This window comes from Gossypium raimondii, chromosome 7, assembly GCF_025698545.1.
Source record: "Gossypium raimondii isolate GPD5lz chromosome 7, ASM2569854v1, whole genome shotgun sequence".
NCBI classification, from domain to species: Eukaryota; Viridiplantae; Streptophyta; class Magnoliopsida; order Malvales; family Malvaceae; genus Gossypium; species Gossypium raimondii.
In genome coordinates, this window is record NC_068571.1 from 28812204 (window position 1) to 28884292 (window position 72089).

At 34.6% G+C, this 72089-nt stretch overlaps 2 protein-coding genes and 1 long non-coding RNA gene across 8 annotated transcripts; 1 reads left to right on the forward strand and 2 right to left on the reverse strand.

The window, feature by feature from the left end:
* Window positions 1-12901: 12901 nt before the first annotated feature.
* On the reverse strand, window positions 12902-13858 carry LOC105771092 (probable carboxylesterase 9). The gene has a single exon (XM_012592498.2). It carries the CDS (start codon window positions 13856-13858, stop codon window positions 12902-12904), a length of 957 nt encoding a protein of 318 aa, XP_012447952.1.
* A 14694-nt stretch (window positions 13859-28552) lies between these two features.
* On the forward strand, window positions 28553-36027 carry LOC105797500 (glyoxylate/hydroxypyruvate reductase HPR3). Of its 5 annotated transcripts, XM_012627466.2 has the most exons (5): window positions 28553-29143; window positions 29227-29767; window positions 35259-35355; window positions 35453-35593; window positions 35681-36027. In XM_012627466.2, exons 1-4 carry the CDS (start codon window positions 28664-28666, stop codon window positions 35460-35462), a joined length of 1128 nt encoding a protein of 375 aa, XP_012482920.1. In that variant the 5' UTR covers window positions 28553-28663; the 3' UTR covers window positions 35463-35593; window positions 35681-36027. The 5 variants fall into 5 exon arrangements, with proteins under 5 accessions (XP_012482920.1, XP_052489500.1, XP_012482923.1 ...); XM_052633540.1 differs by lacking the exons at window positions 35259-35355; window positions 35453-35593; window positions 35681-36027 and adding an exon at window positions 33528-33743; XM_012627469.2 differs by lacking the exons at window positions 35259-35355; window positions 35453-35593 and having other exon boundaries at window positions 28554-29143; window positions 35681-36018.
* Window positions 30444-32477, reverse strand: LOC105797516 (uncharacterized). 2 transcript variants are annotated; one of them, XR_008197860.1, is made up of 3 exons: window positions 32405-32477; window positions 31336-32249; window positions 30444-31243 (listed from the first exon to the last, which is right to left on the reverse strand). It is a non-coding gene; the product is annotated as an uncharacterized LOC105797516 (long non-coding RNA). The 2 variants fall into 2 exon arrangements; XR_008197859.1 differs by having other exon boundaries at window positions 30444-32249.
* Window positions 36028-72089: the final 36062 nt, after the last annotated feature.

A 72089-nucleotide genomic window follows, 5' to 3' on the forward strand; every position in this document is an offset into this window, starting at 1 on the left:
GAAGATCAAATGATGAAGCTGATGATGACTCCGATGAAGATGATGATCCCAATAAGGCAGACTTCTGGAAAAAGAGAAGTACTTTTTTTTAGTTGCCTTATTGGGAGCATCAGCTTCTACGACACAATCTTGATGTTATGCACATTGAGAAAAATGTCTGCGAGAACATTGTGGGTACAATTTTGAATGTAGATGGAAAATCAAAAGACAATCTTCAGAGTCGACTTGATTTAGTCCAAATGGGAATTCGACCTGATCTTCATCCGAATCCACTTCCTAATGGGAAATATCGGTTGCCGCCTTCAATTTTTTCGATGTCGAGGACAGAGAAAGAAGTGTTCTGTACGGTGTTGAAGGATATAAAGGTTCCAGATGCGTATGCATCAAATATATCTCGATGTGTTAGTGTTAAAGATCGAATACTGTATTCGCTAAAATCACATGACTATCACATCTTGATGCAAGATTTATTGCCAGTTGCTCTACGATGTTGAATGTCGAAGAAGGTGACGTCTTGTATAATTGAACTATCCAATATAATGAAAGCCATTTGTGGCAAAGTTTTGGATGTTCAAGAACTTTAGAAGGTACAGGATAGAGCCGCATTGACTTTATGCAACATGGAGAAAATCTTTCCACCTTCCTTCTTCACTATTATGGTTCACTTGATAATCTACCTCCCGGGAGAAGCAATTCTTGGCGGACCCGTTTTGTACCGATGGATGTATCCCATAGAAAGGTGTTAATTTATTTTAAAAACTTTCCTTCCGTAAACCCTATATGCCTTTAAGTACAACTTTTCATAACATTATTTCGTGTTTAGGTTCCTATCCAAATTAAAGTCTTACTGCCGTAACAAGCGTTATCCAGAAGGATCGATTGCTGAAGCCTACTTAGCAGAGGAATGTATGACCTTCTGTTCGCGATATTTGGATGATGTCGAAACAAGGTTGAGCAGACCAAATAGAAATGCTGGACTCACGGATCATAACTTGGCCGATACTTATTTGTTCCAAAGTTTTGGAGAAGCAATCGGCAAAGTGGAAATTGCAGAATTAGATGGTTTTTCGTGGGTACAAGCACATCGGTATGTTCTGTTTCACCACGAATCAATGGAACCTTTACGCAAGTAAGTTCTAGAAATTTGATAAATATTCATCAATTAAAAATTGTTTATCTTCTAACAAGCTGAACATATTTTTTACATAGTGAGTACAAACAAATCTCGAGATCTCGTTCGCTCTCCCAAGAACACAACTTCGAGACATCAATAAGTTGTTCACAGAATCTTTCCATGAATGGTTAACCGAAACGGTATGCAATTGTAGCTTTCATCGACATATAATTATAATCTTGTAAGATAACATTTTTAATTACTCAGTTGACTTTTCATACAATAGGTTTGGAGTGGGAAGAACGTGACCGACGAAGTTAAATGGCTTTCTCAAGGTCCAAATCGGGTGGTTAAAAGATATAGTGCGTTCCTCATAAACGGATTCAGATTTCATACAAAATATTCTGAGAGATTGAGGAGAACACAAAATTGTGGAATAGTTGTTAATTCCTCAATTACTAGTTATGCTAGTGCTAGGGACAACAATCCTGTCGAGGGAAATGTAGAATATTTCAGACTTCTTACTGATATAATTGAGTTGGATTACTACGGAAAATGGAAAGTTGTCTTATTTCGAGGTGATTGGGCCGATGTTAATACTGGTCGTGGAATTAAGCAAGATCAATTTGGTTTCACAATGGTGAACTTCAATCGATTGATTCATACAGGACAACAATTGATTGATGAGCCGTACGTATTTTCTTCTCAAGTCAAACAAGTATTTTACTCAAAAGATCCAATTGATGAGGGTTGGCACGTTGTACTCCGTAACATCCTTAGGGACTTGTTTGACATAGGCAGTGGAAGTAGAGATGGCATTGACGACAGAACACAAATTTTTCCATTTCCAGAACAAAACTTAAACGAAAACATCCCTAGTACTAGTACACATAGTCAATGGGTCCGCCAGGATACGGATGAAGATATTTATGGATTATAATATAGTAAGCTTTTACGATTATTTAATTATATGTAATATCATATCATAATATTGGTCTTATTATATATTTCAACTATTTTAAACATATTATTATTGTTGTAATTGTATATTAAGCTTTCAACTAATTTATTTGTATTGCAGATAAAATGCCTAGAAGACCCGTGCGAGCGCACCGCATTGTTCAAGGTACTCCAAACTCGACCGAAACAAACAGCACTGAACAACAAACTGCTATTGGATCTTCGAATGCACCGGTTACACTTGAGGAATCTATAGAAGCTCAAAGTAATTTAACATCTAACTTACATGTTTGTTGACTTATTATTTATTTTATTTTTTAAATTTCTTATATTACAATACTTTTATTTTCTAGCTGAAACTGCCGGGACGCGGAGAGTTCGCAGACTTACTCTACTGAGGGATTTATAAGATCTAGATCCAGTCGAGCGTGTCCAAGTATCCAGTAATAGCTTTGGTCAGCCTGTTGGATCAGAAGCTTGCCTTTTAGCAGGATACATGGGCATTCTAGCACGGAATCCAAATATATTGCCAATTAACTTCGAGTCATGGCATAAAGTGCCCGAGAGTAACAAGAATCAAGCTCTCGATAACATTAAGGTAACAAAACATGTATGTCATTTATAATACTTGGGTTTAAGTTTCGTTTACATTTACTTTCTTAAGTAAAAAACAAAACGTGTTTTTTGTAGGCGAGATTTGCTCTAGAGGTCTCCGATGCTTATGTAAAGAAGGCATTAGGAAAAAGGTGGAGAGGCCATAAGAGCACATTAAAGAAAGACTATTTTAAGACAAAAACAACACTCGACGAGAAATTAAAAAATGTCCCGTCGGGAATGCTAAGGTACCAGTGGGAAGAGGTTGTTAGATTTTGGACTTCGAATAAAGGGGAGGTATGTGTTACTACAAAAATCTTGTAATTATTTTGGTTTATAGTATTTAATAATTAACGTACTAATAATTTCATAACATAGGATCGTGAACGAGTTGGAACAAGTAGTAGGTAGAAACAAAAATTCACGCACACAGCTGGGTCGAGAAGTTTTGCGTGTGTAGCTCAGGCCGAGGTATTTTGGATTTTTTAATACTGGCAGATATTTATTACTTTATATCAAATAATATTTTTACTATTGTATTGTAGGAAGTGCTGTCGGGTCAAAAAGTTGGACGCCTTCAACTTTTTGACATTACACATAGGAAGAAAGATGGAAACCCTATGACTCTGAAGTCAGAGAAATTATGGTACGCTCGCTAATACAATTTGACTTGTTTTAATTATTTTCTTGTTCTAATGGTTTATTTCATTTCTTGTAATGAAAATATTGTTAAGTTATGTTGCATTTGTTTTTTTAATATATTGCGTTCTTAACTATGTGATTTATTTTTTAGGAAAAACTGAAGGACAAAAAGGCGGAGTACGAAGCGATTGCTTCCAGTGATAGTTCTGTTCATATTGACGACATTGATAACCAGATTATCACTGAAGTTTTGGGTCCTGAAAGGTATGGTCGGGTTCGATTTCAAGGATCTTTTGTTAACCCATCCCAATATTTTGGATCCAGCTCGTAACGATATATGCATTCGGGGAGTCAGGCTCAAGCTGAAGTTCAGAGGTTAAGAGACCAGATAGCTCAGATGCAAGCGACAACAAGTGAACAAATTACACAACTTAAAGTGGAGGCAACATCGAGAGAAGCTGAGGTTCAAAAAAGATATGAAGAACTCCAGCTACAACTTAAAGTAGATGCGGCAACGAGAGAAGCAGAGGCAGCAGCGAGAGAAGCTGAGGTTCAACGAAAGTATGAAGAACTCCAACAGCAGCTTAAAGCAGATGCAGCAGCGAGGGAATTAGAGGCTGCAACGAGGGAAGCAGAACAGCATAAAAAGTTTGATGAACTCCAGCAGCAGCTTCAGAATATGATGAAGATGTTTCAGCAGTCGCAACCACCGTCGTCTTAGACTATCGTGTAAATATACTTCAATTTTGACTTTGGTATTATCATTTTAACTTTTACAATTTTTGTAAGAATAATATAAATTTTATTTTATTTATTGACATTTATTTTAAATATTATATAGATGTATTACTTTTGGCTGGATTAGATTTGGTTTATTCTGATTTGTTTTTACAGGAGGGCTGAAAATATAAAAAAAAAACTTTTCAAATCTGCCAAAATTAGCGGCATTTTTTGGGTAAGCGCCACTAAAGAACACGGCCTATAGTGGCATTTTTCGTATAAGCGCCGCTAAAGACCATGGTCTAGAGTGGCGTTTTTTGGCTAAGTGCCGCTAAAGACCATGGTCTATAGTGGCATTTTTTGTCTAAGCGCCGCTAAAGACCATGGTCTATAGTGGCGTTTTTTGGCTAAGCGCCGCTAAATACCATGGCTTATAGTGGCGTTTTTTTGTCTAAACGCCGCTAAAGACAATGGCCTATAGTGGCGTTTTTTTGTCCAAGCGCCGCTAAAGACCATGGTCTATAGTGGCCTTTTTTGTCCAATCGCCGCTAAAGAACACGATCTATAGTGGCGTTTTTTGTCCAAGCACCGCTAAAGACCATGGTCTATAGTGGCGTTTTATGTACAAACACCGCTAAAAGACCATGATCTATAGTGGCGTTTTTTGTATAGCGCCGCGAAAGACTATGGTCTATAGCGGCATTTTTTGTGTTAGCGCCGCTAAAGACCATAGTCTATTGCGGCGCTTAAAGAGAAACGCCGCAAAAGGTGTTCATCTTTAGCGGCGTTTATTATAAAAAGTGCCGCTAAAGTTAGCGACGCAGTCAGTAGCGGCATTTTTTGCGGCGCTTCTCAAAGCGCCGCTAAAAGTATTTGCTGCGCTAAAAAACGCTGCTATAGCCCTAAAAAAGCGCCGCTAAAGGCCTGTTTTGGTGTAGTGAATGGGTCGCAGCTTGGATCAAGCAAAAAGGAGATAGAAGAGGCACCTCTTTAAAGAGTTCGCAAGATTCGATCTTAACATACGGATATGAAGAAGAGGATCAATGTCTTCACTTTGAGTATTAGTGCAGGCCGTATATGTAAATATCCGTTTTATGTAAATAGATTTATTTTCTAGTGAAGTTGTTTTAATAGAATTGAATCCGACTCGACGTCTCTTTTTGCATTCATTCCATTCATCTGCATTACATTTCATTGAATGCATTAAATTTTATAAAATGACCCTAATTAATCAAAATTGTTACATTTACCCTGGAAACTAACAAAAATCCACCAACTAAATATCACTACAGTACCTACCGCAAAGCCAAAGCAATGGATCAAAGATTGGAACGATTAGAACAAATACAAAGAGATATGCAGGCCCAGCTGCAAGAGCAATTAGCAAAAGTTCAACAACACATAAGGGATCAGATGCTAGAATCCCAAAGAAGTATGACGAGTCAATTAACACAGTTACTAGCCAGAGGTAATAAAAAAGGGAAAGGCCAAGTGGTTAACAATAGGGATGATAATGAAGACCCTGCCTATTCCCCAAGTTTTACCCCGATAAGTATCCAGGCCCAACCAGACGTGCATCCACAAGAGGCACCCATTATTATCAGACCCCAACAATATCAGACCGGTACCTCGGCACCAATGAATTGCCTGATAGGCTCAGGTTCCAATCCAGGGAACAATCTAACCAATTCTATAGTTCCTGATCTAGACGAAACGCCAGAAATAGAAAAAGCAAAGGTGGAACTGCCAAAACAACTCGAAGATCGATACAGGAGGTTGGAGGAAAAACTCAGAGCAATAGAAAACGCTGATTACCATAACGGGGTTAACGCCAAAGATCTGAGTTTGGTCTGATATCTAGTACTTTCCCCAAAATTCAAGACTCCAGAATTTGAAAAGTATAATGGGACTAGTTGTCCTGAAGCTCACATCACGATGTTCTGTCGAAGAATGACGGGATACATTAATAACGACCAACTGTTAATTCGTTACTTTCAAGATAGTCTAATTGGGTCGGCTGCCAAATGGTACAACCAACTAAGCTGTGCCAAAATTCACTCATGGAAGGACTTGGCACAGGCTTTCATGAAGTAATATGGCCATGTGACAGACATGACGCTCGACAGAATCACACTCCAGAGTATGGAAAAGAAGCAAAGTGAGAGCTTCAAGCAATATGCCCAAAGATGGTGAGAGGTAGCAACACAAGTCCAGCCACCTCTTTTGGAGAAAGAAACCACGATGCTTTTCATCAACACTCTAAAAGCCCCGTTCCTTAACCACATGTTGGGAAGCACTACCATGAGCTTCTCAAATATGGTAATGTCCGTCGAGATGATTGAAAAAGCGATAAGAAGTGGGAAGATAGATGCGGGAGAAAGCGTCAAAAGATCAACCCAAAAGAATAAGAAAAATGAAGTGAGCAACTTGAGCATGTATAATAAAGGGTATTCTAAATCGATTACTGTAGGCTAGCCGAGAGCCATAACCACTAGCTATGAAGACCCTTCAAGGCAAGAATCCAACTCAAAGACAAACACAGAACGACTCCAGTTCACACTCATCCCGATGACATATAGAGAGCAATATCAGAATCTATTTGATGCGCATGTAGTATCTCCATTCTACTCGGAACCCGTGTAACCTTCGTTCTCTAAATAGTATGATACGAACGCTCAATGTGAATACCTTGCGGGAGTAACAGGACACTCAATTAAAAACTGTATTACATTTAAAAAGTTAGTTGAAAGGTTCATCAAGATGGGCATCGTGAAGTTTGACGATCCATCAGGACCTAATGTGGCAGGAAATCTATTACCCAGCCATCCAGACCCAAGGATAAACGTGATAATTGAGAATGAAAGAAAGAGAACCAAAACCAATGTTGCAAAAGTAAAAACCCCACTGAAATGGGTTTTGAAACAAATGATAGACATGGGATTAATCATTCAGAATTCAGAGAAGAAACCAAAAGGGATAAGGAGCTACTGTGAGTTCCACGCTGAAGGTCATGAAATCCAAGAGTTTGCCGAATTCAAAGTTTTGGTGCAAAGTCTAATAGATAATAAAGAGTTGGAATTCTTTGATGAGGGTAAAAGCCCGGAAGGAATGTTGGGGAATCTGAACATTAATGTCATATTTGAAGAGGGAGTCGGGGAAGAGAATTTATCAGGCATTTACCTTTACACACCTATGAGTGTTTTGAACAATGGGACTGCGAAAGAGGTCCCTGTATTTTTTAGAGCTAATTTAGAGTAATGTTCAAAACACTCTTATTGCTCTAAGCCTATGAGTAGTAAGAATTCTTTTGTGAGACAGACTTATGTCCAACAACTTTATTTTAATAAAATGCATCTTTGTTTCTCACTTCGAGCAAATATTCTTTTATTGTTTCCATTTCATTCATAATCATATCATACAAATAAATATTCTTCGATTCTTTTATTCTTTGGATCTTCCTTCGTCCCTATAACAGGTCTCCAGATATCAATGATATGAGGACACTGCTATTGACTCAGAACCTCCTTTTGAGCAAGATAGGTGTCCAGAGGAACCTCAAGATTTTGAAGATGACCGAGACTAAAGCTTATCTCCTATTTTGTTAAGGATGATTGAACAAGATGAGAAACATATCCTACCTTACAAATAATCAATGGAATCCATGGCTCTTCTCTATGTGGGGCATGGATGTCATTAGGCCGATCTCACCAAAAGCTTCTGGCGGTCATTGATTTATCTTTGTGGCCATCGATTACTTCACTATGTGGGTGGAAGCTGCTTCATATGCCAATGTCACAAAGTCGATAGTTAGCGAATTCTTGAAAAAAAAAAAAGAAATCATATGTCAGTATGGAATACCAAAAAGGATCATATCTGAAATGCACTAAATTTGAACAACAGCACAATACCAGAAATTTGTAGTCTGTTCAAGATTAACACCATATCGCCCCAAAGTGAAAGATGCAATAGAGGAAAAAAAAGGACCTCTACCGGAGCAACACCTTTCTCTTTGGCTTATCGCGATTTTTCCCATTAAAGTCGAGATTCTTTCTCTCCGAGTTTTTTGGATCCAATCCTGGTTGAAGAGAAAGGTTTAAAGTTATCCGACATGGTCAAATGTACCAAAAACAAATGATACGAGCTCACCAAAAAAGGTTCGCCCCAGATAATTTCATTGGGGGGACCTGGTATCGAAGAAGATCCTTCCCATACAAAAGAACTTTAGAAGAAAGTGGATGCCAAACTGGGAAAGACCTTATGTGGAAGGCCTTATCTGGAAAAGCGTTGATATTGACCAAGATAGATGGCAAGAACCTGCCTAATCCTGTGAATTCTGATTCAAGCAAGAAATATTTTACTTTAAAAAAAAGAAAAAGGAAAAGAAAAATAAAAAAAAAAGAAAAAGAAAAAGAATGAGAGGCCAAGGTGAAAACCCACAAAGGGCACATTGAGACCAAAAGGGTTTTGAATTGAAAACCCAAGAAGGGGAAATACAAATTTTTGATCGAATGTGGGGCATGCGGTAGTCTTACTATGCCTGAATTAGCAAGAAAGAGGGATGCTACATCTTAGGGCATCAATAAAGTCTTCTGGGACTTCTAAACACGTATCAAGTTCAAAAGGTCCTCGAGAAGTTTTGTGTAGAGAACGTTCATGCTACAATATCTAGGGCACCTATTTTCATCTTATTCATTTCGTATCTTAGCAAAATTTGCTATCTTTATTAATTTATTCATTTTGAGATTTACTTTCAATAAAATTTCATCTTGTCCATTGTGATAATCTTTTTCGAGCATTTTTCATTGAAATAACGATTAATGGACTGATAATATTCAAGCAAAAGGAGTTCTGCATATTACTCTGAAAGCTTCTAATAGTACGAGGACCTGAAACAGGACTATTATTTAGAACTAACCAAACCTCAGGGTTGGAAACATTTGAGAAAGAATAGTCTAAATTATGGTTATTTTTTCGGGTTTTCTGTTAGAAATACCAGCTGAACAAGAAGGCAGGGTAATGCGTTAGTGATAGAACATTGATGAACAAAGAGCATTGAAAACCTAAGCATTAAAAAAGGATCATTCTTGAAAAATGACATTCTGTATTCATGCAAATATTATTCATACACATCTAGTTAGGAGCATTCGATTCATTCTGATCATGACATCCTAATTACTAGGCATAAATAGGTCCATAGAATGGATTCTACAGGTCATGTTCCCTAGAGAACAGGTCAATGAAGCCACTAATCCTATACCCTTGAAGTTGCATTAGGGTGGATTGAAGATCATATCAAACCTTATCTCCCTGAAGTTGCAGTGGAGCAGGTTGAAGTTACAAGTCTTATCTCCTTGAAGTTGCAGTGGAGCAGACTGAAGATAGCGAATCTTATTTCCCTGAAGTTGTAGTGGAACAGATTGAAACTATAAATTGCAGATATTATCTCTCTGAAGTTGCAGTAGAGCAGATCATATCAAACCTTATCTCCTTGAAGTTGCAGTGGAGCAGGTTGAAGATACCAATCTTATCTCCCTAAAATTGCAGTGGAGCAGATTGAAGCTACTAATCCTATCTCCCTGAAGTTGCAGTGGAGCAGATTAAAACAATGAATCTTATACCTCTGAGGTTGCAGTAAATTGGATTAAATCTACCATAGCAAGTCTTATCTCCCTGAAGTTGTAGTGAAGCAGACTAAAACATCAAGTCTCATCTCCTTGAAGTGGCAGTGGGTTAGAACAAGTCTACTAGAAGAAGATGAGCACCAAGAAGTCAAGATTCGGTAACACCAGACAAAATTAGTCCTTTTTAAAAGTCTTTGCTCCATTCTCGTTACATGGCAACGAGCAAAGAGGGGCAGCTGTAATGACCCAATTTCACCCAAGCCCAAGACCAAATAATAAATAAAACCAAAAAAATAAATAAACAAGTCCAAATATCAAAAGTCCATTTACAACAGTTACAAACCCAAATTACATTAAATCTAGCAGACCCAAATACAAGCCCAAATCAGAAAACCCTAAAGCCTAAATGACCCACAACCTAAACTCAGTTTCAATAAAAACTGACACCCTAATCTAACCCTAGCCGCATGCCACATTGGTGCCCCTCTTCGCACGCCTCTGCCACCATCACCGTTAGCCTCTGTCACCTACAAAGCAAGAAGAACATGTAAGCAAAAAGGGGACAACAAAGAAAAAATAAACATAAAACAAGAAGACAAAAACCGAATCTTGTAATTTGGCTATAAAAGCCATGGCAGTCAGTTTGTATTTCTTCTTCCTTTTCGAACACAAAAATATCAATAAAAAAATAGAATAAAATTTTTTAAAAAGGTGATTCCTCTGCTGTTTTTTATTTTTTTTTATTTTTCTCTTAAATCTCTTATATTTTAGATGCAAAAAAATAAAAAATAAAAAGAAAAGAAGGAAACTCACCTAAGTCGTTTCGCATATTCGTCGGAAACTTTCTCCGACGTCGAAATTGGCTAAAAGAGGGGTCAAAAGTTTCTATTTTTTTATTTTTTTTGGTATTTTAGCCTCAAATTTAGGTTCTATTCGAAAAAAAGAAAAAAAAGGGGCTTTTTAACTTTCAGCGTCACCGGTGATCGATGGCCGCCACGGTGGTCGACGGCCAGAGCCATGGATGGAGGGGAAGAGGGTGAGAGAGCAAAGAGAGAGCTCTCATTTTTTTTACGAAAGGTGCAGAATGATTTTTTTTTAAAAAAACTCAGCTTAAATAGGCCCTATAAAATGACGTCGTTTTAGGGCTGATTACAATATCCCCAAAATGGCGTCGTTTTGGCCTAACCCAATTTTTGACCCCCCTTTAAGAGGATCCGCACATTTTTACCAATGGGTTATTTTCACGGTTGATCCTTCTGCTTTTTCGCCCATTTTCAATTTAATCCTGCTTTCTTTTTTTCTCTGCAATTTTGCCTTCGTCTCATTTTGGTCCCCTATGAAACGGTGTACTTTGGGGACTGGGAATAATTTATTATTTAATCCCTCGTCCTTTTTGCGCATTTTGAATTAGTCCCTTTGTTTATCTTTTATCTTTATTTATCCCGTTAATTTTATTTGAGTGACAATTGGGTCCTTTACTCCTTTTAATTCCTTATGTATTTACTTGTTAGCCTATTATTTATTTATTTTATTATTATTATTTAAAACTGTTCTCTTATTTTTTTTACTAGGCATCTATTTGTTTATTTTGTTTGTCATCCATCATTATATATTTATGTAATTTACTACAAATGGCTCTCCAAATTTTATTTATATTTTAATTTGGTCCCTTATTTTCAAAATTTTCTTTTACAAACTATTTCCCTCAATATTCATTTATGTACTTACTCCAGTAGTATCTCCCATCTGTACCGGATGTTGGGACACATGATGGGTGTTACAACTTTAATATGTATACATCATGTTAATGTACATAACGGTTTTTTTTTTAATTTGTCAAAATAAATTGGACTTTTTAATTGGATTTATATATGGCATACTAGTCCCAACATGTGTCATTTGCTCAATCTAACCCTATAGACTATATACCATTTAGATTACCTACTCATATAAATTATATTTTTATATTACAATCCAACTATGTAATGTACATTAATATTAGTTAATGTTGAGGTAATTAGTGAACTAATATCTACTCACGCATTTTGCTTTATATGTAAAAAAAATTGAGGATATCATCTAAAGAATATTAAAAAACCATGAGGAAATATTCGGAAATTACAATTACGATGAAATCACTAAATTAATTAAGAGTAAAAATGTTGACACTTTCAATCGTTGAGGTGTGTCCATTTCAACCTTAATGAAGTGTGAAATATAAGAAGGTACGTCGATTTTCTATAGAGCTTCCTTGTATAAGGGTTTCATAGAAATGAATACAAGCTTAGGATTTTGGATTTCTTTTGGCATGCATCAATTAAAATAACAAAACCTTAAAGCTCACATAATAGGTGATCGAAAAATCCAAATGTTGCTTTAAAATACAAAAGTTTAAAATTTCTCTTTCCCTCCTCCTTTCTTTCTCTTCTTTTAATCTCTCTCTCTTTTTTTAATCTTTTTTTACTATGCTGAAATGTATGATATATTTTACATACCCTGTTCCTACGGTCAGAGGCAAATCAGGGGTTGGCAAGGCTCCGACCCTCCCTGAAATTGAAACTTGTCATTTAAACTTTTAAATTTTTTTTAAAATTTTAAATTAGTAGCAATAAAATTACACTTTAACCTCCCTAAAATTATAAAAACTCGATTTAATTCTTTAAAAATTATAAAGATATAGACTATAAAAAATTAAAATTTCATTCGTTCCTAAAAAATTGTTCTGGCTTCGCCCTTGCATACGATAATGTTTTCTCAAACACGAGGACCGTAACTAAATTCTGGGATCAACTTTTCAGCTCCATCTCTCCAGATTATATAGATCATGTCTGCTTGAATTCATTCAATCCCTGTTGTTGTATAGCGCTATGTGCAAACAGAAACAATGTAGCAATTCAAGTAAAATTTAAGAAAGCAAAAGGTATGAAATAAAAATAAGAATTGAAAGAAGAATGAACTGAAAACGATTCATTAATCATTGCAATAAACCCTAAAATTATATACATAAAACCATACAAAAGAAAAAAAAATATCACGCCAGTAACTTGCCCATGATCAACAAAAAGAGAACATGATTTAATTTCGTTTACTTCGCAATTATCAATAACATGAAACAATGACTTATCAAAAGTAACCCACTTCTAATGAAAAGACACTAACACCACTAACATATGTATATATAACAAACTAAATAGAAAAGTGGAATCCCTTGTGAAGAATGGATTTTAGATGATGAGTTCAGCTTGTAATTTCAAATGATAAATTCCTTAATAATATTCAAAATGGCCTGAGCTCTTTGTGTATCCACGATATCGATGTTATGGAAGCCGACAATATCGAAACGTGCATCAACTTGAACCTTTTCAGCCACCAACATTTGCACGAATGCTTGCACCCTATCAAACATTGGATCCATGTCGAATGAAATCACCAAACACCGCCCTAACGAACTGACCTTACTCTTGTACACTGCATCCTGCATTGGATTACAATATCGGTGGTCACGGTCTGTTGCCTTAGGCAATGCTAACTCCCACAAGAGATCAAGTACAGGCAATGGTATCAACTGATCCGTTGCATATTTCAACTCTGATGGCAGTCTTTCTTTCCCCCCAAACATTGGTTGGTTTAAAAATATACCATTAATATTTAAAGGCTTTATATCACGATCTGCAGCTTTTATAGCAGCATGAAACGCAATATTGCCACCGCTGCCACGCCCACCAAGGTAACATCTTGTGAAATCCCCGTAATCTCTTAGCCATCTTTCTCCTTGAGGGTCCAAAACCTGTTTCTTCACCCACAGGATCGTGTCAATGGCATCTTCATACTGCGTCGGGAGCCTGTGCTCGGGGGCAAGACGATGCTCCACTGCTACGACAATGGCGGGTGTTTCACTGGCAATGGTAGAGCAAGGTTGATGAGTTGTGATATTGGAAACGCTGAATAAAGTGAAGCCACCACCATGGAAGTAGAAAACGATGGGTAATCGTACAACAGTGTTGTCATTAGATGGCAATTTATTGGGGCGGAAAATGCGTGCCCAGACCTTTGTTTCTTCGTTGACGGTGACATCTTTAGAAACAGTGGGGATACCTGGAATTATGTCGGGGTTGGCTTCGGTGCTGGGGAAGTTGGTTAAGCGAGTGATGGTACCGTCTGGGTTGGGACGTATACTGAGGTGCTGGTATGGGTCGAATTTCGACATTGTTATGGTGAGATTTGTGGTGTAAATTCGAAGAAGATAGTTAAATTGCGATACTTGTTCGTGGCATATGACCCATTCAAAAGGCTGCCTTTGTCGCTGTTAGAAATTTGCGATAACAGAATTCCTTAAACACCCGGATTATTTGATGCTTGGAACTAATTTTTACTCTTAAGATTAGGATTCTTTGAGGCAAACTTAGAGTTGTTGACTTTTTTACGTTCGTTGCTTTATTTCAAGCTCTTATTTTGAATACTTCCATTTGTTCTTGTTGACGAAAAAGTTCACTTCATGGGTTTGCTTGAAAAGGTAATGCTTGAGCTCTATTGGGAGAATCAAGCAAGTCATCTAATCATGGCTATTGACACTATTTTTTGGATGAAAACGGAGTCGACTTGGGTTTTGAAAAATGAAAACGAAAATGGGAGTCGCCACCAATCCTTTTTGATAAGGTGTGATTGGGTCACTTTGAAAAGTGGTTATTTTTAATAAATAATTTGATTTTATTAAAACAACAAGTTTGGTCCACGCAATTCAGAAAACGGGTTCGGGAGTCGGTTACGCACGAGGAAGGATTAGCACCCTCGATACGCCCAAAATTAGTACCTAGTTGATTACTTAATGTCTTAGTGTCGAAAAACTGAAAACTTTAAAGAGATTTAAAATACGATCCTTAAAAAAAACACGAATGGCATGGATTAAAATTCAAGAGGATATTTGACAATTTGGTTAAACAAGAAATCGAAACCCAGCACCTTAGGGTACGTTCCTCGAATTTCCAAACGCAAAATATTACCTTATTTTGAAAATTTTTGAAAGGATATTTAACTATTTGGTTAAACGAGAAAAATCGACACCCAGCACCTTAGAGCATGTTTTCTCGAATTTCCAAACGCAAAACATTGCCTTATTTTAAGATTTTTAAAAAGGATATTAAGCCATTTGGTTGAACAAGAACAATCGACACCCAGCACCTTAGGGCATGTTTTCTCGAATTTTCAAACGCAAAACGTTGCCTTATTTTAAAATTTTTAAAAGGATATTAAGCCATTTGGTTAAACGAGAAAATCGACACCCAAAGACCTTAGGGCATATTTTCTCGAATTTCCAAACGCAAAACATTGCCTCAATTAGAAATATTTTCCTTTTTTGAAGTATGATATTTATATGCATGATGGAATAATAAACATGATTATGTAAATAAAAAATGAACAAAAAGCGAATAATAAATCAATCATACATATATCATAGCAAATAAATAAATAAACAAATTATAGCATAAAATAGACATATAAATAAATACATAAAAAATAAAGGAAGATATAAGAAAATTATAAAATATGAAAAATATGTATATGTATATGTATATTTTAAAGTCATTAAAATAAAATAAAAAATGAGCATGTATATATATTCGTGAAGAAAATGAGTACATAGATATATGTAAATAAATATATATAAAAGTAATATATATATTAAATAAATTATATGAAATATATATATATATATATAAGCACTTATATACATTTATTATAATATAATACGGCACATATATTTAAAATATAAGTAATTATTAATGGAAATATAATAATAATAATAATAATAATATTGATATTAATAATAATAATAATAAAGATGATAATAATAATAATAATAATAATAATAATAATAATAATAATAATAATAATAATAATGGTAACATTAAAATAATAAAGTTAACAAAAATTGACTAAATAATAAAAAATGCTAAAAAAGGGATTAAATCGAAATGAAATAAAACATATAGGGTCAATCCGAAATAAAGGAAAACGAAAAGGATCCAATTGCGGTGCGCATAAAAAGGGAAGGACCGAAACAGAAAATAAACCCAAAGTTCTAAAACGCAGCGCCTCAATGGGCTAAATTGAAACAAAAGTAAAATCTTAGGGCTAAATCAAAATAAAAGAAAATAACAAAATAGGACCAAATTGTAATGCTTTGAAAAACAGGAGGGACTGCGCGCGTAAATAAACCATTTTAAGAAAACACGCGGATCTTCCCCTCTGGGTCGGGTCACCGCGCGGGTTAGGGCCAGAACGGCGTCGTTTTGTTCAGGGTATTTAAACCCTATTTTTCTTCCAAAAAACCATTTCAACCACTATTTTCTCCAAAAAAACCAAAAAATCCCTTCCTTCCTTCTCTCCTACATCCGGCCTTTGGGGATCGTCGGCCCACCACATCACCATCAGCAGCAGCATCACGCCACCACTCAAAATGGTAAAATTTTATCTTTTTTATATTTTTCGCAAATATAAAGCGTATTTAGTATATATATGTATGTATATATGTATAAAAATAATATGAACGAGTATAAAGAAAAAATAGAGATGCGAAAAAAATGAAAGAAAAAAAACCACCTTTTGATTTTTTTTTGCTTTTATTTCCTTGAAAATGTTACAAGAAAGAAAAGAAAAAAAAACCCCCATCCCTAGATTACATATCTGTTTCGGCTTTTATAGCCTGTTTGTTTGCTGTTCTTTTCTTTGTTGTTTGCAGGTGCAAGTTGCGGTGATTGAAGCAGATGGCTGAGGTGACGTGCGACGCGGCGTCAGAACGGTGGCAGCGACAGAATGGTGGCGGCGCCGGGCTAGAAGACCCTAGGTGCGGCGCACCTAGGGTTTGAAATTGTTTTGTTTTTTCTGTTCTGGGTTTTGGGCTAGGGTTTGTTAGTTTGAGTTGGTTTTGGGTAATGGGCCTGGTTTGGGTTTGTTTGCTGGGTTAGTGTTTTTGGGTATTGGGTTATTTAATTTTGGTAATGGGCCCGGGCAAAAAATGGGCTTGTACAGCTGCCCCTCTTTGCTCGTTGTCGTGTAACGATAACAGAGCAAAGACTAAGAAAACCCAATTTTGCCCGGGCTCGTCGAGTCTCAACTTCTCTTGACGCTTCTCTTCTTCAGGTAGCCTTATTCCAGTCTACTGTGTTTTGACGCTTCAATCCACTCCACTGCACTTCAACAAGATTCGACTTGTAGTTTCAATCTTCTTTGCAGCAACTTTAGGGGGACGAGATTTGGTGGTTTTAGTCTGTCCTACTGCAACGTCAGGGAGATAAGACTTGTAACTTCAATCGCAACTTCGAGGTATAGGCATTGGCGCTTGACCCACTCATAGCGTCGGGAGATAGAATTATCGCTTCAATGTACTCCACTGTAACCACGAGAGGTAAAACCGATGCGATCTACTCTACTATAACCCGGAGAGATAAGATCCTTTGTTTTAATCCGCTCTCTGTAATCTCAAGGAGATAGGATTACTAGCTTCAATCTGCTCATTGTAATCTCGGGAGATAAGACGATCGATCTTCTCTCAGTAACCCGGAGAGATAAGATCCTTTATTTTAATCCGCTCCACTGTAATCTCGGGAGATAGGATTACTAGCTTCAATCTGCTCATTGTAATCTCGGGAGATAAGACGTCGATCGATCTTCTCTCTGTAACTTTAGAGATAAGATCCTTTATTTTAATCCACTCCACTTGTAATCTCGGGAGATAGGATTACTAACTTCAATCTGCTCATTGTAATATCGGGAGATAAGATCTGAAATTCTTGATGCATTCCTTTGTAATCTCGGGAAATAAGACACAGTGCGATCTACTCTCTGTAACCCGGAGAGATAAGATCATTGGTTTTAATCCGCTCCACTGTAATCTCAGGGAGATAGGATTACTATCTTCAATCTGCTCCGCTGTAATCTCAGGGAGATAAGATCTGAAATTCTTCGGTTTGTTCCACTGTAATCTCAGGGAAATAAGACCTAGTGCGATCTACTCTACTGTAACTTCAGAGAGATAAGATCCTTCATTTTAATCAGCTTCACTGCAACCGATGGAGGCAAGGCTTTATTTTCGATCTGCTCTGTTGTTAATGCAGGAAGGCAAGATCTGCTATCTTCAATCAGCTCCACTACAACCGATGGAGACAAGGTTTTGTTTTCAATCTGCTTCGTTGTTAACGCAGGAAGGCAAGATCTGCTATATTCAATCAGCTCCACCATAACCGAGAGAGGCAAGGTTTGTGTCTTTGACCTGCTTCGCTGTCAATGCAGGAAGGCAAGATCTGCTGTCTTCAACCAGCTCCATCACAACCGAGAGAGGCAAGGTTTATGTCTTCGACCTACTTCGCTGTCAATGCAGGAAGGCAAGATCTATTATCTTCAACCAGCTCCATCACAACCGAGAGAGGCAAGGTTTGTGTCTTCGACCTGCTTCACTGTCAATGCAGGAAGGCAAGATCTTTTGTCTTCAACCAGCTCCATCACAACCGAGAGAGGCAAGGTTTGTGTCTTCGACCTGCTTCGCTATCAATGCAGGAAGGCAAGATCTTTTGTCTTCAACCAGCTCCATCACAACGGAGAGAGGTGAGGTTTGTGTCTTCGACCTGCTTCGCTGTCAATGCAGGAAGGCAAGATCTTTTATCTTCAACCAGCTCCATCACAACCGAGAGAGGCAAGGTTTGTGTCTTCGACCTGCTTCGCTGTCAATACAGGAAGGCAAGATCTTTTATCTTCAACCAGCTCCATCACAACCGAGAGAGGCAAGATCTTTAACTTCGTTGATCTGTTCTCTGGGGAACATGACCTGTATGTTCTATTTTATTAACCTAATTGTGCCTAGTGATTAGGATGACATGATCATAACGAATCAAATGCTCCTAACTATATGTGTATGAATGACATTTGAATGAATGCAAAATGTCACGAAAATGATTCCTTAATGCTTAGGTTATCATCACGCAAAAGCTTATTAAGGCTTTATCACTGACGTGCTACAACGCATTTTTACTCGACTGGCATATCCAAAGAAACACTTAATCTGATTGCCCCCTACTGTGAACGTCAAAGTTTAATCAACTGGGACATAAAATTTGTACCATGAATCTCCCACTGTAACCCAAGGGTAGAAAGATATGGCTTTTCTCAATCTTTTCCTATCGCAATTTCAGGATACAGAATGTGAAGCTCTTTGGTCCTTTACCTCATTCCCAAGGTGTCATACCAAATGCTCATGCACAATTGCAAAATTTTATTCTCCAAGAAAACCTTTACTTATCACTCGGTGATCATTGCTTGTTTGTTCATTGAAGCTTTGTCACCAAGACGGCATCTTGTCATGTTGTTCAATCAATTTTTTGATGACAAAATCCAAAAGGATGGTCTTTATTTAGACTCTTCCTTCTTAGATATTTCAACCTTTAAACTTGGTGTGTTCTAAACAATAGTCCTGTTTCAGGTTCCTGTATTATTTAGAAACTTTTAGAGTAATATGCAAAACTTCCCTTGTGAAAGTTTTATTAGTCCATTAATCATTATTCCAATACAACATGCTTGCAAAAAGAACATAACGATGGATAAGATAGAATTGATTTGAGAGCATGGCCCAAAGTGGATAAATTATCAAGGATAAAAAGAGAATTAATTGGGAACATGTATCTTGAAAAAGAATGAAGTATTTCAAGAACAACAACAATAGTATAAAGACTAGGTGCCCTAGATATCGCAGCTTGAATTTTTCTGTACAAACTTTCTAAAGACCATGTGTTTAGGAGATCTACAGGACTCTGTCGGTGCCCCAAGATGTCGCCTTACCCTTTTAGGTATAGCAAGATCACCACATGCCCCAATCTAATCACTTCATGCCCCATTCTGATCAATATTTGAGCCGCCCTTCGGGTTTTCAACTCAAATCCCCTTTGGCCTAAGGTGCCCTTTGCGGGTTTTCCCCTTAGCCTCTCTATTTTTACTTTTTCATTCTTTCATTTTTCATCTTTTTTTACTCAAAGTGCCATTTGCAAGTTTTCACCTTGGTCCTTCCTTCTTCTTTAAATGAAGTGTTTCTTAACTGGATCCGAGTTTATAGGATTGGCAATCTCACTCAGGATCAGTACTCCTCTGAAAATGGTCTTCTTTACCACATAGGGACATTCCTGATTTGGCATTCATTTCCCTTTAGAATCCTTTTGTTAAGGAAGAATCTTTTTCAACATCCAGCCCTCTCGTGAAATTCTCTGAGACGAGCCTGTTTATTATGGGCTCATATTATTTATTTATGGTACATCCGACCCTGATGAATAGCTTTTAACCCTTTTGCTAGGGCCAACTGATCACATCGCGATTGGATCCTTCCAACAAGCAATGAGGGGATTTTAATAGGTAAAACTACCTCAATCCTGTAAACCAAAAAGAGAGGTGTTGCCCCAGTACAGATGTTCGACAAACAAAGAGGGCAAATGGTAATTTCTCATGTCAGTCCTTGTTCACCTCTAGGTAATTCGGTGACAAAACGTGGTGTCTACTTCTGAATTAATTTCAGACCTCAGTTACCGTGCTATCATTTAAGTTCAATGCATTTTCCAATACCATCCCTCTGAAATTCTGTATCGGTATAGGATGACATTGATCCATGAAGTAGCCTCTCAAAAAAAATGAAGTAATGCCCATTAGAAGTCTTCGATAATGGTGATGTCTATGCCCTATTTCGCTCAAAATTTGAGTCGCCCTTTTTCGGGTTTTTAACTCAGATCCACCTTTGGTCAAAGCGCCTTTTGCGAGTTTTCGCCTTAACCTCTCATTTTTCTCTTCTTTTTCTTCTTTTTTTCCCTATTTTGACTTTGATTTTTTTTTATTTTTTTTGATTTTTTTGATTTTTTTTTGAACTCATGAGATTATGCAAGTCCTGGTCATGCTTTTCGACGAGAATCAATGTTATTCTAAAGTCTTCCACATAAGATCTTCCACTTTCATCTTGTATGTGAGAAACCTTCTTTGGTACCAGATTTCTTTCATAGAGCCCTTTTGGGACGCAACTACGACAGAAAAATTTGGATGTTCCTCTTTAATCAAGATAAAATCCAACAACATCTTGAAGGGATGGAAACTCGACTTCAAATGGGCAAAGCTATGCTGACTCAACGAGAGAGGCATTGCCCCGGTAAAAAATTGCATCGTTCGCATTGTAAATTTCTGATATCGTGCTGTTGTGCAGGTTTTATTATAAGAATCAAGGCATACCCTGGTATGATCATACAAAGACATCTTTGAACTCTAGAGGTAACTCAACAAGGTTTTGCTTCGTCTCTTGTGGTTAGGTCAATTTTAGTCTTCACCAAGCACACAATTTCTAATGATTCCTTGAGAGGTAAGATCTGTTTATCCTCTTATTCTACCATCCTCAAGAAGTCCAGAGATAGGCTACAATCTATGTCATCTTCAAAGGCGTGAGATCCCTCTAAACACATGTCTTGCTCAAAAGGAGATTCTAAGTCTGTAGCAGTGTCATTCATGTCGTTGATATCCAGAGACCTATTGTAGGTATAAGAGAATATACAAAGAATGTATGAATTTAAGAATAATTATCTGCACAGTATGATTATGAATGAATGAAAGAATAATTTGGATAAAATAATAAAAATAATCATTCAAGAAATGCAAGAATATTGGTTCAAAAGATCGCAAAGATGCATTCCATTAAAATAATGACGTTCAGATATGAGCCTATTTCACAAAAGACTTCTTGTTGCCTCTAGGCTAAAAGCAACAAGTGTGTTTTGAATATTACTCTGAGTAAGCTCTAAATACTACAGGGGTTCCTTTAGAACACTTCTAAGTTTATAAGGGCGAACATCTAATAAGATCTCTTCTCCGGTTGCTTCTTCGTATTCGGCATTGATGTGAACGTTTCCCAACATCTCTTCATTCATCGTATTCTTTTCATTATCCGTATGATTAAGCAGCGGGTTTTCTGTACTGAGTGAATCCTCAAATTTGATGATGCCCATATTGATAAACCTTTCGACCAGCTTTTTAAAGGTAGTGCAGTTTTCTATAAAATTCCCCGTAATTCCCGCATAATAGTCACATTGCGCATTTATGTCATACCATTTGGGGTACGGAGGTTGTAAAGGTTTCAAGTAGAAAGGGGAGACAACATGTGCGTCAAATAAACTCTGATACAGCTCCTGGTACGACATTGGGATTGGTGTAAATTGAGACTTCTTAATTCTTTGCTTAGTGCCAGATTCATGTCTTGGGGATATCGATGGCGGTAAATAACCGACTTTTTGTGACTGCGGAATCGGCTTTGAATAACCCTCATTATGCCTACCCGCATTGCTTACCTCATTTTTCCTCTTCCTCGAGACCTTTGAAGTATTGTTTTGGGAGTTCCATTCTTGCCCTTTCCGTTTGTAATGATCTTCGAATTGTTTTGAGAACTCTACCCTTGCCTGTTTTGTTCCCGCTAAATCATCAAAGACAGCAGAATTAGTTAGATTGCCCCTCAGATTGGAACCTGAACCTGTCGCGAAATTCATCGGTGTCGAGGTATTGGTCTGGATGTTGACAGTTACCCTTTGTGGATATGTGTTTGGTTGTGCTTGGATGTCGGTTGGAGTAAAGTCTGGAAGATATGCAGGACCTTCACTATCATTCCCAAAGTGGACCACTGGGTTTTTTCCTTTTCCCAACCTTATATCCAACAACTAGGTTAACTGGCTCATCAGATTTCTCTAGACTTCTAGCATCTGATCCTTCACATCTTGTTGAAATTTGGCCAATTGCTCTAGCATCTGTATCTGCATTCACTCTAATCTCTCCAACCTTTGGTCCATTCCTTAGTTTCTATTCGGGTACCGCAAAAATGTTGGTTTTCCAGACTTTCTGAAATAATTTTACCTAATTAGGGTCACTTCGTGAAAATCTAATGCATATGAAGCAATGTAATGCAATTGCATGAAATGAATGCCTAAAGAGACATTGATTCTGATTCAATTACATTTAGGAAACTTTTCTAGAAAGCAAATTCCCTTAAATAAAACGGATACATGTACGACCTCACCCTCATATTCCAAGAAATAACATCAGTCTTTTCTTCATCCGCATGTTTGAGGTAATCTCGCCAATAGATGCCATTGCTAGCTCATTTTCTTGATCTTGGTCGCGATCCATCATCTGCCCATCTTCATAAGGCTCGTCAGCTTGTCGAAGGCTTTTGGACAATCGTCTCGAACCCTTAAGCCACGATGTAAAGATCATGAACTCTTCCATCGCCCTTCTTGTGTTTCTCAGAATATATTTAGGAAGTTGTATTGTTTTCCACTTTATCAAGGAATCCGTATTCCATGACAAGCTTTCTAATTTAGTAATTGGACTTGAATCAATATTTCTTTCCTAAGATGCAGATGCGATGCAATCATAATCAAAGCACAATAAGAAGGGTTAGTACAAAAATAAACAAGGAAAACGGAAAGTACCTAATCGGGTGACTACTAGGGGTTTGGAGTGGCTCTATCTAGGCTAAGTTCCTAAGTCCACTATATGAGGTTTGGCTCTAAAGATAAGGTACCCGAACCAGCAGATTCCTCGATCTTCACCCATACAGACCGAGTTCGGTTTAGGGGAATACATTTCCCTATGGCTGCACGGAGATGAAAATCTCACGAAGACATAGGTACGGATGTATCCCGAAAGTGATTCACTATCCTGCACGGAGGTGAAAACCTCACGAAGGACTAGTTTCTCACTCCCACTTAAAAGGTGTGACCAACGCTCATTCAATGCAATGCAGAGATAAAAATTTAAAATACAAAACATGATGAAAACTATAACTCAAAACAAGTGAAATGCAATGAGAGGATCGTATATTTAAATCAAATTTTCAATTTTCGACAAAAAGACAAGAAATAATCAACTCGTGGCTTGACTCTCTTATTTACAATCCCCAGCGGAGTCGCCAAGCTGTTGACACCATTTTTTGGATGAAAACGGGGTCGACTTGGGTTTTGGAAAATGAAAATGAAAATGGGAGTCGCCACCAATCCTTTTTGATAAGGTGTGATTGGGTCACCTTAAAAAGTGGTTGTTTTAAATAAATGATTTGATTTTATTAAAACAACAAGTTTGGTCCACGCAATTCAGAAAACGGGTTCGGGAGTCAATTATGCACGAGGAAGGATTAGCACCCTCGATACGCCCAAAATTGGTACCTAGTTGATTACTTAATGTCTTAGTGTCGAAAAACTGAAAACTTTAAAGAGATTTAAAATACGATCCTTAAAAAAACACGAATGGCATGGATTAAAATTCAAGAGGATATTTGGCAATTTGGTTAATCAAGAAATCGAAACCCAGCACCTTAGGGTACGTTCCTCGAATTTCCAAACGCAAAACATTACCTTATTTTGAAATTTTTTGAAAGGATATTTAACTATTTGGTTAAACGAGGAAAATCGACACCCAGCACCTTAGAGCATGTTTTCTCGAATTTCCAAACGCAAAACATTGCCTTATTTTAAGATTTTTGAAAAGGATATTAAGCCATTTGGTTGAACAAGAACAATCGACACCCAGCACCTTAGGGCATGTTTTCTCGAATTTTCAAACGTAAAACGTTGCCTTATTTTAAAATTTTAAAAGGATATTAAGCCATTTGGTTAAACGAGAAAATCGACACCCAAAGACCTTAGGGCATATTTTCTCGAATTTCCAAACGCAAAACATTGCCTCAATTAGAAATATTTTCCTTTTTTTGAAGTATGATATTTATATGCATGATGAAATAATAAACATGATTATGTAAATAAAAAATGAACAAAGACGAATAATAAATCAATCATACATATATCATAGCAAATAAATAAATAAATAAATAAATTATAGCATAAAATGGACATATAAATAAATACATAAAAAATAAAGGAAGATATAAGAAAATTATAAAATATGAAAAATATGTATATGTATATTTTAAAGTCATTAAAATAAAATAAAAATGAGCATGTATATATATTCGTGAAGAAAATGAGTACATAGATATATGTAAATAAATATATATAAAAGTAATATATATATTAAATAAATTATATGAAATATATATATATATAAGCACTTATATACATTTATTATAATATAATACGGCACATATATTTAAAATATAAGTAATTATTAATGGAAATATAATAATAATAATAATAATATTGATATTAATAATAATAATAATGATAATAATAATAATAATAACAATAATAATAATAATAATAAAGTTAACAAAAATTGACTAAATAATAAAAAATGCTAAAAAAGGGATTAAATCGAAATGAAATAAAACATATAGGGCCAATCCGAAATAAAGGAAAACGAAAAGGATCCAATTGCGGGGCGCGTAAAAAGGGAAGGACCGAAACAGAAAATAAACCCAAAGTTCTAAAACGCAGCGCCTCAATGGACTAAAATGAAACAAAAGTAAAATCTTAGGGCTAAATCAAAAGAAAAGAAAATAACAAAATAGGACCAAATTGTAATGCTTTGAAAAACAGGAGGGACTGCGCGCGTAAATAAACCATTTTAAGAAAACACGCGGATCTTCCCCTCTGGGTCGGGTCACCGCGCAGGTCAGGGCCAAAACGGCGTCGTTTGGCACCTGATCCCTAAAGGTAAAACGGCGCCATTTTGTTCAGGGTATTTAAACCCTATTTTTCTTCCAAAAAACCATTTCAACCACTATTTTCTCCAAAAAAAAACCAAAAAATCCTTCCTTCCTTCTCTCCTACATCCGGCCTTTGGGGATCGTCGGCCCACCACATCACCATCGCGCCGGCATCACGCCGGCCACTCAAAATGGTAAAATTTTTATCTTTTTTTTATATTTTTCGCAAATATAAGCTGTATTTAGTATATATATGTATGTATATATGTATAAAAATAATATGAACGAGTATAAAGAAAAAGTAGAGATGCGAAAAAAATGAAAGAAAAAAAAACCACCTTTTGATTTTTTTTTTTTGCTTTTATTTCCTTGAAAATGTTACAAGAAAGAAAAGAAAAAAAACCCCCCACCCCTGGATTACATATCTGTTTCGGCTTTTATAGCCTGTTTCTTTGTTGTTCTTTTCTTTGTTGTTTGCAGGTGCAAGTTGCGGTGATTGAAGCAGATGGCTGAGGTGATGTGCGGCGCGGCGTCAGAACGGTGGCGGTGACAGAATGGTGGCGGCGTCGGGCTAGAAGACCCTAGGTGCGGCGCACCTAGGGTTTGAAATGGTTTTGTTTTTTCTGTTATGGGTTTTGGGCTAGGGTTTGTTAGTTTGAGTTGGTTTTGGGTAATGGGCCTGGTTTGAGTTTGTTTGCTGGGTTAGTGTTTTTGGGTATTGGGTTATTTAATTTTGGTAATGGGTCCGGGCAAAAAATGGGCTTGTACAATGGCTATTTTTGGGTGGGCAAATACGCCATGATGTGTTTGAGTACCAACTTCAATTTGAAACCTAAACCCACGTCTCTAGCTCGATTGATAATGTGCTTGGATAAAGGTACTCAATTTCATTATCTTACCCCTTTCAGTAGTGAATTGGAAAAATAAATTTTTAGTTTTATTCCTGTGCAAAATTTAATCGATGTTGATCATATCAATGTATATAGGTTGATTTCCCCCATATCAATAGGTACAAAATAAATTAATTTAAAAATATAATTATAATTATTTATTTGGACTTATTAAATTATGAATTGTTATATGATTAGTATAGTATGATTTTATTGTTTAATTTATGAAATAATTTTTGATTATTTATTTTGAATTTGTTTAATGATGGATTATATTTATAAAGTTTATTAAAAATATTCTATATAATAAATAAATATTTTATATGTGAGATTTATTTAATCTCATTATTTAATATTTATAAATATTTTTATATACATATATAAAATATTTTTTAAAACCAACGATAAATTTAAAATGATATATCAAACAAATTAATACTTATACAAGCTAGTACCAGCAAAAAAAATCCACCATTGTAATAGCTACTACATGTTTGGATAACAACTCCAATTGAAATTTAAATATTTTACGCACATCACATCCATCATTTTTTATTGGCCCTTTCCCAACTCATAAATAAGAGCATAATGTACTTCAGCGAACTCAAAATTTACGTTCTCCTACATTGGCAACAATATCAATGCCAATCAAATTAAGAGTCAATCAACAAAGGCAAAATAATATTAGTTATATATAAACAATATTATATATATCTAAATAATTTTAGATAAAAACATACCTTATAAATATAATAACATGTAAATTTAATGTGAGAATGTTGAAAAAGGACTTAAATGTAAATTCTAAAAGAGTTGAAGGATTAAAGTGTAAATTTTATCAAAAAGAGAAATATAAATTATTATTAATTATTTGGCATTTAGAATATATTGGAATATGTATTTTGTGATGAAAATCACTTTTGGTTTCAAATTAGAAAGATTTGAAAGTACATATACTAAATTATAAAATTTTCATTTTTTAATGAGAAAATGAAAAAAAAGTGTAAATTTCACTACCAATGGATTCATATTAAATGTTAAGTGTGAGTCATGAGTAGAGGTGTCCATGGGCCGGGTCCAGAAAGTTTTTTGGGCCCGCGTCCTAGGTCCGGCCCGGCCCTCCCCGAAATATGAGCCTAAAATTTTGTCCAAGCCCGGCCAGAGAAAAAATTTCTAAGCCCGAGCTCGGCCCTGCCCGGTCCATTTTTTTTAAATAAAAACCAAAAATTATTTTAAAAATAAAAAATAAAAAAGTATTTTAAAATTAAAAAAATAAAAAAATATTTTTACTAAACAAAAAAGTGGTGCCTGAGGCCCGACCTGTTTTCTAAACGAGCTTCGTTTTTTTGCTCAAACCCATATTTCGGGCCTATATTTTTACTCGAACCCTCCCATATTTCGGGCGGGCTGTCGGGCCGGGCGTTCTAGTCATGAGATTTGAGTTGAAGGTAGCAATAATAGCGGTAGTAAGGGAAGTGGAAGAGGAAGGTAAAATTTTAATATTTTTTATTTTTTAATATTTTAATATTTTTATTTATTTTATTTATTATTATTTTGAAAAAAATTATATATTAAAAATATTTATGTACTTTTATATATTTTTTGAATTTTTTAGAATTAAGATCAAATTGAGATTTTTGTAAGTTGAGGTTTATTTTAAAATTGTGACTAAATGAATATAATATGTAAAAGTCGAGTGTTAAATTATTATTATACCAATTTTTAATTGCCATGTCACCCTCTTGTCAGATACTTGATGACATGTAATAAAAATAAAAACAAAAAATGATGTTGCTTAATTAGGTGACCAATTTAAAAAAAAAAATCATCATTGATGACAAAAAACCAAGATAATAATTGAGTGACCTGTAGTGTAGTTTAACCCTTAATAAAAAGGACTCAACCCGTGTCAAATGGTAAATAAATAAAAAGCTTTGACTTGTTGGACATAAAAAAAAAAAAGGAAGAAGACTAAAGATTCAATTTAGGCCTAATCTTTTAGGATTTGCTCACATAAAACTAAACTTTTAAAAATGATCATATAAGAGCCTAACTTTCATAAATATATTTAAATGAAAGTCAAACTTTTCAAAATGATCAAATAAGAGTCCAATATTTTTGAAAGTGTTAAAATAAAAGTCACGGCTTTTTAAAAATACTAAAATAAGATTTTCTTAAATACTGTATCTCAAGTTCAACTAATATATTATTATTATATGTTTTATTATAAACAAATCTAACATTTAGCTACAAATTAAGTGCATAAAAACCATTCTTTAAACACTTCTCTAAAGTTCAAACCAATATTGAATCATTTATAAAGGTTGCACCCTCTCAGCTCAAATTAGAACATTTACCCATAATGTAAAGAATCTTACAAATTTTACCAAAACAAAAACAAAAATCTTACAAAATCCGCACCTATCGCACACGGCACCGGTGTAAAGCACTAACAAAGCAAATGGCAGTAGCAGCTGAAAACCAATCTCAGCCTCCCCAAAACGACTTGCCCTATGTCCTCATCTTGAAACCCCCGGCAGCATTCAGCATCTTCGGTGACCATTTCTTCCACTCACCCAAATTCCAATTCCTGAAAGCGTTCGAATCCCCACTCCCTCTTTCCCAGTTCTTGCTCACCCATGCACAGTCCGTACAAGCCATTCTCACATCAGCTAGCGGTTCTGTCACCGCTGATACTATCCGCCTTTTGCCCCACCTGGATTTGGTCGTTACCACTAGCCAGGGCATTAACCACATCGATTGCTCCGAGTGCCGACGCCGTGGCATCGCAGTGGCTGGCGCTGGAACCATTTTCTCCACTGATTGTGCGGATTCCGCGGTGGGATTGCTGCTCGACGTTTTGAGGAAGGTTTCGGCTGCTAACCGCTATGTCAAGCAAGGGCTATGGTCTTCCCAAGGAAACTATCCTCTTGGCAATAAGGTCGTAATCTTACCCTTTCTTTCCCTCAGATTTAAATTATGTACGTAATGTTTGTTTATAATTTGGTAATTGAAGAATTTCAGCTTGGTGGTAAGCAAGTTGGAATTGTTGGATTAGGAAGTATTGGAACAGAAGTCGCTAAAAGACTGGAGGCATTTCGCTGTTCTATTTCATACAATTCAAGAAGCAAAAAACCTTCAGTACCGTACACTTTTTATCCCAATGTTGTTGAACTGGCAGTTAATTGCGATGCCCTTATAATTTGCTGTGCTTCAACTGATGAAACACACCACCTGATTGGCAAGGAAGTGTTGTCAGCGTTGGGGAAGGATGGGGTCATTATTAACATAGCTCGTGGACCCATCATTGATGAGAAGGAATTGGTGCAGTGTTTAATTAAGAGAGAGATCCGAGGTGCCGGCTTGGATGTGTTTGAGCATGAACCTGATGTTCCCGTTGAGCTCCTTGCATTGGATAATGTAGTCATGTCTCCTCATAATGCTTTTTGTACAACGGAATCTCTTGAAGAGTTGCGTAAAACTGTGGTCGGAAATTTCGAAGCCTTCTTCTCAAATGAACCCCTATTAACACCTGTTCCTTTGGATGATCTGCCCCATTTGTCAGGTTAGCTACTACAAATTTCTCTGAGGGTGTTGTAATTCTCGACATCATGAATGGTAACTGTTTTGTTTGTTGTTTTAATATACCGCACTACAGAATCTCGTACGTATAAGAAATTGTTATTGTCGAATAAGCTGATATGGCGTACTGCGAAGTTGAAAGATATGATGCTTGTTGGGATCCTGTTGTAAATTTTTAAGCAAATATCATATCAATGTCTTCCTTCTTACCCATCCATCTTCTTTCTCAATCTTATTGAAACATGTAACACCCTCTACTTACCCGATCGACCAGATCCGAATATTAGGTGTTATTTCCTATAACAAATTTAACCTGAACTTTTTCTACTCACCTATGTAAATATACTAACAATGTCTAATAAAATTTCTTTAATCTCTTTCTCCTAAAATACCTTGTATATAATATTTGAAGTATTATTTTATATTTTATGCGCAGACTTCAACTTTGGCAATAGTTTTTTGTATAGCTTAGTCGTTATCATATAGCCTTAAGACTTTTCATACATCTTTCTCTTACGTTTTCCTCTTTCTTTCATTCTTTCTCTGTATGCGTAACAACTTAGTCCATTGCTTCCTAGATAGCCCTGACATCGTCTCCCGAAGCACTCTTCTTTATATTCTTGAAATCAGATACATTCATAGTAAATTCATAAAAACTTAGTGAGACAACTTTCACACAATTATTTATTATTTCTTGTTAAGCTCAGAACATTGCACTTTCCTGTACTTCTTAAGCAGGTACTTACTAAAATTAGTGTTACGAATATTAAACCTTCACTTACTGTATCTTCTTTTGCACTCTGTAAGCATTCTTACCTTAGTCACAATTGTTCCACTTGTGGGCTTGAACTCATGAAATATGTTCTAATTCACCTTTCATTCTGGTGGACAAGGTAGGCTTCGTCCTCTTTCAGCATAAAATCCTCCTCACCAGTCTTTCATCGTCTCAAGCTCGTTGGTTGCGCTTTCATTCAAAGTTCGCTCAATCAACATTGTCTTCGAAACATTACCACGAAGGCCAATTTTACCGACTGCACCATAAAGGCGTACACTTGACATAGATAACCACAGAAGTCTTTCTTTGACATAGATAGCCGCAAGAGCGTCCAAACACATATACAAGATAGCCATAGAGTCGTCCATATAGTTAGAGTTAGATGAACACAAAGGCGTCCACATAATATCAGATAGCCACAAAGGAACCTACTCACATTAAATAGCCTCAAGGGCGTCCAAACTCATATAGAAGATAGCCATAGAGATGTCCATATAGTTAGATGGCCACAGAGACATCCACTTTGATAGACTTCGCCACGGGAGCGCATTTAATGGATACAGCCTCGAAGGCTCTTATAGAAGAGAATCAACCACAAAGACATCCACTTTAACATATTTAGCCACGAAGGTGCATTCATAGAGTTGTCCACTAAGGGTGAGTTTGGATGGGCGGCGCATTTACCTGCAATTAATGTAAAAACAGCGGTAGCGGTGAGATTAGATACTGTAGCGATACTGTAACGTAAAACAAAAAGTAAACTAAACGTAACGTACCGTACCGCACCCAATCGCCCATCCAAACTCGTTCTAAGACTTTATATAACAAATATCGTCGTAGAGACTCACGTATAACAGAGGACAGCTACATAGGCTTCCACTTATCAAAGAATAACCACAAAGGCTTCCACATTTCAGTAAATGGTGTTTTCGACGATAAGGATTTGCCTAAACTTAACGTTATGAGATTTTCCCCTCATTGCTTGGTACTCTTCCAACCGTCATTCATCTTCTTTCCCCACATGATGTCAGAGTCCCAAACTAGGTGTTACACTATGTGGTTTTCGTATCCCTATATGATGCTATAGTCCCAAATTAGGTCTTATACTATATGGTCTTTTTGCCATGACCACGGTTTTTCCTTATCAAAATTTGTGTTTATTGTCCTGGCAGACTCATACGCAAGTAGACTCAACATGCAAACTTACGCAACTCATGCACAAACTCCTCATGTAGAGACAAAAACACACGTTTCCCTTCACATGCAGACTCTTTTCATGACAAAGAGAATTGTGCTTTCAGACTCATGCAGAGACTTATAACAAACAGAGACATACTTCCGCACACACTCATACATACATACATACATACATTTTCCTTTAGAATAGAAACATATCATTGAGCTCATTCTTCCTTTACATATTCATCATGCATATACTTTTTCATAACAGAGGCATATCATCCATAAACATCACATGCAAGCTCATCAAACAAACATCTTTCATAGAATCAGCGTTTTATGCCTGTCTTCGTTTCATAGATTAATCATTTAGAACAGAAGAGGTGGATATAGAAACATATAGCCACACATACAAAGTAAGATTCAGTTCAGAGACTCAGAATCCTCACAAAACCTCAACTTTGGTAGTTTCAAACATCAACTCTGGACTTCCATCGAGTAGATTAACAGCCTGTAAATGTTAAACCACAGAAAACTTGTCACGATCTTTCCATCTAGTTCATTTCCTTTCTCACTTGAAAATCAGAATCATACAATAAAGTTCTACCATTTTCATTACTAAGCTAAATAGACCTGCTCTCATGATAGTAATGCTGCGAAACATACCTTAACAGATGCATCTCAAAGCTCATCCTCTCGTTCTAATCTCATCCTAAGGGTGAGTGGATTTTCCTTCACCTCATCCTTATATAGATAGAGAATACTTACGAAGTAAGAAAACAGTGTTTATCATTTATCCGGTCAGCTAGATATTTTTCCTTACCTCGTTAGATGTTTGACACACGTCGATTGTAGATGCATGACAGTTGTAAAAGAAACACGTACGAGCAATCTTACTTTTACATATCATACTTTTGGGTCTCAACTCATTGTTCGTTAGAGCACTGGTTGATAATCCAGCTAGTCACACTTGGCACATTATGCCTTCTTGGCGGTGACCCTATTATTTGTGTCTCCTCAATATCCAACAATGCTTTCTTTCTTATTAACTCATTCCTTTTTAAGGGATTTTTGCATTACAATTCGATATTAATTACGCGCCCACGTACATGCCATGAGCACTAGTGGGGTGAATAATAGTTTATTTACTTATAAACTTTAGAGCTTGCCATACGCCAGGCTTTACCTTACCTTGACCTCATCTAACCATCGGACCTTATACTTAGCTCAAAGGAGATTTTCTTTCTTCTTTAGCCCTAATCCCCTGATGAAAGGAAGAGAGAGAAAATATCTTGTCCTACCTTTTCTTAAGCTCTTTGATGGGACTTTATAAATGTCACATCAATCATTCGGTGGTTTTATTCAAATCTACAAATTTCAAGGAATACAATCAAAGTATTTTTCTCTTAGTTTCTAACTATCTTAGTTCACATTCAATTGATTCCTAACTTTCTTTTCCTTAAAACTAAACCGGCTCAAGGCCAACATTACAGAGTGCTCTCTAATGCTAACATAAGCTTCTTATTTCAAGGTTCATTCTCTTGTAATGGAATTTGCCCAAACTATGTATGCCAATACAAGGCTTTTGGGGTGAGTCCTCCCTTACTAGACGTAGTTCCAGTTTACTGTGCCATCCCAGTGTTCGCCAATATCAAGGCGTCATGGACGCACTCACGTAGCTCTTATTCTTAGACTAGTTTTAACACTATTCACTTCTTCACGTATCGTATCCTTCTCATCTATAGAACAGTACTCGAATATTAAGACTTTGTCTGGTGGGATGTTACAGGTCATATATTACAAGGTGAGGTGAGGTACATTATGTTGCAGGGTGAGGAGGAAATGATGACTAAGAGTTGGTGCGTGACCATTATTAGATGATATTGTCTGTTCCATGTCTTCCGATTGTGATAGCTTGAAACTAGAAACTGTGTAGAATTTCTTGAAACCTTTGTTAAAAAGTAGTTATTAACTGATTTCTTTGAAGAAGTAACAAACATTATTGATTGTTACTGTGTGGTTTTTCAAGCTTGCTCATGGTAGTTAAGAACCCAGACAGGAGTTTTTGCCTCTTAGCTTCATAGAAAAAGCTTTGTTCCTTGTATTAGCACGTCTACACATGGGCACCAAAGATGAGAGAGAAATCAGAAATGTGTATTCGCCAGCTTAATCTCCAGGCCCAATTTCAACCATATTGACCAGCATAGAAAAACCCCTCACATCATCCTGCCGCTGCCTTCACTGCAGCACGTCATAACAGCCAGCGCAGGCGTCAAATCACATTGACTTGAATGAGTGCAGGAGGCTTGACATAGCAGTCACCAATACTGCCGGCGTGTTTTCAGCTGCTGTTGCTGTGGTTTGTTGATTGACGTACTTAGAAAATTTCTGCTGCTGGTCGGTACGTTAGACATGGTCTTTGGTCCGCCAAAGGAGACTATCCTCTTGGTTCGAAGGTCATCATTTCTCCTTTTTCAGTTTCACGTTTGTGGTTTTCCGTTAGTTTCTCAGAAAAATTCTTTTGTAGAAACATTGATTCTTAAATTTAGATAGAAGCATTTGTTGTGTCCACTGTCCACTAAAATGGGGATCAGAAGGAAGGATTCAGGATACATAGCCAAGTTAAAATTCTTTTTTTGGAAGTAAAAGGATACTAACAATTCCTGTCATATGAGATTCCTAGAATATCGCTTAAAACTAAATTGATAGCAGCAGGTTGGTCAAAAAGATGGAGTCCAGGAGCCACAGATGCAGCAAAGTTGGCCATAAAATCAGCTGTAAAATTAGCCTCCCCATAAACGTGAGAGAATTTGACTATTCAATGTTTGTCCCTCAACTCAACAATGCTTCGGATCAGCCCGACATTGGAGTTCACCCCTTTTGTATTCAGAAGTTGCACCACATTCATGTTATCACTTTCTAAAATTACCTTCTTAAAACCCTTCTTAAAATGGCCCATATTTCTGCTTTAAGAGCAGAACATATACTAATGTTTCTCAAGTAGCCTTCTATCCAATTACCATGCTTGTCACGAATAACTCCTCCAGCATGTTAGAAAAATCATATATATATTTTGTATATATATTGAGCGTAAATTGCATAAATAGTCACGCGACTATTAGAAATTTTTTTATTAAGTCTTCTGACTTTACAAAGTTACAGTTACTAATAGATTGCTGAGTTGGCAGTTAATGACATGTATTTTTCTTAACCCTTTATTTTTTTCCACAATTTCCATGTCATTTTATAATTAATTAAAAAAATTGAAACCCAAAACTTAAAACTACACCGTTTAGCTTCATTCTCTAATTCTTCAAACTCTTCTTTTGAGGTTAAAGAATTTCTCCAATGCCTTGCTAACAGATCCGCTCCAATGTTTTCAACTTTCTTGGAGGGCATTCTAAATTTACATTAAACTAAATTTCAATAAAAAAAGAATAACAAAAGCTTTGCTCTTTTTATTTTTTTATTTTGTTTTGGATGAATGAAGACTGTAATATCTTTGAAATTTGAATCTCAGCAAGGAAGCAGCAAAAAGTTCAATGCTTTATAACTATAAACATGGCTTTTCTGGGTTTGCAGAAGGTTGATAGATTCTCAGGAAAAGGAAATGGAAGGTGATATAATGTCCCGCAACAGTTTGCATTGGCTGATTTTGTTTTATTTTTAGCATCTACAACTTTAAGAACTGAAAAGATCACTTACAAATTGCAGCATTTCCTAGTGTTGTTCAAGTGATTCCTAATTGAGTTCACAAGCTTCATACAACTCGAAGCTGGGACTTTATGGGGCTAAATGATCATTCTTTGGCAAATCTTTTAACTACAAGCAACATGAGTGAAGGAATAATCATTGGTATAATAGACACGAGTAATAAATAAATCTCTACACTGTTACAAGGCTCAACGTAAAGGCTGATAAATTTGGAAACCATGCTTGCAGGAGTGCCGCCAGAATCTGAGAGTTTCAACGATAGGGGCATGAATCCAATTCCATCTTACAAATTGCAGGGTTATATTTCCTAGTGAGGATCTTTTGGGGGCTATCGGAGGAGGAGGTGGAGGAAGCTTTCCAGTCATTCAGGTTCCAGAAAAAAAGTTACAATATTCAATGTGCCTTTCACTCTTGGAATCTCCATTCTTCGTTCACTATTTCTGCTTCCCTTCTACTCTTCTCATCAGCTTTGCCCCTTTCTTTGTAATTGAAGCTGTATAAGATTTTTAGGGTGTTAAAAAGAACCATAAATGGTGTAGTTTCAAGTTTTGGTTTAAAATTAATTAATGTACAAAACTAATAATTATATTTTATTTAATTGAAAATTTTCCATCAAAAGGTTTCTTGAAAACAATTTATCATTCACCTATAATTGGTTTTAAGCATGTTAAATTTCACACATTAGACTACAACTCCAATAATAACCATAAAATCAATGTATTATACTTTTTTTTTAAACATAATCTCATTAGACATGTTTATAAAACGAATTTCCAACAATCCCCTCACGAATGAAAATTGTCTTGACCAATATTAAGACTTAAAGAATAGTAAAGAGAATTTTATTGGAAGAACACTGCATCAGACGAGATAGCTTTTGGCCTTGAACATTCCATAGTGAAGTACCATCGAATTTACTCAGCTAATTAGTAAATGTGATGTTTTGAACTTTTTAGCCTTATAGTGTTAATCAAGACAATAGTACTCACATAACTTCTACCTTAAGATTCCATTATTCTCACAGTTGTATTCACTTTAGCCCTAAACAACTCCTGATTTCATGAACGCTCTAGAGTTTTTAGCCTTTTAGAAATTCTAAAAGAAACAGCCACATTTCTCATTCATATAGATGATTTCTCATTAAGTGTGTTATGCTTATACTCCACTTGGAAATTACCAAGATATGTGAATCATTAAGAGCACATCTCATCCTTATTACTCTACAGTTAATATTTTTCCTTTTCACCATAAGTATAAGTAAGAAATAGTAATTTCCAAGTGCTACTAAAAATGCAATATGACTTAGTTTTCCCTTTGAGCCTGGATCTTGAGATTTCTATTCAACTAGGTAGGGTTACCATCATAACACTTTTTTTGTCTTTTAACGGCTTTAGGCCCATTCACCTCAATGAACTGTACGGAAGCTCTCTTCTTAAACATTTAGTTAGCAAATCCACAATATTTTCCCTTGATTCGACTCAATCAATGGAAATAACTCAATTGGAAAGCAAGTATTTAATGGTATTATGTTTGTGACGAATATTTCTAGACTTGCCATTATATATGTTGCTTTGAGCCCTTCCTGTAGCACCAAATGCCCGACCTGATTGTCGGGTTTGAGCTACAGGATGCCACATTCGTTTTTGGAGCAATTACGATTAAATACATTCAATTTATACCATTATATATTTAATTATGAGCAATACATGCATATAATATGATATTCAATAATTTTCGAGTCTTATACGAGCTTTATGAAAGGTCTATTGTTAACTCGAGGTTTAATTAGGACCAAACTGTAATGTTTTCTAAAATCTCAGGTTGATGTCGCGACTTTGAGAGTTCCTCATCGTGACATAACGTACTGACTTGGTTTCGTCGCGATGTCGGCACAATGACAAGAATCCGATGTTGCAAAGTAGCTTCTTGTTTCTAAATGGTACAAAATGATACCTACAAGCTTCACCTAGATAACAATTTCATCACAATCAATCACTATTTCAACCAAATACGCTATTCTCAAATGTTCATTCCTAGTATATCTCATCACATATAACTTTATATTACCTAATCATACATATTAACTTAAACACTTATGGTAATTATCATTGATTTTTCAAGTTGACTTATACATTCACATAAATAAGTTTCAATATTGCAGCCTTTCATACAATTCAAAACAAATACCATATTCACATATACAAATCCACCATTTGACCATTTCAAAGTTACAATTTCAAGCCTCAATATAAACATAATCACCTTTTATACCAAAAACCAACTCAACCAAGGTACATGCCGTATACTAAAACGCAAAGAGAGTATACTAACATTGTCAAGTTGAGGATCACGAACTAGATGCTGAAATCACCTCTAGGAACCTCGAGTTCCACCTATACCTACGCACGAAATAAACAAACCGTACGTTGAGCGATAACACTTAGTGGTACTTACATGATTCAAGCCAAAGTTATAATAATAACAAATGCACACAATCAAATTCAGATATATCTTTTGTGCCAATAGTTTCATTTCACATATGACATGAATATATGTATATAGCAATTTGGATACCATCAAGTTCAACTATTAGCTATTTCACACAGCTTTCATACTAAATATTTCTATTAACATGTGAAATGCAAATACAACCATTTTACAACATTTCATTTGAAATTAGAATTCAATCTTGACATGTTGTAACAATCAACAAAAAGATTCAATATAATCATTTAACAATATACTATATACCAATCATTTTATATCCTACTTATTCAATTCATACCATCATCTATAAGTATATATACATATACCTAGTTATTTATTCAATTGAATACTCAATCTCAATATACCAATACAATCTATTTCACATACTTATCCCAATATCATATGCTATCATCGACCTAATAATAACATACCATTTTCACATAATTAATTTCAATGTCATAATCCATTATTACTCTATAAGATTATACCGCTTTCACCTTATTCATTTCAATGCCATATCAAATTGGTTTATCGAACCCATTTTATAACAATTCAAGTTTCTAATTTCATTTATAAATTTACCAATTTAACCCTAGTAAAATGATTTGCCACAATTTATACTATTATTTACACCCTTTTTACACATAATTCTAGCTTGTTTAATAGTAAATCAAATTAACTTAGTATATATTTATGTTTTCATACTGGAAGTAATTATTTATGTTTCTTAGTAGTTTTTATTACATCTGAGATATCTAAATAAGGTTACATGGTTTTGTCGGACAAATCGGGAGCTAAAGATGCATATTCGGGCAAAAAATGTTGCCTATGTCGCGACAGCAAGACACCGATGTTGCAACATCGAATACAGAAGCAAAAACAAGTCCTGGAGTGAAACTACTTGCTATGTTGCGACATAGCAAGGCTATGTCACGACACCAGATTTGACGTTGCAACACTGCCCCTGCATAGCCCAAGAAGTCCTTGCACGAGATAATTACGTTTTAGAGGGAAATTATGAGTATTTGTCTTAGTTAAACTCTAAGGACTTCAAGGATAATTTAAGTACTTTAATATTATGAGTTTAGCCTATATAAAGGCCATGGTAATCAGTTTAAAGACACAATTTAGGGAGAAAAAAAATTATTCTTAGGTGTTTATTTCATTCTTGTTTTTCACTTAGAGTATTTTATGTTCTTGTAATCAGAAGATCTTATTTCAAAGTGTGACTTTTGCGAGTGGAAATTGTTCTAGAGCTGCACTTTCATCGATAAATCGATGAACATCTCTTTTCCTTTATTTTATTCTTTATATCTCTTTCTTTAACATTGTTTAATGAATGTTTGTGTAAATATTAGAATCAATTTATGTTTTATACATATCTCACATGTTTCAATTGTTCTAATCTTAGTAATTGATTGAAGGATAGAGTTTCTTAATGGATCAACTGTTTGGGAGAGGAAGAACTTAAACCCTAGGCTTGACGACCCTATGATATCATTTAGGTGAGAATTAACCGAAAATTGGTATGGCCTATCCGTGAACACCTTATGCTCGAACCGGTTTGGACAGTGAGGTCAAGAGATAAGTGGTTCTTGTCGACTCATTAGGTTAGTTAATCGCCGAGAGGAGCAACTAAGTTGATGGTTAGCTGGTTGAGTAGAGCCCTACATAAATAATTAATTAGGTAAAGTAATTGGATCTAGGCTAATGGAACTAGTGTAGTCGAAACAAGGGATAGGAGAAATTCACACATAAACTTAGGAGTAGATTTAGGTTTAATTCAATTTATTTAGTTGATTAATATTATCATCATCTTGCTTCATATTAACACTACTAATTTGTGACTCAAGTAGATTAGTAATTATTTCCAGTAATTGCTTGATAGCAGTTTTCCCCAAATTGTAATCTCTTGGGTACGATCCTCGGAGGTACTTACCTACTTTGTTGTAACTCTATTACAACTTGACCTTTATACTTGCGGACACCGCCTTAAATCCATATATTTTGTAGTAGTATTCACACCCTGGATGTTAGTACGTCTGGAGGCAGTGAAGTTGTTGGCGTCCTTGTTGGGGATTGCAACGGTGATAATTGTTATTGAATCAATTACTTGTAAATAATATTAGTCAAAAAATGAATGGGTTAGATATTGTACTAAATTTTATATTCATTAATTGTGTTTTTTTCTGAATTTTTTCATTTACCTAGTTGACTAGAAGATTTAATTATGAAAATTTTTTTATTATAGGTGATTTAATGATGAATGAACTTCTTAGGATGACGAATGGAATTACATAACAAGTTGGTTGAACAGAGCCGCGGCAAACCAATAGAGCGATTTTAACACCTGTATCCCATTTCTGTTGCTAGATTAAGGATCAGTGTGTTACAGAACCAAATAGAACAATTTATCTTAATTTAGAACAAATATTTAATTAATTTATAAACATATATCAATTCATAGAATAAATGTTCACATAGGCCTTTATTCGGGTTATGGAGCCCTAAAATTAGTTTGAAACCAATCAGTGATCAAAATGAATCAAAACATAAATTTAGGAAAACCTTGAAAATTTAGAAAACAGGGGTCACACGGCCATGTGACCAGGCTGTGTGGCACAGCTCAGACCGTGTGAGCATTTGAAGTAAGGACACAAGGCCGTGTTCTAGCCCGTGTCATAGATCGTGTAACTCATTGACTTGGCTCACGTGGTCATGTCGCAGGCCATGTGCTAGCCTATGAAAATTATTGACTTGAGACACACATCCATGTCTTAGCATGTGTCTCAAACCGCGTGAAACCTACACTAAAACTAACAGAGCAAGCACGACCATGTATGACATACGGCTATGTGATAGCTCGTGTCTCTGGCCGAGTGCTTTCAAATTAATCCCTTAAACAGGCTAAAATCAAGCCAGAACTTGTCCAATAAGGTACACCTAAAACACAAATCATCTAATGACCAAAACAATCAAAACATACACTTAAAACATATCAAAATTAATAACTTAAACTTCTAACCAATGAACCATTCATAGGTACCTCAATTATAACCAAACATTACCCTAAAACTTTATCTACTAACACACCTCAATTCAACTTTCATAACCAACCACACCATTATCTTCTAAACATACTATTAAAGTTTACCATTCAACATTCCATAACACATTCACAAGTACTAAATAACTTTTCATATCTTCCAAAATTTTTAATATTAAGCTTCTTACAAGAAAACCTATATACATGCCACAACTCAAAAAGAGATATAAATGCTACCAAAAGTAAATAGTGTGTGAGCTATGATGTCGATCCTTCAAGCCGTCCGAAATCGTTAACTACAAAATGACATGAGAAAAATAATTAAGCTTAAATAGCTTAGTAAGACCATAATGTAAATTCTACTTGACTTGCTTTAAGTAAAGGAATCACTTAAAATTATAACATGATAACTAAAATTCTCAATTGCTTTGTCTATAAGTTTTAAAGAATTCATCATAACTAGAATATTTTAATTCCATGTAATTCTTCATACCATTTAATCAAGTTCATCATTACCTGGTTCACATACTTGAACCTCACTCATTTTCAGAGGCATCATAGATGCAAAACAAGGGCACCAAACTGCAATTAGGAACACGAGTGTGCAATCAGGGGCACTAGAGTGCATTCAAGGGCACGAATGTGCTGTGAGGGGCACTAGAGTGCATTTAGGGGCATAAATGTGCAATTAGAGACACCGAAGTGTTTACAGGGGCACAGTTGTGCAAATAGGGACACCGAACTGTTTACAGGGACATCCAGGTACAATGAAGGCACTTCAACATTTTCGTATACATATTAGAACTCATTACAGTCTCATACAATTAATTTGAAATCCAAGAAACACTGCTAATAACCACTTCTCAATTTCATATATATATATATGTGATACTTGCATTCCTAATAAATACATAAATAACAAAATTATATTCACATGTACATACAAAGAGAACACATAGTATACAAGTTGATGACACCTTAGTATGTCATCGTCTTTGTGATGCTCTGCCAGAAATTTGTACATTCACAAAGCTTTCCTTTTGTTTGTATTAGAAGGTTTTAAAGTTTTCAAGCAAAGAAATTCACTTGACTTTTCTTCCTTATTCAGATACAATGGTAGCTTTATGGATATAAAAATTTCTAGCTGAGTATCACAAAGACAATGACATATTGTGGCGTTATCAACTTGTATACTATAAAAATAAATGGTTGTTGATATTAAAACATTCTAAAAAATGTAGTAACGTGTTTTAACAAAAAGGATGGAGTGGAAATAAAGTTCTTCACACAGGAGTAAGGTTAGGGGTTTACTTATATTAGAAGAATTTTTTAAAGATATTTCAAAAAGTGGCTTGTATTTGAGTTAGGGAAAGTGATAAAGGAGGTGGAAAAGCATATACACAAAATACGAGAGTAACTAATTTTCATTACAAATTTTGATGGTCGGGTAAAAATATTACCTAATTTAGAAACATCGAATAGAAAAATGAATGATGATATTAACGAGCTAAAAGTTTTGATGGACTTCATCATCAACTATTTGTTCAAATTTGTTATTCGAGATTATAATCATTTCAGATTGCCTGTTAAACTGATAGCTTTTCTTGGCTATCTCGATTCTAAATTTTTGTAAGTTTATTGCATCGTTTGTATTTTAATTTCCACATTGATAGGAACAACATGAATCACAAGTTTTTACTTGATGCTCCTTTTGTTTGTGGAGGTGCTGATAAGTGTCGCATCCTTATAAATTTAGATTATCTCATAAAGAAAAATGTGATTGATGTGAAAGCATATTATAAACTTAAGTATATGTACAAAAGTTGTGCAACATATATGCAATTATCAATTATTATATTGTAATTCAAAATTTTAAAATATGATAATTGAAGTTCAAAACTTGTCCAACATATGTTCAATTATATTAGTTTATTTATATATGGGGGAAAACCAAAACAAAAAAAAAAACACATAATATATTTTCACTTTCAAACAGTAAAACTAAGAATTTATAAGCATATTGCATTTTGCTATTTGAAGTATCTAAATTGGGTAAAATTTTTACCTGACCATCGGAATACGTAATGAACAAACACTTATTCGAGAATTTTTTGTAGATGCTTTTGTACCTCCTTTCATCACTCTTTTCTAACCCAAATACGAGCAACATTTTGAAATATCTTTAAAAAAATCGCTTATAATAGAACTAAACCACCTAACCTTATTCCTGTGTGAAGACCAACGTTTCCATTCCCTCTCCTATTAGTTAAAATACGTTACTACGTTTACGAAATGTTCTAATGCCAGCAAAAATTCATTCTCATAGTATACAAGTTGATGACACTTTAGTATGCCATCGTTAATATGATGTTCAACCATAAATTTTTACATTCACAAAGCTACCTTGTTGCCTGTATTAGGGGCTTTTAAAGTTTTCAAACGAAGACATTCGCTCGACTTTTCTTCCTTATACAGAAAAATAGGTAGCTTTGCACAAATACAATTTTTTCGGCTGAAATCCACAATGAAGATGACGTATTGAGGTGTCATCAACTTGTATACTATGAAAACTAATGGTTGCTTGCGCTAGAACATTCTTATATTGTAACTAAAAGAAGATGGAGTGGAAATTTAAGTCTTCATGCAGGGTAAGAGTGCGGCTAGGTGGTTTACTTATATTAAAAAAAATCTTTCAAAGGTATTTCAAAATACTGATCATATTTGGGCAAGGGAAAGTGATGAAAGGAGGTGCAAAAGCATCTACATAGAATACGTGAGTAACTGATTATTCATTACGGATCCCAATGGTGGAGTAAAAATTTTACCCAATTTAGATACACCAAATAGAAAAATGAAAGATGATATTGATGAGTTAAAAGTTTTGATGGACTTCATTATCAACTATCCATTCGAACTTGTTATCCGAAATTATAATAAATGTAGATTGCTTGCTAAACTAGAAGCTTTTCTTGGCTATCTCGATTCTATATTTTTGTAAGTTTATTGCATCTTTCGTATCCCTATTTTAATTTCCACGTTGAGAAGAACAATATGAATCACAAGTTTTTACTTAATGCTCTATTTGTTTGGGTCAACATCGATAATCGTCGTTTCCTTATGAATTTGGATTACCTCATAAAGAGAAATGTGCTTGATGGGTCGATATCGATAACTGTCGCTTCCTTATAAATTTGGATTATCTCATAAAGAGAAATGTGATTGACGTGAAAACATATTATAAAATTCAACATAATTGCAAAATTTGTGCTGCATATTTGTAATTATCAATTATTATATTTTAATTCATATTTTTAAAAGATGATAATTGAAGTTCAAAATTTGTGCAGCATATGTTCAATTATATTAGTTTATATATATATATATATATATATATATATGGGAAAACCAAAATGAATTTAAAAATGAAAAACAAACACCATATATTTGCACTTTTGAACTGTAAAAGTAAGAATATATAAGCATATTGCATTTTGCTATATGAAGTATCCAAATTTGGAAAATATTTTACCCAACCATCGGAATACGTAATGAATAAACACTTACTCGAGTATTCTTTGTAGATGCTTTTGCATCTCCTTTCATCACTTTTTCTAACCCAAATACGAGCAGCATTTTGAAATATCTTTAAAAAAATTGCTTATGATAGAACTAAACCACCTAACCTTATTCCTGTGTGAAGACCAACTTTTCCATTCCCTCTCCTTTTAGTTAAAATACGTTACTACATTTACAAAATGCTCTAATGCTAGCAAAAATTCATTTTCATAGTATACAAGTTGATGACACCTCAGTATGTCATTCTTATTATGATGGTCAGCCAGAAATTTGTACATTCGTAAAGCTGCCATGTTGTCTGTATTAGGGGCTTTTAAAGTTTTCAATTGAAGACATTTGTTCGACTTTTCTTTGTTATACAAAAAAAAGGTACCTTTGCAAAAATACAATTTTCTAGCTGAAATTCACAATGACGATGACATATTGAGGTGTCATAAACTTTTATACTATGAAAACAAATGGTTGCTCACATTAAATAAATGGTAGCTTTGCGAATATACAAATTTTTGGCAGATCACCACAAAGACGATGACATATTGTGGTGTCAGCAACTTGTATACTATGAAAACAACTGTTTGCCCGTGTTAGAACATTCTAAAAATGTGGTAACGTATTTTAACAAAAAAGGATGGAGTGGAAACGTAGTTCTTCACACTGGTTTGAGGCTAAGGGTTTACTTATATTAGAATAAATTTTTTAAAGATATTTCAAAATGCTACTCGTATTTGGGCAAGGGAAAGTGATGAAAGGAGGTGCAAAAGCATCTACACAGAATACGCGAGTAGCTGATTGTTCATTACGGATCCCGATGGTCGAGTAAAAATTTTACCCAATTTAGATAACACTTACTCGAGTATTTTTTAAGCGATTTTTCACCTTCTTTCATCACTTTTTCTAACCCAAATACAAGTAGTATTTTGAAATATCTTTTAAAAAACCTCTTATAATATAAGTAAAGCACCTAGCCTCACTCCTACCCTGCGTGAATACCTACGTTTCCACTACATCTCCTTTTTGTTAAAATACGTTACTACCTTTACAAAATACTCTAATGCTAGCAACCATTCGTTTTGATAGTATACAAGTTGATGACACCTCAGTATGTCATCGTTATTGTGATGTTCAATAAAAAAATTGTACATCCCAAAAGCTAGCCTGTTATCTGTATCAAGGGGATTTAAAGTTTTTAAGGGAAGATAGTCACTCAACTTTTCTTCCTAATAATGAAAAAAATGTTGCTTTATGGATATACAATTTTCTGGCTGAAAATCACAAGAACGATGACATATTGAGGTGTCATCAATATTTATACTAAAAAAACAAATGGTTGCTCACGTTAGACCATTCAGAAAATTAGTAAAGTATTTTAACAAAAAGAAGAGGGAGTGGAAGCGTAGATCTTCATGCCGGGTAGGAGTGAGGATAGGTGGTTTACTTATATTAGAAGAAATTTTTTAAAAATATTTCAAAATGCTGATCATAGTTGGGCAAGGGAAAGTGATGAAAGGAGGTGGAAAAGTATCTACACGAAATATGTGAGTAACTAATTGTTTATTACGGATCCCAATGGTCGGGTAAATTTTGTTCCAAATTTAGATACAATAAATAGAAAAATGAAAGATAATATTGACGAGCTAAAAGTTTTGATGGAGTTCATTATCAACTATCCGTTCGGACCTGTTATCCGAGATTATAATTAATGTAGATTGCTTGCTAAACTGGAAGCTTTTCTTGGCTATTTCGAATCTAAATTTTTGTAAGTTTATTCCATCTTTTTTTTTATCTCCATTTTAATTTCCACATTAAGAAGAGCAACGTGAATCACAAGTTTTTACTTAATGCTCCATTTGTTTGGGTCAACAACGATAACTATCGCTTCCTTATAAAGTTTGATTATCTCATAAAGAGAAATGTGCTTGATGTGAAATAATATTATAAATTTTAGCATATTTGCAAAACTTGTGCAGCATATGTGCAATTATCAATTATTATATTTTAATTCATATTTTAAAAATTTGATAATTGAAGTTCAAAAATTTTGTAGCATATATGCAATTATATTAGTTTATATATATACAGGAAAACTAAAACAGTATTAAAAACGAAAAAGCAACAGCATATATTTGCACTTTTGAACGGTAAAAGTAAGCTTTTATCAACATATTGCATTTTTCTTTTCGAAGTATCTAAATTGGGTAAAATTTTTACCCGACCATCAAAATCCGTAATGAACAAACACTTACTCAAGTATTCTTTGTAAGTGCTTTTGGACCTCCTTTCATCACTTTTTCTAACCCAAATACAAGCAGCATTTTGAAATATCTTTAAAAAAACCTCTTCCAATATAAGTAAACCACCTAGCCTCATTCTTGATCTCCGTGAATACCTATGTTTCCACTTCCTTTCCTTTTTGTTAAAATACATTACTATGTTTACCAAATACTATAATGATAGCAACCATTCGTTTTGATAGTATACAAGTTGATGACACCTCAGTATCTCATCATTATTGTGATGCTCAACCAAAAAATTGTACATCCGAAAAGCTGCTTTGTTGTCTGTAGCAAGGGGTTTTAAAGTTTTCAATGGAAGACAATTCCTCGACTTTTCTTCCTAATAAAGACAGAAAGGTTGCTTTACAGATATACAATTTTCTGGCTGAAAATCACAATAACTATGACATTTGAGGTGTCATCAATATGTGCACTATGAAAACGAATGGTTGCTCACGTTAGAACATTCTGAAAAGTAGTAACGTATTTTAACAAAAAGAAGATGGAGTGGAAACGTAGGTCTTCACGCAAGGTAGGAGGGAGGATAGGTGGTTTACTTATATTAGAAGAAATCTTATAAAAATATTTCAAAATGCTTATTATAGTTGGGAAAGGGAAAGTGAGAAAAGGAGGTGCAAAAGCATCTACATGGAATACGCGAGTAACTGATTGTTCATTACAGATCTCGATGGTTGGGTAAAAGGTTTACCCAATTTAGATACACTGAATAGCAAAATGAAAGTGATATTGACAAGCTAAAAGTTTTGATGGACTTTATCATCAACTATCCGTTTGGATCTGTTATCCGAGATTATAATCATTTTAGATTGCCTGCCAAAGTAATAATTTTCTTGTCTATCTCAATTCTAATTTATTTTAAGTTTATTGCATCTTTTGTATCTATATTTTAATTTTGACATTGAGAAGAATAACGTGAATCCCAAGTTTTTACTTGATGCTCCATTTGTTTGGGGCGACGCCGATAACTATTGCTTCCTTATAAATTTGTTTTATCTTATAAAGAGAAATGTCCTTGATGTAAAGCATATTATAAAATTCAGCATATCTGCAAAAGGTGTGCAACATATGTGTAATTATCAATTATTGTATTTTTAATTTATATTTAAAAAATCTGATAATTGAAGTTCAAAACTTGTGTAGTATATGTGCAATTCAAAACTTGTGCAGTATATGTGCAATTATATTAGTTTATATCTATACGAAAAAACAAAAAAAAATGGAAAACCAACACCATATATTTGCACTTTTTAACGGTAAAAGTAAGAACTTATAAGCATATTGCATTTTTCTATTCGAAGTAATTTTAACCCAACCATCGAAATTTGTAGTGAAAAAACACTTACTCGAGTATTTTTTGTAGATGCTTTTGCACCTACTTTTATCACTTTGAGCAACATTTTCAAATATCTTTAAAAAGACCTCTTCTAATATAAGTAAACCACTTAGCCTCACTCTTGTGTGACGACCTATGTTTCCACTCCCTCTCTTGTTTGTTAAAATACGTTACTACGTTTACAAAATGTTCTAACGCGACCAATCATCCGTTTTGATAGTATACAAGTTGATGGCATTGATGATCACTAAATTAACTATAAATACGACTAAGGCAAATGCATCTATCGAACAATAGTATAGCTATGGTGAGTAGAGAATATCGTATCCATGAGGACTAAAAGTACTAGTAATTACCGTTTTTCTATTATTTAGTCGACAATTTGGAGTGATGTGTTTTAATATAAATTTACTAAACTAATTTAACTAAGAACGCAACAAAGAATGAATCGAGGAAATAATCGAATATTAACAAATGAGATAGACAAAATTGATAAACTATAAAAGTAACATATTTTAATATCATTCTTAATGCATTTTTGGATGATTAATTTCTGCAAATTAGTGAATGTGATGCTACTAATCCTTTAAATTCATGTTTCCATACTTAGGAGAGCATTTGCAACCGAAAGGAGTGAAAACGAGCCAAAATCAGACAAATTAAGCTGTTTTTAGGAGCTACATGGCCTAGGTATTTCCACATAGGCTGGGCACATGCCCGTGTGAGCCACACGAGCTGGACACACGCCAATGTGTCAGCCTGTGTCGATTTCGCATCCTACTTCCTAAATACGTGGAAAAACCCAATTTTTAGGCTTTTTGAGCATTCTAAATTCTATAAATACCCATTAGAAGAAGACATACGAGGGCAATCAAAGAAGATCGAAGAAAAACACTCGAAGAACACCATCGGAATAAACTAGGATGCGGATCTCCATCAAGATCGAAGTTCTCCTTTTAATTTCTTTCAAAGTTTGATTGATTTTCTTTATGTCTTGTGGTTATTCTGGCTTTGAGATGTTTCTATTTAGAATTACAAACTAAATTCCCCAGATACCTAGGGAAGATGAAATCTATGATGAACACTTTTATTTAATTTCCATTTTTAGGCGATAAATACTTGATTCTTGTTCTCAATTATGTATGTTTATTTCTTGTTTTAATATTTTTGGGATATTAATTCATGTTTAATGTGTTTATTTCAGTAGAGGAAAAGTCCCTGTTTAAGAGTAGATTTAGCATAATTGAGTGGAGTTGTATGCAATCCTAGAAATAGGACGACATAAATCTATTGGATTAGAGTCAAATCTAATAAGGGAATTCAAAAATCGAGTAATACGACGATAGTGGTTTTAAGTAGAAAGAAATTTCAATTAATCAACCTAGATTTAGTTGTTCTTACTCTCGAAAGAGATATTAACATAATTTAGGGATTTCTATGGATCAAGACACAAGTGAATAAATCGTTTAATTCAGATTCATAATAAAAGCTGAAGTCTAGGTGGATTCTTTCTTGGGTATTGTCTATCTCATTGGTTATCTTCGATTATTTCCTTGATTCATTCTCTATTGCGTTCTTAGTTAAATTAGTTTAGTAATTTTAGATTAAAACACAATCACTCCAATTTTTCCACTAAATAATAAGAAGACGGTAAATACTAGTACTTTTAGTCCTCGTGGGTACGATATTATCTACTAGTCATAGCTATACTATTGTTCGGTAGGTGCACTTTCCTTTGTCGTATTTATAGTTAGTTTAGTGACCATCAAGTTTTTGGCGCCGTTGTTGGGAGTAAATATTAGGAACACTTGATTTTATTAATTTAGCCATTTATTTTTATTGCATTTTATTTTTGTTTTTGGTTTAATTTTATATTCTAATTTATTTTCTTTTATTTGCTTCTGCCAGGTTCTAATTTATGTTTATATTAGGACCACTACTCGCAGAAACCGTAGAAAAGTAAGGTAAAGTCGACAGAACATAGTAGACGAATAAGAAGACTTTAATCTTTCTCAACTTATAATTCTCATCAATAATGTTTCGAAATAATTGAAAAATAAACATACATTGACAATTCAACTAAAAGAGCACTAAAGATCCAAACAATCCAAGTCGAAAATTTTTAAAGCACGAAAACATAGGTATTTCCCCTTATCTAAGTAATTACCTTTAATTCAAAATGAAAAAAATTGACTTCCTTACTAAAGATTCACTCAAATCACTCAAAGTGTTTAAGGTTCAAGAATAAGCACTCAATAGTTAAACAAGAAAATTCATTACCATAGGCTTGCATGAAAATCAAATCTCCACCACTACAAAATGATATGATAAACAAATCAAAAGTTTTTTAAGAGGTTGTAATGGGGCTTAGTTTAAGGGTGCATAGAAAGGCCAGAAAAGTTGGTTATAATCAAGATCGAATTGATAAATTACCAAATTAGAAAAATAAACAAATGCTGAATTAAAAACAAGTGCATAAATCAAGAACTAATCAAGAATAAGAAAACGAGCTTCTTCTTAAAATATGAATTCAACTGTTCAAGGTCAATCAACAAGACTAATTAATAATCAATATGTATATTTTTTTTCTTTTTTTTGGATAAAAAATAAATAATTCAGCAAATTAAACAAAGAGCATAGTTAGACATTAATCATATTAAATCTTGACAAAAAGAGAGTCAATAAAAAGGGAAAAAGTCTCAACGAAAAAAAAAAGAGTTACGGGTTAACTTTAATGGGTAATCAAGAACTGATGTGTTAGGCTCAATGGAGTTCACTAAGGGTTAGTTACAAAGGTAGGCTGTTGATGGGATAAATTGGTTAAAACATAAGTGTCTTTATCATCTCAGTATATCAAATCAAAGGTGTGGTCTCGACATGTATAATCAAAGTAAGTTCTAGAATAACAAAGCAAATTGACATACTCATAACCAATAATAAAATAAACAAGAAAAATGTATGCTCTAAAGGCTCAAAATCTCACAAAAAATCATGGTTTTTGATGTCAAACTTGTAAATTTAAAATTTCAAGATAATACCTCAATTTAGGAAATAACCTAAAATTTTAATTTTGAAAATAAACTTATCATGTTTGATTCTCTCATGTCTTAAAGTTTAAATCAACCAATGAACAAATATCTAAAAATTAATCCAAAACACATCAACAAAATCCCAAATCAATAAAAAGTTTTTAATTGAAGTATGAGAAAATTACTTAAACACAAAATTTAATTCGGGATTTTCTAATAATTATATAAATAATCTCCCCACACTTAAGATGTACATTGTCCTCAATGTACAAACATGTATAATCACATTATAAGCAGAATATCATAAGAGAGTGAGAAAACAGAAACTGCCCTAAATATTAGATGAAATCGCCAGAATGGTGAAAAGTGAAATTGTAGACAAATCTAAATGTAGTGCATGACTCCGATCAAACTAATAAGAAAATAAACACAAATAGTGAAGAAGATTAAGAGGTTACAAACTCAATTAGAAACAACTATAAAAATAAAAACATAGTTCAAAAGATAAAAAAAATGAAAGAAGTCTAAAAATAAAAAACAACTAAAAACAGAAATAAAAACATAAATAAAAAGAAAAAGAAAACTAAAAAGAAAACAAATAAACTCAATGATCTTCATCATCAGAGGCATTGGTGTCGTGAGGTGCTGGCGCTGAAGAGGATATATGGAGATGTTGACAGATCTGCTGCAAAGTTACGTCAATGCTTTCCAACTTTTGAAAGCAATGCTGCTAGAAGTGAGTGAATCGCTCAGAGAGTCCCCTAAGGTAGCAGCAGAAGAAACAGTACGCTGACTCGAAGGTAGGGATGAGGTGGATCCTCGTGGTGGAAGGGGACATCATCAGTGAAGTGCTTGGGCTCATTTTGAGGGTCAAAATGAGATAGTTGGTACTAAGTAGGACCCATTCCAGAAAATCGCTCGATCATCCTCATGCTCGATAATCCCTACGGGGACATCTGGCCTACTAGTGTAAGTAAGGAGGACTACTTCGGTGTGTCGAGGAGACCGAAGTTTCGAGTGATTCGAGTCACATAAGGGCCTAAACATATAGGACCCTTCCTACGGTGTTTTTTCTGATGGCAAAAGGCGAGAGCGATGAAGTAGGCTAAATCGAAAATGCGCTGCGTGGTCATGCTCCATAGAAAATACGCGTTAGTGGAACCAACGACTTCGCTGCTCTCTCTCGTACCGGTCAATGTATGAACTAGGATGGCATGAATACATCTCAAAGTCGAAGGAAGAAAATTCGCCTTCAAGTGACTTGCGTTATAAGGAGTCGTGCTCGCCGTGAGGTCTACCCAACAAAGAGATGGCGAGTAATGGATGTGTCGATATAATCTAAGGAAGCTCTCAGTACTCATGAACTTGGCAGTGTAGTGTCCCAATGCCACTCCAAACTTTGGCACACTCATATGTCACAACATGCCACCGAGTCTAAAAGTGATGGTGCCCAGCTCGTCATGGGTCGTCATCGCTACTGAAGGATAAATGTAGAATAGAAATCCGCAGTCAACTCTATGTATGTGGGCTCGATGATAGAGAAAAATCAGTCCCACGGGGCTATAACAATGATGACGCAGACATGATCAGCTAACTGGACCTGCTCCAAAGTAGCCCAATCAATACATCAGCCTAAGCCGACTGGCCTCGGTCGAAGAAGCTGATATAAATCCTCATGGGGACCCTGTAGAAATTAGAGATATGGATGGCATGCATCAATAGAAGCGCTCGAGGAGGAGGTCGTACCCAGAGTCTTCTGTTTTTTCAAAGCGAGGACGTCGACCTTAGATTTGTTACGTGTGTTCGTCATGATCAATCTGCAAAAAGAGATGACCACCTATTAAAACCAAATGAAGCAAATAGACAAACCAATCATAATAGAGACAATCTAATAACGCATGCAATAATTGAAATCAATTAGCAACAACTCGATGAAAGAAAATAAATCGACAACGAGAATAAAAATAATAATCCTAAAAGAATCCAAAAGAAATACGAATAATCAATAATAGTAATAATAAAATACGTAAATAATAAATAAAAATAATACTAATAAAAATAAAAATACAAACTAAAAATAATGAGTAAACAAAGTTATCGCAAATGAGATTTCACTATGACTAAGTGAATTAAAAAATGACAATAATTATAATAATAATCATCATCAAAATAGTAACACAAATAATACTAATTAATCAAAAGAAAGGTAGCAAGAACAATAAAACTAAACCAATACTAATAAAATTACTAAATGGAATAAATAAATGAAATAAAACTAAAATGAAGCAGAAGAATAACATAAATAAAGTAAAAAATAAATAGAAAAAATAGAAAAATAATAAATATATAATATAAAAATATAAAAAATAAAAAAAATAAACTAAATGGGGAAAAAGAAAACCGATGGAGGGACGGTGGTGGTGGCCAAAGACGCGGTTGGCAACAATGAGGTCGGGGCTTTGGAGAGGGGAAAGGAGAAATGGGAAAAGGGCATGCAAGGGTGGGAGTGTAGTCGAATCAGTTGGAGATGGGGGATGGTTGCGGTGGTCGTGGGGGTTGGCAGTTCGGGTGAGGGGGACGGTTGCGACTTGTCGATGGGGGAAGGGAATAGGGAGGCCCGATGAGGTGAGGAAGGGAGGAGGAGGGTTCGATTAGGTTGGGGTTTGGGTCATCAATGAAGGAAACAATGGGAAAGAGGACAGGAAAAAGAGAAAGGGTGTGGGGGCTTTTAGGGTGAGGAGAGGGGGAAGAAAGGAGAAAAGAGAGAGAGGGCATGGGGGTGGTGGTACGACAGAGTAGTGGTCGATCTTGTGAGGAGGAAGGATGGTCAGGGTTGGCCGGAGTTGCAAGGGAAGTTCAACAACAGCTAGGCTGTTGGGGGTGGAAAAAAGAAAAAGTAAAAGAAATGGGGATTAGGGTTTGGCTTTAAAAGGGCGACGTGATCGTGTAAGGCCTTTGTTGGGTCACATGGCTGTGTCACACACCCGAGTGGTTCTTTTTTAGCCCATATGATGTTCAAAAAATGAGCCCAGTCTTTACACGGCCTCGGACACATCCGTGTGTCCAAGTCGTGTGTGATATCCTTCACTTTTCCTACGCCCATGTAAAATCACATGGTCGTGTCTCTTTACCCGTGTAACTCTCTGACTTGGAATTAAATTGAAAAAATTAGCGCTAGGGTTCACACGGCCTAGGACACGCCCGTGTGTCCAGGCTGTGTAGACCATTTTAGGTCGTGTAACCTTCAAATTTTTTAAAATTAAGTCCTATGACTCACACGGCCAAGGAGACGCCCGTGTGTCCAGACCGTGTGGGTCACATGGCCATGTCGCTAGGCCATGTAACTCACTGTTAATCGCTACTTTATGCACATAGCTTGGGACACGCCCGTTTGTTCAATCTATGTAGGTTACACGACTATATCGCCAAGTTGTGTGATGCAGTATCGATTACCCTATTTCACACATGACTTGAGATACGCCCGTGTGTCCAGGCCGTGTGTGTCAAAAACATTTTTTTTAAGATTTTAAATTAGCATGCAATGGAATTAAAAGAATTAGAAAAAGTTAAACATTCGGGTTGCCTCTCGATGAGTGTTTATTTAAAGTCTAATCTCGACTTACCTTGTGCATGTTTAAGGTGGTTGCCGAAGCCGAAGCTCCTCTCTATCATTTCTAAAATCGTTACAACAATAAAATTTGAGTCGATGTCCAATTACCTTGAATGTGCCATATACTGGATGTGTTACCTCTATTGTACCGTATGGGAAAACGGTTTGTACCACGAATGGACCTAGCCATCTTGATTTCAGCTTTTCGGGAAACAATTTGAGCTTTGAATTGTATAATAGGACGTGATCCCCAACTGTGAATTGTTTGGGCTACTTCAAATGAGTGTCGTGGCGTCGCTTTGTCGCTTATTTCTGTAGTCTCCAATTCTTGTAAGCATTAGCTCGCCAGTTATCTAACTCATTTAGTTGCATCAATCTCTTCTTACCTGTAAGTTTCAGGTCGTAGTTTAGAAATTTTATTGCCTAAAATTCTTTGTGTTCAAGTTCAAGCAGTAAATGACAACTCTTTCCATATACAAGTTTGCAAGGAGATGTTCTTATGGGTGTTTTGTATACAATCCTATAAGCCCATAAAGCGTCATCTAGTTTTAACGCCCAATCCTTTCTATTTGACTCTATAGTTTTTTCTAGGATGTGTTTGAGTGCTCGATTCGCAACTTCAACTTGCCCACTAGTTTGAAGGTGATAAGGGGTAGATGTTCTATGACGCAACCCCTACTTCTTAAAGACCTTATCAAATTGAACGTTACAAAAATGTTTACCCCTATCACTAATAATCGCTCTAGGTTTTCCAAATTGAGATATGAGCTTCTTAAGAAATCAAACTACCACTCTAGCATCATTAGTAGGTAAAGCTTGAGCTTCTACCCATTTGACATATAATCAACTGCTACTAGTATGTATTTATTACCAAAAGATCTAGGAAATGGTCCCATGAAATCAGTGCCCCAAACGTTTAAAATTTCACATTAGAGCATATAAGTTTGAGGCATTTCATCACTTTTAGAAATATTACCTATTCTCTGGCATATATCACAAGAAGCAACATACCTGTTAGTGTCCTTGAACAGTGTGGGCCAATAAAAACTTGGTTCAAGTGTTTTATGTGTTGTCCTAATCCCACTGTAATGTCCTCCTGTCAGTCTTGAGTGGTAGTGTTCCAAGATTTTATTCGCTTCTGATTTTGTAACACACCTTCGAATTGCTTGATCTACACATATACGAAAAAGAAAAGAGTCCTCCCAAAAATAATTTTTCACGTCAGCAAAGAATTTCTTTTTTTATGACGCATCAACCCTTTTGGTAGGATGTTAGCAACCAAGTAATTCACAATATCCACAAGCCAAGGGACTTTAGAATCATTTATAACCAAGACTTGTTCCTCAGGAAATGAGTCATTTATCTCATTCTCATTAAGCTCCTTGAGATAGGGATTCTCTAGTCTTGAAAGGTGATTTGTTGCAAGATTTTTATCTCCCTTCTTATCTTGGATTTCCAAATCAAACTCCTGCAATAATAAAATCCACCTTATAAGTCGAGGTTTTGCATCTGATTTAGTTAGAAGATAGCGAAGAGTGGAATGGTTGGTGTAAACTACTTTAAACAATATTAAATATGGTCTAAATTTATCGAATGCAAAAACCACAGCTAGCAATTCTTTTTTTGTAGTAGTGTAATTTTTTTGTGCATCTATCAAAGTCTTGCTAGCATAATAGATTATGTGAAAATGCTTGTCTCTTCGCTGTCCAAGAACTGCACCTACTGCAAAATCACTCACATCACACATTAGTTCAAAGGGTAAATTCCAATTAGGTGCAACCACTACTGGGGCATTAATTGATTATTCCTTAAGAGTATTAAATGCTTCTTAGCATTCCTGACTAAATTTTATTGGCACATCTTTTTCTAGCAAAATAGTTAAGGGCTTAGCTATTTTAGAAAACTCTTTGATAAACCTTTTGTAGAACCCAACATGGACTAAAAAGCTTCGAATAGCCTTAACTAAACTAGGGGGAGATACTTTTTTTATGGTTTCAATTTTCGCCATATCAACCTCAATCCATTTACCAGTGTAACACCCCTAACCCGTATCCGTCTCCAGAATAGGGTTACGAAGTATTACTGAAAGTTTACAACTCAAAATAATAAAATATTCAAAAGACTTAAATCATAACATCATTCATAGAAAAATCAATCAATCTCATACATATAGTCCCTTATATGAGCCCTCAAGGCCCTAAAAACACATTAGAAACGAATCAGGACTAAATCGAAAACATATAAAATATTTAGGGAAAAGTTAAAAATTTACATACTGTACGGGTCGCACGCTCGTGTGTCAGGCCATGTGAGCATTCGAAGTAGGGACACATGGTCGTGTCCCAGCCCGTGTAACTCTCTGACTTGGGTCACAAGGCCAAGCCACACTCTTGAGTGCCAGGCCGTGTAACTCTCAAAATGCAACCTTCAAAAATCAACAGGGTACACACGGACGTGTCGCATGGCCATGTGTCACACACGTATGAGACACACGCCCATGTAGATGAAAAATAGGCTATTTTCAAGCCATTTTCCTCACCCAAAACTTATCCACTTACACAAGCCAAATGCACCTATATTCATGCATTCAAATTGTACCTGACACATGCGTATTCAATCTAGATCATCATAGTATTTAAACATACAACCAATATGCAAAAAAGGCACTTCAATCACAACAATCAAACTTGATTATACATTTGCTAAGTTTAGTCATAAATCAACCAACCATTTGAACTAATTCTATACCAACATTTACACAATGTTCACATACCAATCATACTCAAATATAACAATTTGACCATTCAACAACTATTATCACTAAACCTTAGCAAACTTAGCCATATGCCAACCACATCCAATTATACCAAATTAGACATTTATCTAATCAATACTCACTATCTATTTCCATATCAAACCATACCTCAATGACAACATTCCAATATATCAAAACAACATTTCATAGAATGCATATTTATTCATCATTCCAACTACCATCATTTAAGCACCAAAATGCCAAAATAGTAACCGTTAAAAGACCATACATACATGTTAACATAACCACCTAAATGACATAAACCAACCATTTCCAAATAGTACCAATCAACCGACATTTATATACCATATTTACATCATGCACATCTAATTCAAAACCTTCACAAAATAAACTATATTTTGACCATGTTGAGATCAATTTATCACATACAATTTTGTCCTTTAAAGATACATTAACATATACCAATTTTGGTCATTTCAAAAAATGGATCAATTTGACCATATTAACCACAACCAACAAGACATCAATAGTACTTTAAGTACCTCAAATCCAAGGCAACATTTCATGCCATAATCATCAACCAAAATAACATATACATGCCAAACTCATCAATTAAACATTAAACGTAGTCCACCTATACATGTCATTATAACCACTACGAAAGCATCAAAATCTACCGATATAATCGCTAGATAGTGTGATAGATCTTCGACGAGCTTCCAACCTGATCGAGCTTCTGACAATCTAAAAAGTGAAGAAAAACAACTACGTAAGTAATGAATGCTTAGTAAGCTCCTATAAACCATAAGCATAATATTACATTTCAATAATGAAATTTATAGGTTAAATACAAGCCTATACTAATGCCCAAAGATTTATCCAACCATAATTATCAACTCACAATTGAATAAGTTTATTAATGTCACATAATTGTTAACCATTCATAACATGATAAGATTTTATGAGACATAATATACAATCATCAACCTTTCTATAAGATTATATATCTTTCTATTTACTTTCTTTTCATTACATTCCCAATGCTTATATAAGCCTAAACAACATTATCAATTCCCAACTTAGTGTATTTATCCATGATATAGGTATATTCATCCATAGCATAAGCAATTTGCTCACATATAAATACATCATTTATCACATTAGACCTTTTATAACATCATGATACATCCCAATTACGCACTTACCATTTCATTTCCTTTTCTTACCTATTTCATATGTATAGTGGGTGTAATTTTAAACATCAATAATATCCACAAGCTTGGCATAAGCCTAAGCACATCAACAACACATGTTAGTTCATTTAAACATGATTCATATGAATTTGACATGGATAACCATTATACTTGAGCATGATTTAATTGGATTTATCATCCATCTCATAACATATAATGTTTTCCATGTATCACCATTCCAATGAGTTTCATACATACATATCTTAATTCATATTGAACATTTACCATTTCATTTGCATACATAACACATAAGATATAAACATAGCATTAACCATAGTCACAAGTTAGTAATTAAACACATCACTTAGCTATATCATCACTTGGAAAGATATGCTACATAAACATAGCATCACTTAAATCATACTTTTCATAATCGTGAATGTTCTTACTTTGATCATCAATACATCATACCTTTCTATAATTGTCGTAGTGAAATCAATTGAAACCCTTACCAGTTCATCCCTTTTCATGCCTGTTGAACCACTTAGAATAATATCGGATACGCGGGAAAGCTCACACAAAGTGTGCTAAACATATACTCGTAGCTCACACGAGCTATAAAATGGGTCTACTCACACAAGCTGTCGGTCAGAATGTAAGCTACATGATGCTGCTCACACAAGCTGTCAAGTATCTGTAACTAATGTTGGACCTCAGCCATCGGTAGGACATTCAGTACCAGCACTCGAAACATGATAACCTGCTACTCACATAAATTGTCAGTCGAAACGCAGCTACACAGTGTTGTTCACACAAGCTATCGAGTATCCGCAACACATGTCAGAACTTAGCCATTGGTAGGACATTCAAGACCAACACCCAAAACATGCTAACCCTAATGACATGTCATTTGTATCCTATATATTCCTAAGGTTCAAATGGAGCTTGATAGTTGTTGTACGTCGTTGAATTTCCATCGTTTCTTGACAAGATAAATTACATAATAACATATAATATATTGATTCAATCACAATAGAATCACATGCTAACATTCAATTAAATCAACATTATACAAAATTCAATTCATACGAACTTACCTGGCTAAATTACAGAAATGACGAAGTACTGGGGCATTTTGGTAATTTTCCATTCTCCTCGATTTTCCACTCGATCTTGATCATGCAAATGTATAGCCATAGTCAAACCTTGAAGCATAAAAATGGTTTATTTCGGTGGCGAACTAGCCAAATGAAGAAGAAAACTTTATGTTTTATTATTATTATTATTATATTTTTAACCTTTATTCTTTATTTTAATAATAAAATAACTTATAAAACTTATAAAATAAAAAGAAATTAAAAATTAAACCGTCCACCATCTTAAAAATTGGGTAATTTACCCATTAAGGCCATCCAATTATAATTCTGTAATCAATTAACGCCTTTAAACTAATAGCGATTGACTTTTTCAACTTTTACGATTTAGTCCTTTTTGCTTAATTAACTATTGAAACGTTAAAATTTTTCAGCGAAACTTTAATACCACCTTAATGACACTTAGTAAATATTTATAAAAGTATTTACGGCTTGGTTTATAGAAACGAGGTCCCGATACCTCATTTTCTAAAACACTTGACCTTAGGGTCTTACTACTTGAACTTAATTAATCACCAATATAATAAAAATCACTATATCAAAATGTAGGTCTTTACGCAGGGTAGGAGTGCGGCTAGGTGGTTTATTTATATTAGAAGAAATCTTTTAAAGATATTTCAAAAAATTTATATTAATCTACATGATGTTATGTTTGCATTGTGGAAATTCTCTGCATTCACTGAGGTTGTTGAAGCTCACTCACTCATTTCAACATATGCAGATTAGTGACGTCACGTATGGGCGGTATGGTTACCGAGGGAGTGACCCAAGGAAGACTGGTTATTCATTGTAGGTGTTTTATTATTTATATACATTTTGGAGAACTAGACAATGTGGTAGAACTATTTTGGGTTATTAATCTTTAAACATTTTGGTTTGGCTTATAAGAATTTCATGTTATTTTTATGCTAGAATATTTATACATCGATGTTGGCATAACGATTCTTGCTTGGATGATTGGACACTTTGGATTGATAAACATTTCCATAATATGATGAAATAAACAAAGTACTTGATTCATGTTGCTTAGGAACTAATTAAAATGAGTTATTTGCTCTTCTATGCTGCATTTTTAGCTCTAGTGGTAGAGGTATCGATAGTTGGCTTTGAAAATTGAAACCTCTGTGAATTAAAACGTATAGGATTACAGATTGAGGATTTGGTATCTATACCTTATCTCGAGTATCGATACTCATGACTAAAGTATCAATATTCTATAGCAGGTACTGATAATTTTTAACAATTGAGATTTTGGCCGAGAAATAGTAAGCTATTTTGGTCTCGTTTTTTCCAAGTGTTATTGATACCACAAGAAGGAAATATCGATACCTTAAATGTCAGTATCGATACCTACGAATAGTTCTATGAAATTTGCTAAATAGCCCTTATGCATGATTCTAACTATATGCATGACCGGTTAATGAATGATTTGCATGTAACAATGTTAATTAATTAATTAGATGGCTTAAAACTGATACGATTTAACAAAAGAAAATTGGTCAGCTTGAACCTAATTCCTATTTGATGTACATGAGACGAGACGGTGGTGTGGCATCCCGTCTTTGGGCTTGGTGACTAGGCCGGGTATAAGGTGTTACAATTTAATTATATTAGAATAAATATTTTAAAGCTATTTCAAAATGCTAATCATATTTGGGCTAGAGAAAGTGATGAAAGGAGGTGCAAAATCATCTACACAGAATACGCAAGTAACTGATTGTTCATTATTGGTCCCAATTGTCGGGTGAAAATTTTACCCAATTTAGATACACTGAATATCAAAATGAAAGATGATATTGATGAGCTAAAAGTTTTGATGGACTTCATCATCAACTATCTGTTTAGATCTATTATTCGAGATTATTTTCATTTCAGATTGTTTGCTAAATTGATAGTTTTTCTTGGCTATATTGATTCTAAATTTTTATAAATTTATTACATCTTTTGTATATCTATTTTATTTTCCACATTGAGAATAACAACATGAATCCCAATCCCAAGTTTTTACTTGATGCTTCATTTGTTTGGGGCGACACCGATAACTGCTGCTTCCTTATAAATTTGGCTTATCTCATAAAGATAATTGTGTCTGATGTGAAAGCATATTATAAAATTCAGCATATCAGTAAAACTTGTGCACCATATGTGCAATTATCAATTATTATATTTTTAATTCATATTTTAAAATTTTGATAATTGAAGTTCAAAACTTGTGCAACATATGTGCAATTATATTAGTTTATATATATGCGGGAAAACCAAAATGAATTTAAAAACGAAAAAACAACATCATATATTTGCATTTTTGAACTGTAAAAGTAAGTATTTATAAGCATATTGTATTTTTCTATTCAGAGTATCTAAATTGGGTAAAATTTTTACCCGACCATCGTAACTCGTAATGAACAAACACTTACGTAAGTATTCTTTGTAGATGCTTTTGCACCTCATTTCATCACTTTTTCTAACCCAAATACAAGCAGCATTTTGAAATATCTTTAAAAAAAAACTTCGTCTAACATAGGTAAACCACCTAGCCTCACTCTTGTGTAAAAACGTATGTTTCCATTCCCTTTCCTTTTTGTTAAAATGCGTTACCACATTTAAAGAATGTTCTAACCCGAGTAATCATTCATTTTCATAGTATAAAAGTTGATGACACCTCAGTATGTCATCATTATTGTGATGCTCAGCCAGAAATTTGTACATCTACAAAGTTGCCCTTTTGTCTGTATCAAGGGGTTTTAAAGTTTTCTAGCGAAGACATTCGCTCGACTTCTCTTCCTTATACAAATGAAAAGGTTACTTTGTAGATATAAAATTTTTTGGCTGTCAATCACAATGACGATAACATATTGAGGTGTTATCAACTTGTATACTATGAAAATGAATGGTTGCTCATAGTAGAACATTCTAAAAACGTAGTAACATATTTTAACAAAAAGAAGAGGGAGTGGAAACATAGGTCTTCACGCAGGGCATGAGTGAGGCTAGGTGGTTTACTTATATTAGAAGAAATCTTTTAAGTATATTTCAAAATGCTACTCGTATTTGTGCTAGAGAAAGTGATGAAAAGAGGTACAAAAACATCTACGCGGAATACACAAGTAACTAGTTATTCATTACTGATTGTTCCTTATACCTTTCTGTCTATATAAGAAAGAGTAGACCAGTAAATCTCTTCGCTTGAAAACTTGAAAACCCTCTGATATAGACAAAAGGGTAGCTTTATGTATGTACAAATTTCTTGTCGAGCATCATAATGATGATGACATACTTAGGTGTCATTAACTTGTTTACTATGAAGGCAAATGGTTTCTCGCATTAGAACATTCTTAAAACTTAGTAATGTATTTTAATAAAAAGGAGAGGGAGTGGAAACTTAGTTTTTCACATAAGAGTGAGGCTAGGTGGTTTACTTATATTAGAAGAGCATTTTTAAATATATTTCAAAATGCTGCTTGTATTTGAGCTAGAAAAAGTGATGGAAGGAGGTGTCGAAGCATCTACACCGAATATCCAAGTAAGTGTTTGTTCATTAAGGATTCTGATAGTCGGGTAAAAATTACTTTACCCATTTTAGATACACCGAATAGCAAAATGCAATATGCTTATAAATTATTACTTTTAAAGTTCAAAAGTGCAAGTAGATGGTGTTGGTTTTACGTTCATAAATTCGTTTTGGTTTTCCCATATGTATATACTAATATAATTGCACATATGTTGCATAAGTTTTGAACTTCAATTATCATATTTTAAAATCATATTTTAAAATATGAATTAAAATATGATGATTGATAATTGCACATATGTTGCACAAGTTTTGCACATATACTGAATTTTATAATATGCTTTCACATTAAGCACATTTTTCTTTATGAGATAATCTAAATTTATAAGGAAGCAACACTTATCGGCGTGTCCCTAAACGAAAGGAACATCAAGTAAAAAATATCAATGTGGAAATTAAAATAAAGATACGAAAGATTCAATCAACTTATAAAATTTTAGAATCAAGATAGTGAAGCATGTTAATGCTATCGTACTTAACTGTTAGAGCATGTCATGTTCCATTGCATGGGGTGGGACAATTTGATTGTAGGAAGTAGTCAATAGTTTATCTAGTTAACCAATGGTTTATCCACAACATATTTTAGTCAGCAATCACTTTGTAACAACCTAAACCCAGCCTAGACGTTATGGTCGAATCTCGGGCATTTGATTGGCCATGAAGATGGCAAGGAAATCATTTTATTATGTTTCTCTGAAAAATTATTATTTAAGAAATAGATTGCTATTTTTAATGGGAAATGATTTTAAAATATTTGTTTTAAACACTATTATCAATTATGGATATTTTGAAAAATTGAAGTTTGATTATTTAAAAACGACATTCTTAATTTGAAACTAACGTAGCGGAATTTTGAAAAAAAATTGTATTTGGCTAAAAATCATCTTGTTATTGTTGTTCCATATGATAATGCTTTGAATGGATAAATTAGATTTAAAAACCATAAAAAATTTATCCTTATTTATAAGGATTGTTGCGTCGAAAACATAGTTCATATTGAAAACTCAATTTTCTTATAAAACCGTTAAAATGTCATCTCAAAACCAAATCGTGCAATTTATCCAAAATACCCAAATTAATGTCCCATGCCACAGTTCGTAAGTAATAATTTAACTATCCAAAACTCAATATAAGAAATATAAAGTATAAGTCATTCATTTTAAAAGATTTATCCGAGCTCCTCTAATAGTGGCGTCCGAGTCCTAACTTCTTGGGTTATCTGAAAGTGTAAAAAATTAAATGGGTGAGCTATTTAAGCCTAGTGTGAGTACTAACACAAGTATAACAATATTGAAGTCAAGAATTTTATAAAATAATAGGAATTATAGAAATGACATACTTTCATAGACAACAAAGTGTATGATGATATCAATGCAGAACTTTTTCATAAATCAGTGCAAGTTTTTTCAAAAACATTCATACCCAACTCCACTACACACCATAATAGAGTTCTCCAGAACTTGTCCATCCAATAACACACCAAATTGTGGACAAACTACCAAATATTACAGACAAGCTGTCAAATACGAATAGTGTGGACAAGCCATCAGACACTGCAGATAAACTGCCAGAGGTTGTGGTTATACCACCAGAATATGCAGATTATTAAACTTTCAAAATCTTCCACCTTTCAATATTATCCCAACCTATGTATGTAATAAAGAAACAAAAATCAAAATTTTCTAGTAGCAAGCTTCACATGCGAATCAGAATTTTCATTTCACATTAGGCATGCTTAACATGCAAATCAGATCTTTTAACACATAATATCACAATAGGCATGCTTAACTTAAGTAAGATAAAAGAAAAGATGACAATTGGTAGGATTCCTAGCTAAGTTGGATGACTAACTTAGGTAAGCTCACATCTTTATGGAAAGAAAGGAAACACAAGGAGCAAAAAGTGGATCATAGGGGGGACAAGTGGAGTGAAATGTGGATCAAGGAAGTAAGGATGGAAGGTTGACTAGACATGAAAGGAAATAAATCTTCCCTTTGTATGGAAACAAGCATAGACGACTAAGCTTGATAAATGAAGGATTTTCTTGCCAAAACTTAAATAAAAATTATGTGATGATGGGGACTTGAACATAGGACCTAAGGGAATTAAATCAAGCTCTTAACCATTGGCCAACTTACTAGCTTGTCTATAAACTAATGAAAGAATAATAAAACATGGGATGTGACACACCTGCTTGACCAGTGGTTTATCCACAACGTATCTTAGTCGACAGTCATATGTTCTACCAGTGGTTTATCCACTACGTATTTTAGTCAGCAGTCACCTACTCGACCAATGGTTTATCCACAACTTATTTTAATCGACAGTCACCTGGTCGACCAGTGGTTTATCCATAACGTATTTTAGTCTACAGTCACCTTCTCAACTAATGGTATATCCACAATGTATTTTAGCAACTTTTATCTGCACAAACGGATCATTCATCAACAAATATATTTATCATTAGCACTTCATCTACAATGATTAGTGGTTTATCCATAATGTGGTGTAAAGGTAGAGGAGTTCTTGGGAACTCCTACTATGGTGTGTAGTAGTAGAGTAAGACCTTTTTACTATTAAACCGAACTTACTTTGCATTTATAACCAATTGCATGGCTACGAACATTGAAATATATGTTGACTAGTTGCTCTGAATTACCGACATTCTTTATTGCTAATTAATTTTGATTTTCTGAGTTGATATTGTATGAGTTGATATTCTGCTTGACTTGTTTGTTGTTTGCACTGTTTCCCTTATGACGAAACTCACACTAAGCTTTATAGCTCACTTCCCCTTTTATTTCCATCTTTACGAATAACTCACTAGGTTAGGGCGCGAACGGGAATATGGAGGGCTCAGATACATTTTATTTTTATGAAAGTATTATTAGGCTTATTTTATAATTTCTGTTATTTCGGAGCCCTACTATTTTACTTATTTTGTGGCATGAGACTCACATTTAAGGTTTATTTAACATACATGACATTTAACTTAATTTAATATATGGAATATAATTATCTATGCATGAAATATAGTTTTATCGTAACTAAGTTAAAAATCACTTTTCTATTGCTAACTTTATAAATAAATTTTGGAAGAATACATAAATTAACTAAGCTTTGAAATAGTCATCGTTACAAGAAAATGTTAAAATTAATTGGTTTTTGTTAACTTATGTATTTTTTTGAAAATAGGCTAATTTTTCTTTTAAAATAAACAAACGTTAAATTGATTATTTTATAAACTTCGATCGTAATAGGTCATCTCAATGGTCGATGTAATCTCCTGAATTCGGGTCTAACGTATTGGTTGAGTTGGGGAGGTTACATTTGGTGGTATTAGAGTTAGAGGTTTACAAAACTCTAACTATGGATTTTTGAATGAGTCTACATGTATGCATCTAAAAGGGGTATTTTTGGAAAAAAAGCATGCCATAAATATTTGAAAAACTGGTTTTCTACAGTAAATTAAATTTGAGACTCCGATGTCGGCCTTACTTTAGTTACTGTTACTTTTGAGACTTTAGATAAACTGTAATCTTAGGTTGTAAGTATTCAGGAAATAAATAATGCTTGAACTTTTACTTGAAAATCATAGATAAACCTTAGACTCGAAGAAAAAATATTATTTCTGTTAAACCAAGAATTTAGGGTAAAAGAAACTGTTAGTGAAATTACTGTATTTAGTCCTTTAGTACAGTCCATGGTAGTGAATAGGATCTTCAAGGGAAGTCCATTGGAGGTTTAAAAGGAAGTATTGTTTGGAACTAAATAAGAATCAGAGTTGCGCAGTGAGAGCATGGTGGTTGTTTTGAGAAAGAAGAATAACAAATTTTTTTATTAAGCAATTAGTGTGTTAATAGGGAAAATTGAAGGATGAAATTTCTTTAAAGAGTGAAGAACTATAACACTCCAAAATATAGGGGGTTAGATGAAACAAATAACCAAGAAATAACTTGGTCTTGATGGTTAAGTACTTAGTACACTCCCTAGAGGTCCTAGGTGTAAACCCCCACTCTACCTATTTTCTTCTATTTTATTTTAGCAACCAAGGAACCAAGGCCAACTAAGATATATAATAAATGTGGTAAAAATAAGCCAAGATTGGGCAGCAACCCAAATGGTAAGGCTTGCTTTCTCCCTTGTCCTTAGGTTCATGTCACACCACTCTCCTTTCTATTTCTTCCTTTTTGGATGACAAGAAGGGCTAATTTCCCAATCAACCCTCTAATTTTGAAACCATAAGTATTTACCAAATTTTCCTAATTATACATTAAGTCTAATTCCATTTCAACCTAAATTGAAACTCTTTTTTCTTCCCTTTAAATCCTTCGTCTTCTTTCATTCTTTTCTTTTATTTTCAAAAATTTTTTACATTCTTTTGCTGGAAATTGATCTCTTGAAAACCTGAATCAAGATCAATTCTTGATTGAATCCATTTCTTCATCGATCATCGGATCTATCATCAATAACCTTCGAAATCCCATCAAAGATCGATAACAATTCTTGTTTATAATTATGTAGAACCCTAGAACTCTAAAATAAAATCATTCTTTTTAATCTTCCAAAATTGATTATGAAACTTTCACGAGTATTTTCAAAAATCTTATAATTTCGATAAATCTTGAAAAATATTATTAATTCTTGCGTAAATGTCATTTGAAGGACTCACTTTAAGAACCCCGGATCAGATTTGAATGAGATGGGCGTAGCTTAGTCTCCCAATGAAAGGTGTGTGTTCTTTTACAAGCGAATTAGGATAAAATCATGCCTAGGGTAGTACAACACAGGTGTGTAAACCACACGACCATGTCCCTCAGCAAAACCTAGGATAGTTCGCTTCTCAAACAGGCACAACCCTTCCACACGGGCGTGTGGACCACATGGCTGGACCACACGACCTACCACATGATCATGTGCCCTATAAACCCTAGTGTAGTTCGTAAACCACACAGCCTTAATTTGTTACACGGTCTGGCCACATGGTCATGTAACACTTCCACATGTCTTGGTCACATAACCATGTGCCCCTATTTTTCAGATTTTACAGTTTTGCCTAAAATTTTATGATATGTTTATTTTAGTCCCTGATTGATTCCCTATCTTTTTTTAGGATTTTATTTATTCAATTAAGCCCCTGATAATGTGAATAATGCTAGAATCCATGCTATAATTTATTGAATCGTTATTTTGAATGCATGATATGTGGTTGTTACTTATCTACTGTCACTATGTTTTTTATGTACTGATATTGTTATGCAAGACCACGATGATACTGATTGCATGAGATACATGCAATTGTTACCGTTAAATCGAACATATGATAAGCAAGGTTTTTGCTACTATTATGATTTGTATATACTTGATACAAGCATGTTAAAGCTACCATACATAATTGTTATAGTATGTCATGTTGCATTGCATGGGTGGGACGATTTGAATGGAGGAAGTAGTAAGCAGTTTATCTTCTCGACCACTGGTTTATCCACAACGTATTTTAGTCGGCAGCAGTCACCTGCTTGACTAGTGGTATATCCACAACATATTTTAGCAGCTTTTATTTGTACAGATGGATGGTTCATCCACCAATATATTTATCATTAGCAGTTCATTTGCAATGATTAGTAGTTTTTCCACCACGTGATGTAAAGGTAGAGGAGTTTTGGGGAACTCCTACTGTGGTGGATAACGGTGGGGTAGGACCTTTTTACTATTAAATCGAACTTGCTTTGTATTCATAAGCAATTGCATGGCTACGAACATTGCAATATTATGTTGATTACTTGCTCTAAATTACCGACATTCTGTATAGCTAATTAATTTCGATTTGTTCTATAAGTTGATATTTTGCTTGACTTGTCTATTGTTTGCACTAGTTCTCTTGTGACAAAACTCACACTGAGCTTCATAGCTCATTCTCCCCTTTATTTCTATATTTACAGATAACTCACCAAGTTAGGACGTGGACAGGCATACGGAGGGCTCGAATATGCTTTGTTTTTATGAAAGTATTATTAGGTTTATTTTATAATTTTTGTTATTTCAGAACCGTACTGTTTTACTTATTTTGTAGCATGGGACTCACATTTTGGGTTTATTTAGCATGCATGACATTTAACTTAATATAGTTTATGAAAATTAATTATCTATGCATGAAATATAGTTTTCATCAAAACTAAGTTAAAAATCACTTTTCCATTGCTAAGTTTATAAATAAATTTTGAAGGAATAAATAAATTAACTATATTTTTAAAAATAATCACTGCTACAAGAAAATTGTTAAAATTAATTGGTTTTTTTTAGCTCGGGTGCTTTTCTAAAATAGGTTAAGTTTTGTGCTTTTCTAAAAATAGGTTAAGTTTTCTTTTAAAATAAATAAATATTTTAAAATAACTATTTTATAAACTCTGATCATACTAAGTCATCTCGGTGATCGATATAATCTCTCAAATTCGGGTCTGCGTCTAGACCGAGTTGGAGAGATTACACCTAAAATTATAAGATCTAATTTGATTATCATAACTATTATTTAATTGAAGTACTTTGCAAGTTTGACTATTTTAGAACTAAAGAGGGCAGGCAATGAACTTCAACTCTTTTAATATGGAAATGTAATTTAATTCTATCATAAAATATGAATTTATAAATTAATATACTATAAAAATACATTTTAACCTAAAAATAAAAAAATAATTTTATTTAATAGATTAAGTTATAAATTAATATTTCAAATCTAATTTCCTAATGTATTTTGGATTCCTAATATCTATTTTGATAGTTGTAGGTAGCACTCTTTAAATTGCAATTCTTTTATGAAAAGAAAATATCATGTCTTCTTGCCACAGACCTAGTGTTTATCCTATACTATATCAATTAAATATTTTGATTTTTACTTATTATTATATTAAATGAAGTTAGTTCTTTAATAAAAATTCTTGATCTCTATTTTAATGTCAAATTAACTCTATAAAGTATTAATAGTAACGGAAAAAAGTCTTTCTTTGTGAAGATTTTTTAATTTTTAATAGTTCTTGGAATTTAAAAAATTTAAAATTTTTAAAAGGGTAAAATGCTAATAAAAGTCATTTGTTTAAAAAATTTTACTGAAATGGGCCCATTAAAAAATTAATTACAGGAATGGTCCAATTCCTCGAAAACACGTCCACATCACCGCGTTGTCAGGTGACGAGGCAGGAAAAAGCTTCCTTAAGGGAGCGCTTTGCCTACGTGGACATAAAGCGCGCCCTCAAGGACACGTTTTGCCCGTGTCTCCTGCTGGTTAGGGTTTTGGGTTTTTGTTTTAGGGTTTAGGGTTAGGGTTTTATAGTTTTTAGGTTTAGGGTTTTAAAGAAAAAATTAAATAAATAAGGGATTAGGGTTTATTAATTAAATTAATTATAAATTTTTCAAAATTGGATTAGGTTTCATGTTTATGGTTTTTAAAGAAAAAAATCAATTAAATTAGGGTTTAGGGTTACTTGACTAAATTAATTAAAAATTTTTAAAAAATCAGATTAGGGTTTAGTGTTAATTTAAAAAAGCTCCCACGTGGACGCTCTTTTGCTACAGTAGCTCCTGAAAAAATAATTTTGAGAAGACGTTTCTGAGCCAATAGTGTCAAAAACGCTTTAAGCAATATGCTTCGTCAGCAAAAGTACTGAAAGAAGCTCCCACGTGGACGCACTTTTGCTATAGTAGCTCCTGAAAAAATAATTTCGAGTAGGCATTTCTGAGCAAATAGTGTCAAAAATGCTTTAAGCTGGATGCTTTGTCAGCAAAAGTACTGAAAAAAGCTCCCACGTGGACGCTCTTTTGCTACAGTAGCTCCTGTTTGGCCTGAGGCTATAAATGAGGCAAAAAATTTTCTCAGATTGCATAAGTTACAGCAAAAAAAAAATTTAGAGAGTCTAAGAAGGATAGAAATTGAAGATGAGTGAACGTATTTGTGCTATTATTTACTATGATGGTGAGGTTCATCACACCGAGAACGGTGTTGTTTTTTAATCGGAGAATACAGTGTGACTAGTTTTTAACCAGGACATAGATTTGACAGAACTTCGTAAAAGAATTAGGCGTAAAATATTCGGAATGACGCCAATGAAATTTTTATCTATTATGTATCGATTTTGTTCTTCTATTGATCCGGTGACATATGACTCGTTCGACGAAAAAGGTACTCGTAGTTTGAAGGCAATGGCGCAGACTCATCTCGCTAGTGGAGCACCCTATATGGAGTTATATGTACAATTTACATCGCCATGTGATGCACTTGCGACTGCTGTTCGAGAGGTATACACGACCCCTGCCCGACACTCGGTTAGTGGGTTACAAAATACGGAACAGCCCATGTTTGGCAGCGGTATAGAATACACATCCCCTGCACAACACTCTATCAGTGGATAGGACATGCACCTCGGTGGGTTGATGTTTGGTGCTGGAAATATGTACTCGGGAACGACATCAACTTCTAGTGGTTGGCAATCTACATCCAATTGGGGATGTTATGAAACGCCTAGAAGAAGGGATGATGTACTCCCTATGACGTCCACCGATGAGGGGACCTTGTAC

Excerpts from the sequence above, each read along its gene's own strand:
- LOC105797500 (XM_012627466.2), top strand. The coding sequence starts at position 28,664 with ATGGCAGTAGCAGCTGAAAACCAATCTCAGCCTCCCCAAAACGACTTG. Across the intron at positions 29,144-29,226 it reads ACTATCCTCTTGGCAATAAG|CTTGGTGGTAAGCAAGTTGG; the intron begins GTCGTAATCTTA and ends GAAGAATTTCAG. Across the intron at positions 29,768-35,258 it reads TGATCTGCCCCATTTGTCAG|CAAGGAAGCAGCAAAAAGTT; the intron begins GTTAGCTACTAC and ends TTTGAATCTCAG.
- LOC105771092 (XM_012592498.2), bottom strand. The coding sequence starts at position 13,858 with ATGTCGAAATTCGACCCATACCAGCACCTCAGTATACGTCCCAACCCA.